The sequence below is a fragment of the Lactuca virosa genome, chromosome 5, assembly GCF_052849685.1.
Source record: "Lactuca virosa cultivar CGN04683 chromosome 5, Lactuca_virosa_CGN04683_v6, whole genome shotgun sequence".
Classification (NCBI taxonomy): Eukaryota; Viridiplantae; Streptophyta; class Magnoliopsida; order Asterales; family Asteraceae; genus Lactuca; species Lactuca virosa.
This window is the reverse complement of record NC_136430.1, coordinates 431,601,481-431,673,569: the sequence shown is the minus strand read 5'-3', so window position 1 is coordinate 431,673,569 and position 72,089 is coordinate 431,601,481.

Below are 72,089 nucleotides of genomic sequence, written 5' to 3'. Positions count from 1 at the left end.
AATCAAATAAAACCCTAATTAATAATTGCGCCATAAACCATAACTTGGAATCTGATTCATTTGTCCAACCCCCAGGGTAAAACACCATTTTACCCTTTCCTTACTTGGCCTAATTACCGAGGCCCAACCCAATGGTTCCAAAAACCCAATATGGCACAAATTCCTAAATGACACCCAAAGCGCATTATGGGTCCAAATCCAAGAAGGCCCAAAGCCTAACAATGACCCAAAGTTAGAAAGACTATTTACCCAACAAGGCCCAAAACCTTAATAGTCCAAATATGGCCCAAATTGCAAAAGTCAACAAAAGTCAATGGCAACTGAGTACGCCCCGTGTACGCCTCCTTTGGCCAGTACACGCTGCATACGAGCTGGGTACGCCCCACGTACTCCATTGCCAACCCAACTCACCATTAAGTGCTTAATCGGTTAAGCCACTATGTACAATTCTCATAGTTGCTCCTAAATGATGTCTTAACACGTAAAGTTGGCAACTTTACTCCTTTGCATGACTTAATGGGACCCAATACTCAATAAAATCCATAGTAAGCACCCAAACTCATGGGTGGTCATATATAACTCATCAAGATTGCATTTTTATTCATAAGGAACATTAGAGAGGCTAAGATCTAGCATTTCCAACTCCTGGAGTGACTCATACTCATAAGGAGGTTATGGGGCCAAAACATACCAAAACAAAGCCCTAAACTAGATCTGGCAATTGGAGTTACCAAGGTAGAAACTTTATACCTCAAAAAGCTTGCAAAGTTGATGAAGATTATGGATATTCAAGCTCCAATTCCACCAAAGCTTCACCACCAAGCTTCACCTTCTTCTAAGTAACCAAAAACACCACAATACCACAACAATGGATCACAAACACACAAAGGGAGGCTAGGGTTTTGTTCTCATGGTTTGGAGAGGTGGACGCTAGTCATAAGATACTCCCAAAGCAACTTAAGGTTTTTCAATAGGGCACAAACCATAAAAATTAGGGTTTTCCCCTGCTGGCCATATGCCCCTCGTACTCCCACGTATGCCCCGCGTACTTGGGCGCCTCCACGACCAAACCATCGAGTAAGTACGCCCAGTGTACTCATAGAGTACGCCCAACGTACTCGGCCAGAGACCAAAACCACCAATCTTACGAAGGCCATAACTTCTTCGTTCTAAGTCTGATTTTGACTTTGTTTATATCCACAGAAAGGTAATGAGAAGCTCTACAATTTTATCAACTATCCTTTGCCTTAAAACTTCCCAAGCTTAAATCCAAAATTTATAAATGGCCCGAACTATCACTTTACGATTATACCCTTAGGCTCCAAAACACAAACCAAACTCTCAAATCATCTAATCTACATTATCGACATCCAAGGGCTCTAAATATCTCCTTCCCCAAGGCCCATAGCCTTATGATAACTGGTCTTCGGGTCACGACCCCGAATTAGGAAACGATTCGAAACAAGGTGTTAAATATTAAGAAAACCATGGACTTTGGTTTGACTTATGTAGGGTTTCCTTCGGTTATTGAAGGATATTCATATGCTAGTTGGATCACTAATGTTGAGGACCACTCTTCTACAAGTGGTTGGGTGTTTTTTCTTGGTGGAGGTTCCATTTCATGGGCTGCTAAGAAACAAACATGCATCACAAATTCAACAATGGAATATGAATTTGTATCCTTTGCAACTACTGGAAAATAAGCAGAATGGTTAAGGAATTCAATCTATGAAATTACTTTATGGCCAAAGCCTATATCACCTATTTCTATACACTGTGATAGTGCTTCCACTTTGGCCAAAGCATATAGTCAAGTGTATAATGGAAAGTCACGTCATTTGGGTGTAAGGAACAACATGGTACATGAGCTCATTACTCATGGTATCATTTTTGTTGAGTTTGTTAGATCTCAACAAAACATAGCTGATCACTTGACGAAGGGGTTAGCTAGAGACTTGGTAAAGAAGTTTGTTATAGGGATGGGTTTAAGGCCCACTTGATATCTCGATGGGCGAGATACCCAAGTCCCTTCTAATATAATGTGAGGAGTTGAATTCAGTGTGGAAAGCTTGCTTATAGAGATTGAAACACATTTGTTTACTACATCCCAAGGTATGTGCTTATAACCTGTATTGTTAAAGTAGGTTGATTAAGTTCTTAATAGTTCTTTTGAAAAAGTGCATTAACAGGTGCATGATATAGAATGACTACCTATGTGAGTGTGAAGTGATGCCGCTTCAGAAAGCCTGGGCTAGGCTTTTATGCACTCATGAATGGATAGGAAACATGGATGTAATAGTGTCAAGTATGAAACATTAGATATTGTGTTTGACTTATGTGTATAATATCTTTAGTTACTCAAATGAGTTGATGGGTTCAATTCTTAACATGATTCTCGAGTATTTGACATGTGTATTATACTAATGTGAAAATTCAATCTTCAAGATATTTTCATTTATGCATAAGTTTGATTATGTGTTTGCTTTTAGTTAATTAAGGATTACACTAAAATGGGGGAGGAATGTTGGTGATTTTAGTGTTATCAACATATTTTGGTGTAGTTATTATTAATAATGAGATAGGTCGAGCTTCATTTACTAACCGAGCTTAGAGGTGTGGGGTGCACACTCGATGCGATAACTATAAACTCGGGAATACGAGGGTCCGGAGGAAGCGCCCCTGGGTGTAGGGTTCCAAGGGGTTGTAGCCCCTTGGCGGGGTCTAGGCGCAGCGCCCCTAGCGAGGTCCAAGGGGCAGAGCCCCGGGAGGGGATCGGGGCAGCACCCCGAAACCTAAACGAATTTTATGTCGTGTATGACTCATGCCATGCATTTTCCCGCCAAAACCTATAGTGATATCATGATGATGTTATAAGTTGGTTATGTCTTAATAACCAATGATTTTTGGCGCCAAAAGGATGCAACTTCCGTTTAACTACTTTTCCCTCTAGTATAAGAATCCTTCTCTCGTTCTAGAAAAAGAGTTGGAACTTTCATACACGAAAATTGTATATTGATTCATTCTATCTCTCTATAGCACAAAAACAACAAGATATATTATGTGCTTCTGATTTAGAAGTGGTTTGACTTCTAAATTGAAATTCTTTGGATTATCCCAAATCTGATTTCGTGATACCCCAGGCTATAGGGTCAAAATCATAGATTTTGGAAAGTGATTGCAATCACGATCCAAGAAATATCAAAATATTGATATTTTTAAGACCCCAAATTCTAACAGATTGTTGATATACATCCATTATCAGCGCTATCCTCACGTTACCTTGTCCATAACTACATGTTATTATGAGTTTTATCCGATTAAAGATTGGGAGTACCACCCAAATACTTTAATCTGAAAGTGAAACCACAATTCTAAGAATTTTTAAGCCTTTCTATACCCCAATTCTTACAAATTATCGGTTTTTCACTCCATCTCCGATTTTCCAATTACCAAATTTACATAACATATCATTTATGGTGCCTTCATCTGATTTTTGCCTCAAAGATTGTAAAAACAATTGAAGCGAAAACTTTAACAATATGAGTTTGTATTTTGGTTGTGGTTATTACATTAGCGAAATTCGAAACTACGTCCATAACTAGTTTGATATTTGTTTCAGTCCTTGAGCTTTATTTGATCACAAAACAAAAAGAAGATAATTTAATAATTATTTTGGTTATAATGAAATATCAGTTTAAAGTCTTATTAAAATAAATACATGTACTATTAAGAAACTATTCTAAAATAAAGTTCATGAAACACGACTACTAAGAATATTACCATTTCAAAATTACATATAAATTTTAATTTTCAACGATTACAAAGAGATTGATGCCGATTGTGTTAGATTTTGAGTTTCGAATAACAATAAAAAGACTTGTAAAAGTCAAGGATCGGGTATAAAAAATACTTTCCAAAATCTGTGATTTCGATCCTATTGCGTAGGTACCATGAAATATGATTTGAGATAATCCAAAAAGATCTATTTGGAATTACAAACATTTTCCAATTCCAAACGCATAAATATCTTGCTTTGTGTTGCATTCGTCAGAGAAAGTTTCATAGAGAAGAAATGGTTTTTGTTGTATATATTTTCAACAACATTCAAATCCCATATATATATATATATATATATATATATATATATATATATATATATATATATATATATATATATATATATATATATATATATATATATATATATATAGAGAGAGAGAGAGAGAGAGAGAGAGAGAGAGAGAGAGAGAGAGAGAGAGAGAGAGAGAGAGAGAGAGATGTTCAAATATGGATTGACATCTATTGTACGGGCGTATGGACAGTGTTATTCTATGAGAATGACAAAGATAATATGTTGTTTGATAATGTGAATACGTTCAATCTTACATAACTATTATCATTATCACGTATTCTCACAAATTAAATCGTCTATAAGGTTATTATAGACGTTTTTTTTAATATTCACATTCTGTCAGAATGTTGTCGGGATGTTTATTGAGTCGTATTCTGTAAGAATGAAAATTAGTGGAAAACGATGCGTGATAACAAAAATGAATAAGAATTAATGAGAATGAATGAAAATGACAATAATTATGTGAGGTTGAACGCATTCACATAATAAAAAACTTATTCTTTTAGTAATTCTCATAGAATAACACATTAGCACTGCTCACACGTCCGTACAATAGTTGTCCATCCACGTTATAACCTAAACATATATATATATATATATATATATATATATATATATATATATATATATATATATATATATATATATATATATATATAGAAGTTGTCCATCCACATTAATAGAAAACAAAACTTTTTTGTAATGGACGCAAACCTTGCGGTTTGGCAGGAAAAATTTGGGTTGGGCCCTATCTGTATATGAATTATTTTTCCGGCCGGGACACTGCCCCACTTCCACAAGAGCAACTCCTTCTTTCTAAATATAAGGTTTTTTATTATTTTATTTTTTTTATTATTTTTATTTTTAATATGGGAAAATTCAGGATGACCCCCTACTAGGGGCACTTCCTCTAGACCCCTGTGTTCCCAAGTCCTAATTAGCTATATGAATTATTTTTCTGGCCGGGACACTGCCCCACTTCCACAAGAGCAACTCCTTCTTTCTGAATATAAGGTTTTTTTATTATTTTATTTTTTTTGATTATTTTTATTTTTAATATGGGAAAATTCAGGATGGCCCCCTACTAGGGGCACTTCCTCTAGACCCATGTGTTCCCAAGTCCTAATTAGCTATCTGAGTGTGTACTTCACACTTTTTGACTCGAAATATATAACCAAATGGAACTCAACTTGTTTCATATAAAATCATGACTACACAAAATGTATTTGATTACACTAAAAACAAAGGTTTAACGTGTATATGGAGGTCGCTAACAAAAAAAAGTGAGGTGTCTCATTTAATTTATTATGTCGTCGTAAACTTTTAGGTCTACCGTAAAATCAAGAGTAAATAACACGAATGGTCACAGTGGTTTGGAGTTTGGTCCCTAACTTATTTTTTTTAATTCGAACAGTGCCTATCATTTGATTTTTTTACGCGCTTGGTCCATATCATATCTAAAAAAACTATATTACCCTTCTTTATTTTATTTTTAAATTGTTTATTATTTATTTATTTATTTAATATTTAATAATGTAAATTAAAAAAAAAGTCAAAATCAATTAAATACATTTAACCTAACATCTAGAAACATGGAACACAAATGTTTCGTCCCCATTTCCTGATGACTTGCTGCCATTTCTCTAAGTATCACCGCCGACGATACATCTGTTGATTTAGGTGTCTAAGCCAATAACTAAATTGGTATATAATCTTGAAATAAAAGCAAAATCCTTTTTGGGTTGCCTTCAAAACTAGCAACTGAGAATAATTACATTTGGAGAGAGAGGATAATTTATTAATATATTATGTGATTAATATATTAATTAGAAATAGTAATTATGAATTTAGAATTAATCAAAAATAAGTTGGAATTAATTAAATTAATTGGAAGTGTATGGACTAAATGTGACATTGTTCAAAAATTAAGCAATGGAGAGTTTCTAGAACCTTACTCTAGGGACAGTTTTAATAAAGGTTCCTAAGGCTTCTAGGAAGCCTTAGAGGATAAGTAAAGGTTTAGATAACTGCCTATTTTTGAGATATTACTATTACATTCAATTGAGTGTTATCCAAGGATTCCTTATCACATATAAATATGACCTTATGGTCTCATTATTTCGTCCATTTCTTCTAACTCTTCTAAGATCCGAAATTCCTTACCCCTCTCCTCTCTCCTCTTGTGTTCTTGTTGCTAAGGTTTGGGTACAAACCATTAGAGGCATCATCTATTTGGTGCTAGTTTTTCCAAGCTTCATAACTTCAAGGATTGGTTTGATTTGTTTGCTATAACAAATCAAAAGGTATGTAACCTAAACTTTTTAATTTTCGATGTACTCTAGGGTTAGGTTAGTTTGGTTGTTCATTGTATTTTGCTATCAAGGTGTATGACATAGATCTTTTATATGATGCATGTACCCTATTAATTGTTAATTGTTTTCCACATTGTACATATTTGCTATCTATAAAACCCATCAGCGGTATCAGAGCCTAGATTTGTCAAACATTGATTGCACATGAGTTGAATCGATTTATTTTTTTTTCAAAATACTGATCTCATGACGTGATTGATAGATCTCATGACATAAGCTCAACGTTTTTCCAAAATTTTGGGTTTTCATCCTCCTAATCAGACTTATGTGTAAGTTTTGGTAATTATCTAGTATTAATTCAGCAAGATTTCGAATTTTGAATGCCTTGTGTGATAATCCATAAAACCCTAGATGTTATGAGATATCCTTTGTAACATCTCGATGTTTTAGTATTTCTAAATTCATCCCTTTAATTTTATTATATGTCATTTTGGCACCTAAGTCCAAGAAACTGTGCTTTGAAGCCCTAGTGGCAATTTCGTAATTAAGGCAGGAGGAGTACGCCATGTGTGCATGTGTGTACGTTGGGTGTACATATGTGTATGTTGGGCGTACACCTATGTACGCGGGGCGTACTAGCTTCAGGTTGAAAACCCTAAGTTTTAGGGTTTGGGTGGTATTTAAGCAACATTAAGCCTCATTTTCCCTCACCTCTTCAGCCTCCATTTCCCTTGAGGCATTTTTGCAAATCCTAGCGCTTTGAGTGTGTGTTTTAAGCTTAAGTGTGTGTTCTTGGTGTGTTGAAGAAGGAAAGAAGATACATTGATGATCCTTGGTGGAAGAAACATCTTAGATTTGGGATTCATCTTTCATTTTCAAGCCTTTCAAGGTATAAAGCTTGCATGTTTGTCTTATAATCTTGTAGATCTAGAAATTGGGGTTTTATGTCACCTTTTTGGTCCCAAAAGTCTCATCTTGAGCATGGAATGTTCTGGACGTTTTAAGTTGTCCTTTCAGACCCTAGGAGGGGTCCTTAACCAAAAAAATGAAGTCCCTTTGGTCAGATTTGCTCCATGCATCTTGTAGGAGGTCTTAATGGATTAAGACCTTGTGTTAAGCTCTTATTAGGCGTGTAAAGTCATAAAGTTGGAAACTTTATGACTCTAGGCCATGTTTTGATCATGGATCTGAAATATGGGCTTAAGTGCTTAAGCCATTAAGCACTAAATGGAGTTTGGAGGATGCGAGCGTACGCCCCGTGTACTCGGTCAATCACCCCGATGAGAAGTCTTCTGTAAGGCATCGCGTACGCTAAGCGTACCTCTGGAGTACGCCCCGCATACTCGAGTTGACTCGGCTGGGTTGACTCAGTTGACTTAGTGGGTTTGACCAGTTGACTTTGACTTTGACCAATTTTGACCTTGAGGGTATTTTGGGTATTTTGGGATTTTGATGAAACTGGTCACTTGGGGGAAATAGGTATCGGTTAGAGATTTGAGCTTCGGAGTCGGCCCTCATCAATTTTGTTCAGTTTGCGAGTTGAGTTTTCCTCACTATACTCTTGGGTCGAAGGCACCAAGCCCGACCATTTGGATTGTTATCCTGGTTTATGCATGCTATTATACTGTAGTGATCTGTTAGATCGGTATCCTGGTATATAGGATGATGATATGCCTAGTGATCTGTAGATCTGTTTGACTGGCTGTAGAAAGTTATATGATTATCTTTTATATGTGCACATGTTTGGTCGATGGCTGATGCTTCACTGCTTTATGCGTAAACCAACAGGCCGGGGCATACCAACCCGATGGTTGAATGGGCCCGAGGGTATTCCATCCCGATGATGATTGGACCCATTTTACGTTGGCATTCCAACCCGATGGTTGAGGGGTCTGGGGTATTCCAAGCTGATGGTTGATTGGAGCCATAGTATGTCGGCATTCCAACCCGATGGTTGATCGGACCCATAATATGTTGTTTGCTGTTACTATTATGGTTATGTATTGTGTTGGTACTTTGGGGGAACTCACTAAGCTTTGGGCTTATAGTTTTGGGTTATGTTTCAGGTACCTCAGATGACCGCGGGAAGGCGAAGGCGTGATCGTACACCTCCGCGTGTTTTAGTTTATGATTTTGGGAAAACTCTGATATTAAACATGTTTTGAAAACTAAATTGTAAACAATGATGATTTGTGGATTGGTTTTAAAAGATTAAATTTTTCATGATTTTTATGGGTCTTACAAGTTGGTATCAGAGCCTTGGTTTGAGTGAATTGGAGGAACACTCGTGTGAATCCAGTCTCAAACTAAGGGAAAAATATTTCTAAAACAATTTTCAAATGGTTTTCAAAATAATTAAGGAGGATGCGCTGTGTACGATCAGCCAGAGCCAGTAAGTAGACCCCAAATTACCACACAATTATTTAAGATTATGTTATGATATGTTAGAATAGCATGCTAGTAATAGGATAGGGATCTTCAGGAACTGTATGATAGAATTGCCTGATATATGATGTCTTATCTCTTATAGAATACTCGATTGATTGTTGTATGACTCTTTCGTGTGTGAAATGACTTTTGAGTGGGTACGCTAAGTCACATGCTACATGGGTTAAACGATCTTAGGGTAAGGGATTTGGTCCTGTTGCGCAACACTTGTTTGAGTCCAACCGTTGTAGGATTGAATCTATTAGTGTAAGACTGTTTAAGTTGTACGACATGTGATTGTATTCATGCGATAGTTATCTAGCACCAATGAATGGTCGTGTAGCAGATTGTGGTAAGGTAAGTTATGTGGGGTTAGCCGGCCAGTCGCAATATGTTTAGCCTTCCTCTAGGAAGTGAGGTTAGAGTGTATGAGTATGCTAGTGTGCGGGTATTGGTAGGGTTGTTGTGATGATCATCTGATACAAATACGGGTAGGTTTGGAAGGTAGTATGGGCCCGTACTACCGAAAACACAGGACCCGTATGCGTAGCAAGGAAGTCACAACCCCTAGGGATTTGTTGGGAGTTGCCTCCACTGTTATGATATGTGTTTCATCTGATATCTCCCTGGTTTATGTTTAGTATGGTGATGACAAGCCGATTGGAGGCGGGATCCGGATCAGGATCGGGAGCTAGTGGCCAGGATAGGCTGGTGTTGTCCGTTGATCAGATGCGGGAGATGATTACCGTGGAGGTTTCTTAGATTTTGCAAGAAGAATTGTCTGGTGTCGTAGATCAGATCACTGGCAGGGTAATTGCTAGGCTCGAGGAGCAAACTGCTGATTTGTAGTCGGTAAGAGGTGTTGCTAATGAGATGGCTACTAGGGGAGATCTGGTTGTAGGGACACAACTAGGAAAGAGGAAGATGGTTCTTTCAGCAGAGGACGAGGAGACTGAGGTTGCTGATCTGGGTAGTGGAAGTCAAGAGAATCATGAGGTGCGTGGAAGGTGTGGGGGAACTCACAGATTTGCTTGTCACAAGTTCAGGTATTTCAAGTGTGGGGAAAGAGAGAATGTGCAACGAGATTGTAAGAAGGATCATACATGCTTTCACTGTCACTATCCAAGTCATTTCAAGTCCAACTGTCCTTCTTTGGAGTTGGAGGGAGTTTAGGTTCCAACACTCATCGTTCCTCAGGAGGCCAAGGTCGAGCCGCAAGAAATCTATGGTATGTAATTTGAACCTCAATTCTGTAATGATATTATGGTGAAATTGTTCTTGATTTGTATTGTATCTGCCTTAGAATCTTGTTGGGTATTGGTAAGTGGTATCTTCGGGTTACTTCTCTGTTTTTCCTGATTTATGTATTGTGAATCTTCATATGCCATTTTGCATGCCAAGAGTCATCGACGGGTCATATCTTGTTGGGCGGGATTCAGTTGTTCAGTGAATTGTTCTGGTTCCTTTGGTTGATCCAATTCAGGGTATGGGTTGGAAGATCGATGGTCGAAGTAACGGGAATAGTTCATCAGCAAAGTCGGAGTTCGAATGTGATAGCATTCGTTCAGGAAGGACCGGAAGTTTTCCAGGAGAGAACCTTTGGGATCATTCTCTATCGTTGCTAGGGAAGGAGCGATAGCAAGGAGATGGTGGTGTCAGTTTCATGAGTAGTTAGGTCATTGGAAGTGTCAGGGGAATTTTGTTATCATAAGGGATTATAGATGGATAGAGTCCAAAGATTCATTTGAGGATGAGGAGTTAGGGTAAATATTTTCTAGTTCAGAGCAATGATTATGGTTTTAGTAGCCAGCAAAAAGGATTTAAGGATTTGGTGCGGTATCATGATAAGCGATTGAGATTATCGGACTTGCTAGGATTTCGAGGAGTATTGTTCGGGAATTCAGGAGTTGGACAATCATTGAGATCGGCTAGTTTTGGAACGCTATTATTGGTAAGCACAGGTCATAGTCGGTTCGTGAGGATAAGATGGATTGGGAATCCAACAAATTTCATGGGATGGGAGAGCTTCGGCGAATCCAAGTGAGGGAGAATCGATCAGAATCTTCGGGAGCTAACCCGGGTATGGAACAAGGGTAAGTTTCACATCCCAGTCAAGAAGGAAGCGGCACGAGTGGCTTTTTGGATTGAAGTTGTGTAAGTTGGGAGTTCAGGAAATTTCCAACAGCTGGTCAACGTTTCCACTATGATGAATAGCAGGATTGTGGATGGAACCAAGTTGAGGGTTGTGTTAGAATCTCGCTGTCTGTTGTGGTTTAGCGAAGGTTTTGGGGGTTCGAAGCATGACCCGAACATTTGATCGGATGTAATTAGATGCGGGTTTCGACTCAGAGTGAGTAGGGTGTGATGATCTGGGTGTGGTAAGACCATGGGTGGTTGGAAATGTTGTAAGACTGCGGTGGGATCGTAGCATTCACCAATTTGAGGTAGACAAGTAGTGAGGTGGTCGTGAGTATAAAGGGGGATCAGTTCGTGCCTTGGGCACGCCAGACATGATTTTTGGAGACCTTTTCTCTATTTCAGGTTGATGACCTTTGGGGGTCCGAGGCAGAGTCAGTCCTGTGTAGCTCTAGTTTGGGTGGGATCCGTGAGCGAGGCAACTGTGCATATGACAATACAGGTGGGACCTAGTAGAGACTATTGGGTCGAAGTAATGGATCTTGGTTTAGTAGGAATGGTTATGTGGGCAATGAGTGGCGTAGAGGGATGCTTAGGCTATGGTAGCCTTTTCTTTTGGACTCTTTGGAATCTGGTGGCTGGCCCAGGTGTGAGGCTGGCAATATCAACGGTGGCTGGGGATGTTTATATCCAGGTTTAGTGAAGGGTTTCCGTGAATCAAAAGATTTCGGGAAATGCAAGTATAGATCCTTGGATCTCCGGTTGTAAATTATGTACCGAGCTAGCTCTTGGGGGAAACTCGCGTTGGGAATCACGAGTGTGGTGTGCAAGGTATTTGTTTCGGTAAGAATTGAATTAAAGAATATGAATGCCAAAAGTATCAGTGGAAGGGTTTAGGGTTAAAGGATGGGTTTAGTTTTGACGGCAGATCAGGTTCTTGTGATTGTATGTTGGTTCAGCAGATAAAGGAAGCAGTGTCTTGTTCAACACTAGAAGGTTTATCTCCCAGTTTGTCTCACATTGTTCGTTATATCCATGGGATTTGTTATCATCAGGATGAGCCTTCTCTCGATGGAATATCTGTGTTAGGACATTATTTAGGTGGTTTATACTTTACTTTATACAACATTGTGTGTTCTCGGTTTTGGACTGAGAGCAGGTAGATTTCGTTTGCGTCTGGACTGAAATCCCAAAGGGATTTCGGTGGGCCTTAATAGATTTTGGTGTGTGGGTTGGGCTTAGCATTAGGGTTTAGGTTTAGCTATAAATAGTTGCTCATCAGTGCATTGTACAGGTTGTTGATTCGGAATTTAGAGAGAGCTAGAGAGAATCGAGAGTTTGGGAGATTTCATTGTACTTGACTATTATCAAATATAGTGTGCATTGAGATTATTCATCTGATTTCTTAATCGATTTATCGCTAGTCAACTTGATTGGGATTCTGCACCAATTGAGTTTTTTAGATTGATATACAAATTGGGTTTTACAATTGGTATCAGAGCTTGGATCAGTATCAATCGATTTGGCAAAGTTTTAAACATTTCTTGGAGTTTTCTAGCGCTTTTTTATTTATTTTTGACGAAATTGTTGCCATTGTTCTTCGTGTTCTTCACTATTTTAGAGAGTTTGATCAAGTTTGGCTTTGAAAATCTACAAATTTCGTGTTTTTGGCAATTTTTAGGAGTCTTCGGTCAAAGATTCGGAGTTCTCGGCGGCAAACTCAAGTCCTCGGTTAGGGCTTGCATGTTCTCGGCGGTCAGCAATCGTCCTCGGTTAGGGTTTGAAAGTTCTCGGCGGCCAGTTGTTAGTTGTCGGTTAGGGAAACTCCTCAAACTCAACTTCAGAGTTCTCGGTCTCAACTTCAGAGTTCTCGATCTCAACTTAGGAGTTCTCGGTCTCAACTTCGGAGTTCTCGGTCTCGGCTTCGGAGTTCTCGGTCTCAACTTCGGAGTTCTCGGTCTTAACTTCAGAGTTCTCGGTCTCGGCTTCGAGTTCTCGGTCTTGACTTCGGAGTTCTCGGTCCTTGCCTCGTAGTTCTCGGTGGTGGCCCATCGTTCTCGGTTAGGTCAAACAGGTTCTCGATACGACTTCAGTCTTCGGTCTGCGTATTCAGTGCAAGTCTTCGGTCGGCTCCACTTCTCGGTATTCAAGTTCTCGGTCCACGTCTTCGGTTAAGCGTCTTCGGTCTACACTTTCGCCTCGCATTCTCGGTTAGATTTTCGGATCATCAAGATTTCGACTAAGGCCTCGTTTTCGGTCTAAAAGCTTTGTTCTCGGTCAAGGTTTTTCTTCGGACAAAAGGTTTACCTTCAAGGTTCTTGGTCAACAAAGAGTTGGCCATTGGTATTTTCGGTCATAGAAGCATTTATTCTCTTGGTTTTCGGTCAAAATCCATTTACACAATCAAATTTATTTTGTTGGTAAATAATGAGTTACTACAATAATACCAAGAAGGTAAGTAAAACCTCATGCTCTCAGTCCTGTGAAGATAAAATTAATATATATCGTGAGCATAATGAGTTATTAGTTAGAGAGGTTTTTGACCTTAAAAATGAAATTTATGAAATTAAGAAAGTCAACAAGCCTCTTAAAGAAAAACTAGATGCTCAAAATAAATATTTAATTAGGCTTAGGGAGGAATATAGCACAAAATGTGTTCACCATCGTTATGCTAAAGAGGAAATTGCCAAATTAACTACCGAACTTGATGCATTCAAAAATAAATTTAAAGTTGCTGAATTTAACTTTAAAAAATTTGATGTGTCAAGTGAGAAAGTTGAGTCTATGATAGAAAAACAATTAAAGTGGAAAGACAAATAGGGTACGGGTCTAGGGTATCATAATGTTCCACCTCCCTTCAATGATAACTATACTCCACCCCTTGAAACCAAAGAGATAGAGACATCTGCACAGTATGGTCAGCCCCCTGTAGCTGCCTCAATCAAGACTGAACAATCCGATAAAACTGAGACTATTGAGGTGAACGATACTAATGCCTCTACTTCATGTGCAGATAAAGTTAAAGTGCAAGATGGGTTCGAGCAGAAGATAAATAATTCTAGTTCTGCTGAAAAGGCTTCAAAAGCTTGTGCTGATAATAATCCCACTGCAGAAAAATCCAAGCCATAGAAATTTGTTAAAAGGGCTAATAAATGTGCTTGTGATTGTGGAAGGTCTTTGAAACAAAAGTCTTTTGGACAAGGACCAAGTCACAATCTTATTTACTTGAAAAGACAAACTTGTTTCAACTGTGGGATTCCCGGTCACATTGCTAGAAATTGTCCACATCGTCCATATGTCCCTTACTATAAACAAGATTGGCAGAACGTGCCTAGGGGGAGATTTTCCACAAGAAATATTTCAAGGTCACGTTGAAGCAGTGGTGGTTGGAATGCTAAAAAAGCCAAGAATCAAACTCCCAAGGACAAAAAGGGAATGTCGGACAAGATGCTAAATTCAAGAGATGGTTCAGTTAAACAAAGATCGGTTAGGTCGAAGTCATCTCGGCGATCGGTTTCAAGTTCTAAAACGAGTGTTGAGGCATTCATCCGATCAAACAAGAAATAGGTTAAACCGGACTACAGATGGGTACCAAAAGTTCACACTCCTAAATTATCTAATAATTCTAACATTTCTTCATCTTCTATGTATGATAAACAAGATATGTCATGGGAAAGAGTATCTTGTGCAGATAGTAATGGTAGACCCAACTTCAAAATGGACTGGGTTCAAAGTCCAACTAATCCTACACTCTGTGCTGAAGCAGCTATGGAGGAATATCATCAGAATTCGGTAGGTTGATAGTGGTTGTTCCAGACACATTATAGGATACATCTCTCAACTGCACAACATTCAGAACTTTAAGTGAGGGTATGTGTCCTTTGCGGGAAGGAAGAAAGAAAGGATCACAAATGGGGATCGTATTTATGGGCATGTTGAATTTTGAATATGTTAACTTCGTTCCGGAATTGAATCACAGTTGAGGCTGAATACGTTGATGCATCTGCTTGCTGTTCTCAGGTCATCTGGATGCAACTTCAATTGCTGAATTATGGTTTGAATTTTCTCGCTACTCCTGAGTTTTCATAAAATGATTCGTTTTGAAGACTAAAAGTATTTTTCTTGTACATTTTGAATTTTATTTTTGTTTTATTTAAATTTGTTCATATTTTTTCTCCTCTATGCACAAATTTAGGGGGAGAATTAAAACCAAACAAAAATCATAAAATTAACAAATTCCAAAAATTTGTTTATTTCTGTTTTTATTTCTTTTTCAAAAAAATCAAAAATCCAAAAATATTGTATTTGAGTTTATTTCAATTTTATTTTTATCACAAATAATTGCTTTTGTCTTGAAACGCGAACTCAAAAAGGAAGAGACTCAAGGAGTTTGTGTCGGAATTTTCTGTGCAAGAAGAGATCTTGAAAGGAATTGATGGAATTATACTTCACACTACTTTCACAAGGAATTGAAGGCATGAAACTGTACAAATTGTCAGTTAGGCAGTCTCTCACTAGGAACTTTCGTATTCAATGAACTGAAGGCATGAAACTGTACAATTTGTCAGTTAGGCAGTTTCTTTCTAAGAATTGTCGTATTTAAGGAATTAAAAGTTTGAAACTGTACAAATTGTCATAATTGGTCTTGTCAGTTATCTTTACCTAAGAACTGTCATGGCACCAGGGTGATTCACCCCACCGGGAAATAGATATTGCTGTACATCCCGCCCAGGGTCTTGACATTCTTTTTGTCATGCAAAACTGCAGAGATTCAAATGTATTATCAGATACATTCCCCGCAGGTAAGGAATTAGCGGTTATTGGCACTAGGGCGATGCACCTCGCAAGGCACGATTATCGTTGAATGTCCCGCCAAAGGGCCTTGACCTCGTGTCATGCTAAACTGTGGAAATATGTCTTCGGATATTTTGTCACATGATGGTTTTGTGAGTTATTCCTATTAACTCTCACTGGCACTAGAATGGTACACTCAGCTGAGATTCAGAAACCATTGAACGTCTCGCCAAGGGCCAAGTTAACTTGTTAACTTGAAAAACTGTATTGAGATATTTGATCAAGGATATGCAGGGGCTAACATCAAAACTAGCCATGAGTAGTTCTCCGATACTCAACAAATCGCAGTACGTTCCTCCGTGCTCACACATATACTGTGAGTAGTCTCCATCTGAGCCAAGGTTGGGTCTTTGAACAACTATGGTGAGAAGGATCTTTATGATTCTGTGATCCACAGGGACTTTTTAGTCATGGTTACTTTTCAAAGACGCATTTGTGATCAACAAATAATATTCATTCGAAGGAACTAAAAATGAAGATTATCCTGTAACACATAATCTTTCAACCCCAGAAGCAAGGTGAAGCTGTATTTGAAGTTATGTGACGAATTGCATTGAAACCTCCTCAATCAATTTGTTGCTATCTATGAACCTGCTGATGTGATCCAGAAGAATCGGTCTCTCTGAAATTATCTCTGAAGTATTTCAAAGTTGAAAGTGCTGCTATACAAGAATCCTCTATACCCAATGTGCTTTCAACGTCAAATTCTGAAGGAATTTCAAATGCTCAAGATGAAGTTATTCATATGTACATCTTGAAGTTGTGAAGAAATCAAAGATACAACTGAATGTCAAGAACAATGAAGAAGTTTGAAAAGAAAAGAAAGCTATAAACCAAGGGGGAGACTGTTAGGACATTATTTAGGTGGTTTATACTTTAGTTTATACAACATTGTGTGTTCTCGGTTTTGGACCGAGAACAGGTAGATTTTGGTTGTGTATGGACCGAAATCCCAAATGGATTTTGATGGGCCTTAATAGATTTCGGTGTGTGGGCTGGGCTTAGCATTAGGGTTTAGGTTTAGCTATAAATAGTTGCTCATTAGTGCATTATAAAGGTTGTTGATTTGAAATTTAGAGAGAGCTAGAGAGAACCGAGATTTTGGGAGATTTCATTGTACTTGACTATTATCGAATATAGTGTGCATTGAGATTATTCATCTGTGTTCTTAATCGATTTATTTCTAGTCAACTTGATTGGGATTCCGCACCAATTGAGTTCTTTTAGATTGATATACAAATTGGGTTTTACAATCTGTTCTTTCGATCAAATGAAAAGTTTCGGACATCAACATGTGGGTTGCAATCTTCTTTCTAGTGGGAACCTCAGGTAATCAGAAGTTGAGTAGTAAAATTGGAAGACAAGTGGAATGGAATTAGCAATGGTCCAGTATGGGCGGTCTGTCAGGGAATCAGACCGAATTGAGACTTCAGATTTCAGAACTATGCCGACCGGTGTCATGGTATTACTAAAGGTTTCACCTTGGAAAGGTGTGATATGCTTCAGAAAGAATGGAAAGTTGGGTCACCGGTATTTTGAGCCTTTTCGGGTGATTGCTAGGGTTGGCAAGGTTGCTTACAAGTTGGACCTACATGTGGAGCTCAGTAAGATTCACAACACTTTCCATGTTTCGTAGCTGCGAATGTGTGTATTGGATGAGGATGTAGTGGTTTCCTTGGGCGATATTCAGGTCGATGAGCGCCTGAACCATGTTAGGAGGCCTGCATCTATTTTGAAAAGGAAGATGAAGGTCCTGCGCATCAAGGATATACCTTTGGTAAAGGTACAGTGGCGACATCGGAGGGGCTCCGAGTGGACCTAGAGCCGGAAGCTGAGATGTGAGAGCATTATCCTGAGTTGTTCACTGTAGCCGACTTCGAGGACGAAGTCTAGTTCAAGTGGGGGAGAATTGTAACATCCCGATGTTTTAGTATTTCTAAATTCATCCCTTTAATTTTATTATATGTCATTTTAAGAAACTGTGCTTTGAAGTCCTAGTGACAATTTCGTAATTAAGGCAGGAGGAGTACGCCATGCGTACATGCGTGTACACTCGGCGTACACCTATGTATGCGGAGCATACTAGCTTCAGGAGGAAAACCCTAAGTTTTAGGGTTTGGGTGGTATTTAAGTAACATTAAGCCTCATTTTCCCTCACCTCTTCGGCCTCCATTTCCCTTGAGGCGTTTTTGCAAACCCTAGCCCTCTGAGTGTGTGTTTTTAGCTTAAGTGTGTGTTCTTGGTGTGTTGAAGAAGGAAAGAATATACATTAAGGAGCATTAAAGGAAGAAACATCTTAGATCTAGGATTCATCTTTCATTTGCAAGCCTTTCAAGTTATAAAGCTTGCACCTTTGTCTTGTATTCTTGTAGATCTAGAAATATGGGTTTTAAATCACCTTTTTGGTCCCAAAAGCCTCATATTGAGAATGACATGTTCTGTATGTTTTGAGTTGTCCTTTCAGACCCTAGGAGGGGTCCTTAGCCATAAACATGAAGTCCCTTTTGGTTAGATTTGCTCCATACTTCTTGTGTTAAGCTCTTATAAGGCGTGTAAATTCATAAAGTTGGAAACTTTATGACTCTAAGGTGTGTTTTGATCATGGATCTGTAATATGGGCTTAAGTGCTTAAGCCATTAAGCACTAAATGGAGTTTGGAGGATGCGAGGGTACGCCCCGCGTACATGGGAGTACGCCTCGCGTACTCGGTCAGTCACCCCAATGAGCAGTCTTCTACGAGGCTTCACGTACGCTAAGCGTACCTTCGGAGTACGCCCCATGTACTCGCATGGGTCAGCCTTGTTGAGTTGACTCGGCTGGGTTGACTTAGTTGACTTAGTGGGTTTGACCAGTTGACTTTGACGTTGACCAAGTTTGACCATGTTTAACCTTGAGGGTATTTTGGGTATTTTGGGATTTTGATGAAATTGGTCACTTAGTGGAAATAGGTTTCGGTTAGAGAGCTGAGATTCGGAGTCGGACCTCATCAATTTTGTTCAGTTTGCGAGGTGAGTTTTCCTCACTATACTCTTGGGTCAAAGGCACCAAGGTCGGCCCTTTGGATTATTATCCTAGTTTATGCATGCTATTGTACTGTAATGATCTATTAGATCGGTATCCTGGTATATAGGATGATTTTATGCCTAGTGATCTGTAGATCTGTTTGACTGGTTATAGACTGTTATATAATTATCTATTATATGTGCACATGTTTGGTCGGTGGCTGATTCTTCACTGCTTTGTGTGCAAGACAACAAGCCGAGGCATACCAACCCGATGGTTGAATGGGCCCGAGGGTATTCTATCCCGAAGATGATTGGACCCATTTTATGTTGGCATTCCAACCCGATGGTTGAGGGGTCTGGGGTATTCCAACCCGATGGTTGATTAGACCCATAGGATGTCAGCATTCCAACCCGATGGTTGAGGGGCCTGGGGTATTCCAACCCGATGGTTGATCGGGCCCATAGTATGTTGTTTGTTGTTACTATTATGATTATGTGTTGTGTTGGTACTTTGGGGGAACTCACTAAGCTTTGGGCTTACAGTTTTGGGTTATGTTTCAGGTACCTCATATGATCGCGGGAAGGCAAATGCATGATCGTACACCTCCTCGTGTTTTTGTTTATGATTTTGGGAAAACTCTGATATTAAACATGTTTTGAAAACTAATTTGTAAACAATGATGATTTGTGGATTGGTTTAAAAAGTTTAAAATTTTCATGATTTTTATAGGTCTTACATCCTTATTTGATAGTTTTTAATTAGATAAAATCAAATTGAATTATGTCTTATGAATTTAATAATTAATTTAATAGTAATGTAATTAAAGGATAATTATAAATTCATAGTATGTTTAAATTGATTAATTAGTTATATGATAATTAGATAATTAATATTAAAACCTCGTATTTTGACAAGTTTTAAAATACACCTTGTACTATATGTATGATTAAAAGTTTAATATACTATATGTATAAGACAAGTCAGTCGATCGTTAGTAGGCCTCATTCACGAAGCCATGCTATAAGGGGGTATAAGGAACCGACGTATAAAATGATCGTTGAATGAGTGTCTACTCTCACCCACTGCTCCCTTGCGTGGTGGAAGGTCGTTATCCGAATGGGTTGATAGGACATAACCTCTAAAAGTATGATACAAGAAAGTAACTAAACCTTTTATAAAATCTCAACTCTAGTTACTTGAGGACAAAATGTGAAATGTATGCTAATCCATGAAAACGCACATCACTCTTTATTAGTTGTTATTAGAGCATGCGTGGTTAACCGATACACTAATTTGGGACTATAAAGTTGAGTGATGGACAACTCAAAAATTATCATTGTTAATGGAGTGTGTGTGGTTTACCGGCATATTATTTTGAGATGATAAATGGCATTGATGTTGTCAAGCTGGTTTGCATGGTTATTAACATCTTATTTGTGATCATCGGCATCTCAGTCACAAATTGAAGAGCATAATATGAGATTAAACATGCCATTGATAAGATTCAATGAATCTCAAATGATATAGGAATTTCATGTTAGATTGGAATTCGTAAATTTGTGTTACCCACCTTAATAAATTTGTAATTAGATTACGACATCCCTTTTCTTTGTTATGAATTGTATTTAGGATCCTAACCTTGAATATTAATTTTGGGTTAAAATATTAAGGATTTATATCACTAACTAAAACTATGTATCTTAATAGATGTCTGGAAATGGTGATCTCGCAACTACTCAAACCGGGTCATCAAACTCAAACTTCTCCCTACTCTCGATTTTGTCAAAAGAGAAGTAAACTGGACCTAACTACATGGATATGATAAGAAATTTGAAGATGACTATTCGATACAAGGGCAAGGAATATGTCCTTGATAAGCCTCTTGTTGAAATCGATCATTCTACCACTATTCCTAAGGAAATTGCTTCCTACAACAAACATTATGATGACACCATGAAGGTCGCTTGCATCATGGTGGCTACTATGGCACCTGACCTGGCCATGTTCTATGAGGACTACTGGCCATATGAGATGAGTCTTGACCTTGCTGGAAAGTTCCACAAGAAGACCAGACAAGAGCGCCATGAAGTGGTCAAATCTCTTATGGCATGCAAGCTTAAGGAAGGAGAATCAGTTTGTGCTCACGTACCAAAAATGTAAATATACATGGAGCAACTCCAGAGGATCAATGTGTCGTTTGATGAGGAGTTGGACATTAATATGGTCCTTAACTCTTTGCCTCCTAGTTATGATCAGTTTTTCCTAACTTATCATTTGAATAACACGGAGACGACATTGGACCAACTCCATAATTTGTTGCAAACTGTTGAGTCGGGGATGAGGAAAAATCATGCCTCTACTGCAACAAATGCTCTTGTCCTAGCCATTGGATCTGGAAAAGGGAAAAATAAGAATGCTCCTTCTTAATCCAATAGGAAAGGGAAGGCCCATGCTGGAGGGTGTAGTAGTGGGTCTAAGACGAAGCCCAACTTTGATGTTCCTACGATCAATTATCGAAAAGAGGTCACTTGCTTCCATTGAAGCGGAAAGGGTCATTGGAGAAGAAACTGCCCAAAATACACTATCCAAGGCAATGACACACAACTTTCTCATACTTGGGTTCAAGGTTGTAGAACTCGCTACTCGGTACCTGCTCGGCCAACTGGGGAGTAGCGAGTACTCGGGAGTACTCGGGGATTACTCGGATTCGGTAATTCATGTAGAAATATTTTTAGGAAAATTATATATGTCAAAATCATAAGTTAAAATTATAATTTGATTGAAATATATAACAAAATTAGATACATGTGAATATATAAAAACTGAAATACACACAAATGTCTCACTTCATAAATAATTACTGAAAATTTAAGATATATATGTAGTAATAATCACATGTGTGTGTTAAATAATAAATCATTAAGTGTATTATACATATTAATCTTGAAATTCTTGATTTTTTTCTCTTTTTATGATAATTTTGACCCTTTGACCGAGTTTGACCGATTTTGACCGAGTTGGCCGAGTTTGACCGAGTGGGCCCAAGTAAGACCGAGTAGGCCCGAGTTAGAGAGATGTTGACTGATTTTTGACCAATTTCGACCGATTTTTGACTGAGTTTGACTTAATCCGATTTTTTTTGTCGAGTTCACATTACTCGCCTCGGTGGAGGGCCGATTCCGAGAAATCGACCGAGTACTCGGCCGAGTAGGCTGAGTTTTGCAACACTGCTTGGGTTCTTGATACAGGATGTGGTTTCCACAATTGTTCTGATTTGCATGGATTAAGAAAAAGTGAGGAAGCGGAGCATGGAAGACTGAACCTGATCATGGGGAACAGGAAATCTTCACATGTTACCAAGATTGGGACTTATGAACTTATGCTTAGTAGTGATGTTAGGAAATACTTATTAAATTGTTGCTACTCGTTAGAAATGACACGAAGCAATATTTCTTTTTATGCATTGTTTAGACAAGGTTTTAAATACACTTTTGATAATGATATTGGTTCAATTTATGCTTTCAAAAATGGTGTTTTTATGTTTAAAGCTTTACCTTATAATGGAGTGTATGAAACTGTGATTTGTGTAAATAATTTAGGCAATAATGTGCTTCATATTGACTCTTCCAATATTGTGGAAAAGGCATGTTTATGACATTGTCGTCTTAGGCACATAAATAATAAACGCATCGCCCAAATCCAAAAGGATGGAGTGTTGGAATCATTTGAACTTAGGACAAATGATGAATGCAAATATTGTCTCTTGGGCAAGATGACAAAATCACCTTTCAACGGAACATCTAAAATGGTTGAAGGATTACTGGACCTCATTCTTACAAATGTATGTGGCACATTCAGATCCATCACAAGAGATGCTAATCGATATTACGTGACGTTTACAGATGATTATAGCAGATATGGTTGTATCTACTTGATCAAACATAAATCAGAAACCTTTGAAAATTTCAAAGAGTTTAAGCATGAAGTTGATAATCAATTAAGCATGAAGATAAAGATGCTCAGATCTGACAGGGGTGGTGAGTATCTTAGTATCGAGTTCCATGACTATCTTAAGGAATGTGGAATTGTTTCACAATTGACTCATCCCAGAACACCATAACTTAATGGTGTGTCTGGGAGGCGTAATCAAACCTTACTAGATATGGTTCATTCCATGACGAGTCGAGCTTCTCTTCCTATTCATTTATGGGGGTATGCATTAGAGAAAACCTCCAATATCTTGAATCTTGTTCCAACAAAGAAGGTTGCCAAAATTATAACATGTTGTTTCCTGCCATTTCTGGGTCGTGGGTTGGAAGTCGATTGTGTAAGGTTTTGGGCCTTAAAGAGGCAAAGTTTATTCATTGTTGAAGGAGGTAATGATAGTTAAGAGATTTAACCCTTGAATTGTGTTTTGAGCCGAAAGGTAAAAAGGGAAAAGTCATAGGCCAGGTTCTTGCAAGAAATATGGATTTTTTTCGAGATATTTTTAGTCCAAGATATTTATATATTATTGTGGGGCTCCTCAACACCTTTCTGTGGATATAAAGATCGTCGAAATCGGAGTTGGAACGAAGAAGTTATGACCGTTTGAAGTTAGGACGGTTTTGGGTTAAGCCATGTACGCTGGGCGTACGGGGGCGTACGTTGGGCATACTAGACAAGACCAATCGTGGAGTCCCAACCTAGTGTGTTGGGTGTACAATACGTACAATGGGCGTACGCGATCAGATGCCAAACCCTAAGCCCTATTTAAGCTCCTTAACTCCCCCAAACCCTTTCCATTCTCAGCCTCCACCCCTTTAACGTCCTTCCTTGAAACACTAACCCTAGTTTGAGCCTTGTGAACAAAAAGAAGGTGTTTTAAGTGCTTTGGAGTGTTTTTGGTGCATCTTGGAGAAGAAGGAGCTGATTGTAGAAGTGTTGGTTGCATTGGAGCTTGTAGATCCAGACCTTGTTCACCTTCATATTTCTTCTGGAGGTATAAAGCTTGAATCTTTATGATGCATTTGTTAGATCTAGCTATTTTTGGGTGTTATGAACTTTTGGTCATTTTAGTACATAAAGTTTAGATCTTGAATGTTTGTGACCTTGTTATGGATAAAGTTGGATACTTTATCCATCTAAACATCATACTTATTCAGATGTAAAGGTTAGAGACTTGGACTTAACTGATTAAGTTGATGCACTTTTGGTCCATTTGAGACTTAAAGACTAGATCTTGGTTGTTCGGACCATTCTAATGGATAAAGTTGGAAACTTTATCCAGTTTGGGGCCATTAGGAACCATAAAAATGCAATCTTTGTCATTAGTTCCTTTCCATGCATGAGCTAGAATGTCTTCATTAGTTTAGAAGTTAGGGTTTTTGGTATTGAGAACTTAATAGCCATGCAAGACCATAAAGTTGGAAACTTTCTGGTGAAGAACAAAATTTGAGGACTAGATCTGGAAATTGGACGAAAGAGGTGAAGGAATTAAGCTCTTAATAGAAGGGAAGGAAGCAACTAAGTATGTTAGGCGTACCCCAGGTACGCTACACGTTCGAGGTCAAAGACCCCGTTTTTGGTCAAGGATCGAGTACGCTAAGCGTACAAGATGAGTACTCTGGGCGTGCTCAGCTGAGTTGACTCAGATTGACTTTTGAAATTTTGACATCGACCTGTTTTTCACCAAGTTTGACTTAGGGGTATTTTGGGTATTTTTATTATAAGTTAAGTTTGGTCATGTTCCAATGAATAGGTGACCGGTAGAGCTGATACTCAGAGCAGTGTCCTGTTCAGCGATCTTTTCAGACTGAGAGGTGAGTTTTCCTCACTGTACTATGGGTCGAAGGCACCAATACCGGTTCATTTGGTTATGTATCCTGGTATATAGGATGTAGTTATGTTGTAGTGATCTGTAAGATCTGTATCCTGGTATATAGGATGTTGCTATGAGGTAGTGATATGTAGATCTTCCTATTTGTATGTTGAATGGTCATATTTTTATCTGATACATATGTGGACATAGTATGGCTGGGTTGAGATTGTACTGCTTTGTACTCCCAGTCAACGAACCCGGGGCAATCCAACCGGGAGGTTATGGGCCAAGGTAATTCAACCAGGAGGTTGTGGACCCAGTATGTGATATGTATGGAATCCAACCGAGAGGTTGTGGGCTAGGGTAATCCAACCAGGAGTTTGTAGACCCAATATGCGATATGTAGGGCAATCCAACCAGGAGGTTGTGGGCCAGGGCAATCCAACCGAGAGGCTGTGGGCCAGGGTAATCCAACCGGGAGGTTGTGGACCCATCATGCATGATTGCATATGTTATCTGTTTGTGTGGTGGTAATTTGGTGGAACTCACTAAGCTTCGTGCTTACAGTTTCGGTTTTATGTTTCAGGTACTTCAGATGATTGGGACAAGGCGAAGGCGTGATCATGCACATCCTCTTGATTTTGAAGATACTGATTTGGGGACACTATGATATATGATTTCTATTTTTTGAGAACAATGTTTTGTAAATGAATGGTTTTGATTTGGATGGTATTTGAAAACCATGATACTACTGATGGGTTATGAGCATTACATCATTCCTATGGTGTACATGCAACCCTAATTGCTTTGATCTAGGTTTTCTACTATGAAAACAACAACATTGAATACCAAATCATAAACCCTAGATCTAACATGCTATTATCGTAATTGACATAAGATTAGGGTTAGAAACTTTACCTTGATTGTTATGTAGCAATAACAATCACAATCCTTCTTGATCTTGACTTCTGAAAGCTTAGTGTCTCAAGTGTTGCACCTCTAATGGAGTCACAAACACCACTAGCAACAAGATGACTTAGGAGAGGGGAGGAAATCGGCTAGGGCAACACCAGGAAGCATAGGGACGAAATCCTTATGTTAGGGGGTCTATTTATACTTGTGGTTGCTAGGGTTTTTAGCTGGAAACCCTAATATGACTGCTTAAGCCTTAAGCAGCCCATGGAATCCTTCTAGAATATCCCTTGGACGATTTTCTTATGGGCTTCCCATAGAATTCATCCAACCTATATTCCAAGGTGATCCATCAGCCCAATTGCAATTATCTTATAATTACAGTTCTAGTCCCCTAAGTTTAATTAATCTCTTCTGACCACAAAATTAATTCTAAATTAATTCTTGATCAATATTAATTAAACAATATGATTTCTCTTTTAATATATTATTCTTATAATATATTAATAAATCATAATTAATCCTCTTTCTCCTTAATTCATCTTATTAGTTGCTATGGTGAAGGCAACCCAAAAGGACCATGCTCATAATCGGGTCAAGTACATACCAAAATAGTTATGGGCTTAGACACCTAATCCAACAGTCTCCCACTTGGATATGTCTAATAACTATTTTGTAAAATACGACTTCAGAACCTGATCAACAATCGTAGCTTTCAAAAGCCGATGTCAACTCTGATCTTATCAGAAGCGCGTCCTTTAGATAAGGGATCATATATTCCTCCATTCTAGATATCGTATGAACTGAGACATGGATTTTAATCATACTCTATGTTCATGTGTTGTTTCCCGATTTCCGATTTATGACGACTGATAACAGACTATAATTGAACATATCAACTTAGTCCAGGCTTGGCCAAGCACTTTAGGGTGTCATCACTAAATCATCGAGGGGCCCACATATATCGCTTTTATCCCACTTTGGGTAAAAGGAACGGATAAACTTCGACTCAAATGCTCGCTTGTACTTACTCATCAAATCACACACAACAATATGTTTTATAACACCAAGTTACTGGTGCGTTTACATATTATCAATGTGCAACCGACTTGAAAATTACAACTCACATGTCTCCGTTTCAAGAATATAAGATATTATCATCTCACTAATCACTCGTGATAAAATCCATGAAGTGATTCAAGTGAGCGTGGGTTTAATCCAATGCTCAAATCTTAATTCATAAGCATTCATGAACGTTATAGCAAACTTTTGGTATGTCTAATACACTTTAGATAGTCTACAAACCAATTTAGACATTCTAGCTTCAATACCTACTTCCAAAGTATTTATCGACTGTGGATGGTTTGAATAATCTTATTATCCGGGAAGTCAAAACATGCAAAGTGAAACACAAGAATAATCGAATCCAATATGGCCTCAAACTTGTGAGTATAAATAAAACACCTTTTACTTAGTCACCATATTGATTACACATTATTCATTGTATAATGTTTCGGATAATGAACTTATTACTTGAATTATAACAATAGTTGTCCCATGCTCTAAGCATGTACACTATGTTTACCTATGGTCCTTTCTTTGTGAAATAGATCAATTGAAAACATTTCCAGTGATGCTCATTTCATAATTCCTAATCCTTATCATTAGTGTAAGAATACCAAATTCTTGCCACTATTAGAATACGTTAGATTCTAACATTTTATGCAACGATCCTTTCGTAATGTCACAACACCAAAGCCACCAAGACTTTGCCAATGATATTATGAAGTACTCTATTGGAGATTGTTACAAGGCAATTCCATAGATATGAAGTCTCACATTCAAAGTACATTCCTTTGAACACCCTTCTTGCATAAAAGTTTCTAATCTAGTCATAGATTCTTGATATCCAACTCCCATTTATGGAAACATTTCCATATTTGCCATATGACAACTCATTCTAAATAGAATCATATATATTCGTAATAGTGTCAATATGTTCCATCCAATACTCTAATTCCAACTGCCCACAAGTGACCAATCCTTGGCGAACCTTAGAGTGTTCTTGACAGTTGTTTAATTATTTTAGTCATATCCAGTTCTGGTCATTTTCCCTCTTAATTCCCTACGCATTTGGAAAAATTAGAACGGACGAATATTACAACATATGCAATCCATCCTATACCTGAAGCGTATGAGACACGATTCATAATGAAAAACATGATACTTTACCAATCTTTTGCCATAATATTTCTATTTCTAATTTCCATATATAGGATTCGCTTATGTTGAATCTTTTCAACATAACATCCATATATACATTTTGACTAAATTTGATTAAAATTTATCGATCTAAGCTTTTAGATTTGAAATGAAGTATAATATTCTCTCCCTTAACTACAGCAAAGCAACTTTTCAACCCTTGCAACTTTGCAAAGTGAAACCTTTGTTTTCTATAATTAATATTTCTAACTTGCAACATAATAATCATGCTCCCACTAACATGATAATTATTACTTTTACTAGCATAACACTTATGCTCCCACTAGTTTTGACATGTACTAAAAAAACAACTGAACTTCTAGAAATCAATACTCATTGACTTCCAAAGTTCATATTCCTAATACGATATGCTTCGATAAGCCTTTATCTAAGCCTCTCAAACTCATACACATTCCCTTAGATAGCTCATATCTATGTCTAAACTAATTCAGAACTTATAGCAATAAGTCCTAAATGTTTAGACTAATTGCCAAATCTCACAATTCGAACCATGAAGAGGGATGTTGTAATCATGATCGGATTTGAGAATGAAATTCTTACAATTCCTATCTCCTTTAAAATCTTCTTAGTGAAAGCGTTTCCTCACAATCATTTTCATGAAGGAGAGAAACCTTATGACACTTAGATTTTATGGTGTATGTGCTCCTATCCATGTGAATTTGTCATAACCATAATCATAATATAATGTTTGTGATAAATCCAAACTCTTATGGACAGAACTTGTTCATTCTTAATTTCTTGCCACTTGGCAGCATAAGTGCCTACCATTGCTTCAAAGTTGTTCAGCAGCTCACCCATACAGATCAATGAACTTTCATCGATTAAGGTGCTTTGCCTTTATGCATTCAAATGAGAACTCATAGAACTCACATGCATAGTCAACTCAACTGGAATGGCACAGAAACAAGAATACGTCAACACGCCAGGTTATAAACCTCAACTCATGTGCCAGTGATTAACAATAGGTTTACTCTTGATTAGTTCTTGAAACTTTTCAAGATCATTTAGACTCCCACTGACCTCTTGACATATAAGATTCTCTTGTCAAGAAACATTCCTTGACAAAACAAATACTCAGGAGTTATTGTGGGTCCTTATCAAGACAAACCCTACACACAATTGGTCTTATTTGGTCTTTGTCTTATCCAAGACATCACAACTTACCAATTTCAAACGTGCAAGAGAAAAACATTTTCCTACTCCACATTTGGTGAGTGTGTTCAACCTTTTTCTTAAGATGATGTCACTCAAGTCACAATCTTGGAGTACGACTCTAAGACTTGATTTTGGAACGAAGTATGATTCACCTTTTAATTTAACCATTCAACAATTTTCGATTCCTCTCCTTTAGCCATACTAGTGCACTAAGGTGTTCTTAGAGGATCAATTGTGACACGGTTTCATAATCATAGGTTAATCATAAAACATGATACTTAAGTACTCTCCCTTCTTTTCAGATTGGATAAACTTTTATCTTTCTGCCTAATTGATTCTTCTTATTCGTTGTGCTATACATTGAAACTTTTTCAACGATTCAGAATTACACTTAATCTTGTAAGCATAACCATATTTACTAAACTTTTTTGTAAATCATTACGAAAAGTCTTATCGTTCTTTGTGATGGACTTGACTAGTGCACAAAAATGTGTATTAGATCCCCTAGTCCTCCACTTGACTCACATCCATATGTGAACAAGGAATTAGTCTTAATTTCCCAAAGATGAAGATTCTCATTCATCATACGATGCAAGTCGCATGATTCCAAGTTTCTGTCCAATTGGAAACTTGGGTGATGAGAATCTTTCCTTATTTGGTAAATTTCTGACACTACCACAAATATCATAATTAAGAATCACATCCATTTCAGTATTGCTAACAATAAAAACATACAAACATTAATTTTCACAAATGCCATTGCAAGGATATAAATAAGACAAAACCAAAATTTATTTTATTTATAAAAATGCGGAAAAACTTGTCCTTACAATCGCAATTACAAATGAAAACTATGTAAATATTCCTAAGCAATATATCCTAACTCTTCTAAGTAGCAGCTCAAAAATCCGATCTTCGGACCATGCGATCGAAATCGATTTCTTCGTGATCAGACTCAGCTCACTCTTCCTTTTAAGCTTCCTTTCTTTTATTCGATCCTACAAAACATCAAAATGTAATCTTATCACATCATGTATTAAGAATCTACAAATAGGAACATAATAGAGTTAGATAGTGGATTTATCTGAAGCAGATTCATACATCTTGACTCTCCCATCCTTGAGATCTTTCAGGTACATATGGCAGCTTTGCATCCAATGCCCTTCTCTTGGTAGTAGAAACAAACGGACTCTTTTGGAACAACACATGGGACAATTTTAGATTCAGCCTTTCTCTTTACCATTTAGTCAAACGGTTTGACCTCGGCCAATCCCCTTCTGTTGGGAAGAGAAGACTTTTCTGGACTTCCAATGTTGCCATTGTCAATGTCCATGGAAGTTTGGGAGGTTGATCTTCCCAACAAATTTGCTTGACCAGTATGCCAAACCATTGCTGATTCAGCAGCAATAAGCAAATAGGTAAGATCAATGAGGGTCACGTCATGGTCCATCATATAGTACTCTCTAATGAACTCACAATATGATTCGGGAAGTGATTGAAGAACCAAATCAACAGCCAACTTCCTTGAGACAATGACACCCAACATTCCCAACTTGTCAATGTGTGACTTCATCTCCAAGACGTGTGCACACACAGACTTTCCATTTTTGTGTTTATTTGCCAATAGGGCCTGAGTGACCTTGAACTTTTCAAGTCTTCGAACATGTGGGTCAGGGAGAACTATTGGAGGAGGTGGAGGAAGTGAAGCATGATTTCCATTTCCACGATCCAATCGTGGAACATCACCTTCAAGTGGAAAGCTTTTTCTAAAGGATTTGGGAAGACCATAGTCATTTGACACCTACAAAACGGGAGAAAATTCAAGTTAGTTGATAAGAATCCTTGATATAACATCCAAATGAAATATCAAGGCTAGGATCCAACACAATATTCTGCAATTAGGAAGAGGGATGCCGTAATCCAATTGCAAAATATTTGAAGGTAGGTAAATGGCGATTTACCAATTTCCACAATGAAAAACGAAAAAAAATAGGTTTTAAATGTTTTGAAACTCCTAGATCTTTTGAGATTCATTGAAATTTTTAATGACATGTTTAATCTCGATTATGCCCTTCAAGTTTGTGACTGGGATGCCGAGGATCACAAACAAGGTGTGGATAACCATGCAAATTAGCTTGGTACTCTCGATGTTGATCACCACCCAATCAATGTGCCGGTTAACCACACACGCTCCATTGATCAATGATAATCTTACGAGAAACCCATTGCCATCCTTCATTGGTCCCATATTAGTGTTTCGGTTAACCACACACGCTCTACTAACGACCGACAAGGTTGAATGTGTAATTTCATGGATTAGCACCAATTCCACATTTTTCCTAAAGTAACTAAGATTTGAGAATTTGTAAAAGTTTTTCGTTACTTCGTATTTCATTATACTTATAATGGAAGGTTGTGTCCTATCCTACCCGTTCGGCTAACGACCCTCCACTAGTCACGAGTGTTGTGGGTAAGAATGGATACCCAATGGCGGTCATTTTACAGACCGCTTCCTTAAACACCACTTATAGACCAGCTTCGTGAATGAGGCCTACTAACGGTAAGACTGACTCTTTACTCATACATATATAATATTAGACTTTTAATTTTATATAGTATAAGGGTGTATTTTAAACATTTCAAAATACTAGAGTTTTTAATCAAATTTAAAATTTTCGAAAAATTAATACCTTTTAATTTTAAAATCTTAAATATTAAAACTTTGATTTAATAATTATCAAAAATTAAACAATTAATTTAAATTATTAAATGTTAAAGGATTATCCATTAAATTAAATAATTAATTTAACCTAATCCCTTTATCCCCTAGATTTCGAAAATTTATGAAGGGATATTTCCAAATCTTTAATTATCCATTTAAACAATTAATAAGATAATTACCAAAGATAACATTATCCTAATCCATTAAATTTTGAAATCTAATCTTGGGGAGGAAGGTATTTTTCGAAAACCCTAGGGTTTACCAACCCTAAAATCGAAAATATGGGGCCAAAGGAAAAGGTTTCAAGAAACCCTAACAAATTTCGAAAACTGGGGTTTTGAAACCCTAATTTCGAAAATCCAAGCCCTAGGGTTTATTTGCCATAAACCCTAATTTGTCAAATTCATACTTTTGTATCAAATCTAATTGAAAACAAAAACCAAAAGCTCTGATACCACTGTTGGGTTATGAGCATTACATCATTCCTATTGTGTACATGCAACCCTAATTGCTTTGATCTAGGTTTTCTACTATGAACACAACAACATTGAATACCAAAGCATAAACCCTAGATCTAACATGATATTATCGTAATTGACATAAGATTAGGGTTAGAAACTTTACCTTGATTGTTATGTATCAATAACAATCACAATCCTTCTTGATCTTGACTTCTGAAAGCTTAGTGCCTCAAGTGTTGCACCTCTAATGGATTCACAAACACCACTAGCAACAAGATGACTTAGGAGAGGGGAGGAAATCGGCTAGGGCAACACCATGAAGCATAAGGAAGAAATCCTTATGTTAGGGGGTCTATTTATACTTGTGGCTGCTAGGGTTTTTAGCTGGAAACACTAATATGACTGCTTAAGCCTTAAGCAGCCCATGGAATCCTTCTAGAATATCCCTTGGACGATTTCCTTATGGGCTTCCCATAGAATTCGTCCAACTTATATTCCAAGGTGATCCATCCGCCCAATTGCAATTATCTTATAATTACAGTTCCAGTCCCCTAAGTTTATTTAATCTCTTCTGACCACAAAATTATTTTCTAAATTAATTCTTGATCAATATTAATTAAACAATATGATTTCTCTTTTAATATATTATTCTTATAATATATTAATAAGTCATAATTAATCCTCTTTCTCCTTATTTCATCCTATTAGTTGCTATGGTGAAGGCAACCCAAAAGGACCATGCTCATAATCGGGTCAAGTACATACCAAAATAGTTATGGGCTTAGACACCTAATCCAACAATTACTTGACTTAAAAATGAAATTTTTTTCCTTGATTTTGGGATATTACAAAAACACCTAATGTGATGTGGACAGGGAAAGCTCCCTCGCTCGCACATATCAATTTTTGGGGTTGTGAGGCACTTGTAAGATGAGAGACTCTTGACAAACTTAGACCCAGATCTAAGAAGTGTTTGGCTATCCACAAAAGTCCTTTGGATACTTGTTCTACAGACCTAGTGAGAACGTGGTTTTTGTGATGGGTTTAGAGCATAACAAACAATCCTTATGTGTGCATGCAACCCTAATTCTTGAATCTATGTTTTCTCTAATTGAACATACAAGTATTGAACACAAAAGGACCCTAGGAGGCATCTAGTAATTTCGAAATTCATAACAAGAGATAGTAAACTAACCTTTGAATTCTATATTGTAATAACAAACAATTTCTTGTTGTTGTAGAGGTTTGAGAACTAGTGTCACAAGTGTAACACCTCTAATGGCTCACAAACATACTTAACAAGAGGATGATATATGAGAGAGGAAGAGGAAGCTTCGTAATTTCAGCTCTTCTTGGGGTTAGAATGGTGGCCGAAATCTCAAAGGGGTATGCCCTTTATATAGTTGTTTGTAGCTTAGAGCCAAAGCTAGGGTTTTAAGGAGGAAACCCTAATTCCTTAGCTTAAGGCCTAAACAACCCAAGAACCACATCCACGAGGCCCTTGGACGAAATTTCTAGGACATTCCTAGAAGATTTCGTCCAACATATCTAGGAGGGTTCTAGAGCCCAAAACCACAACTATCAATAAATTTTCAAATAGCCCCTGCACTTTTAATTAATTCATTTAATCCCAAATTAATTCCAAATTAATTTCTGATTAAATATTAATTAAATACTATGATTTCTAATTAATATATTATTTCCATAATATATTAACAAACCATTTATTACAATTTATTAATCAAATAAAAAATTCTTCCTCTTTCTCAATAGGTCATTCTGTCTAGTTGCTAGTGTGAAGGCAACCCAAAAGGACTGTGCTACTATCAATTCAATTACATATCAATTATAGTTATGAGCTTAGACACCTAGTCCAACAGTCTCCCACTTGGATAAGTTTAATAACTATAGTTGTCAGTATAACTTCAAAAATTGATTAGCAAATTGTAGCTCTCAAAGTTGTTGTCGAACTCTGATCCAGTCAGTTACGTGTCCTAAGATAAGGGATCAAATATTCCTCCGTTCTAAAAGATATCGAATGGACATGAGTTATGGATTATAATCAATCTCTCTGTCCAAGATTTGTTTCCCAATTTCGGATTTATGAAGACTTATTCAGACTACCAATTGAACACATCAATTCAGTCCAGGCTTGGCCAAGCGCTTTATATATCATCATCAAATCATCGAGGGGTCCATAGATATCGCTTTTCCCGTTAGGGAAAAAGGAACGGATAAACTTCGACTTATATGCTTGCACTATTTACTCATCAAATTACGCATAACAATACGTTTTATAACATCAAGCTACTAATGCGTTTACGTATTATCAATGCACAACTGACTTGTAAACAACAACTCAAATATCTCCGTTTCAAGAATATGAGATGTTATCGTCTCAAAATTACTCGTGATAAAATCCATGAAGTAATTCTCTGAACGTGGGTTTATCCACTACTTAAAATCTCCATTTCCAAGTACTTATGAACATTGCAGCAAAACAATTGCTATGTCTAAACCCTTAGACAATCTACAATTTAATTCATGACAGTCTTAATTCACTACTTACTTCCAAAACTACGAGCGACTGTGGATGTTTGAATAATCCATTTATTCGGGAAGTAAAACATGCGAAGTGAAACACATAATAACCTAATTAACTATGGTCTCAAAACTATTGAATATAAATAAAACTCTTATTATTTAATCACCATATTAATTTGACTTTATTCATTGTATAATGTTTTGAGTAATCAACTAAACACTTGAATTAAACATCAGTCATGCCATGTTATAAACATGCATACTATGTCTCTCTATGGTCCTTCCCTTGTGAACAGATCGATTGAACACTATTCCAATGATGCTTATTTCACAATTTCAAAAACTTGTTTCTACTACACGGGTTAGAGTTCAACCTTACATGTAATATCCTTTTGTGTTGTCGAGGCTTCAAAGTCACAAAGACTTTGCCAATGATAGCACAAAATCTTCCATTGGAACTTTGTTAGTAAAAACAATTCCATGGTAATGAAGTTTCAAATTCAAGGAATACTCCTTGAACACCTTCCTTGCATTAAGGTTCCTAACTCATAAGTAGATACTAATCATCAACTCCCATTATGGAAACATTTCCATATTCTCATATGACTATCTATTCTGGATAGGAATCACCTCCACCCAGAATTATGTTAATATGGCCCATCTATCACAATACTATACTTCAAACTGTCCACAAGCAACTAATCATTTGGTATAACCTCATAATGTTCTTGACAGTTGTTCAACAACTTTAGTCACACCAAGTTCTAGTCCTTTTTCCTCTCAATGCACAAGGCATTTGGAAAATTTAGAACAAGTGAATATTATAGCATATGTAAGCAATCCTATATCCGAAGCATATGGGATTCGATACATAATGTCTTACATAAAGGCATGATATCCGATCAGTCTCTTGCTATAATATTTCCATATATCGAATTTCCTATGTTGAATCATTTCAACATGACATTCATATATGTCCAAGACTAAGTTCCATTAAAACTTCAATCTATACTTTTAGATTTGAAATGAAGTATGAGTGCCCTCTCCCTTAAAAACTTTCTATAGTGAAACAATTTCCAAACTTTGCAATTTGGAAATTTGAAATCTTTGTTTCCTATAATTACTATTGCCAACTTACAACACTTATCATAACAACTATGCTCCCACTAGCATAACAATTATGCTCCCAATAGCACAACAATTATGATCCCACTAGCTTTGACATGTATTCAGAGATCAACTGGACTTCCAGAAATCACTACTTTTTACTTTCTTACTAAAGTGCAAATTTCTGATACGTGATGCTTCGATGAGTCTTCATCTAGACTTCTCAAGCTTATATACCTTCATTAGATAGCATATGTGTGTGTTTAAACCCTTTCATAACTTATAGCTATAAGTCCTGAACATTCAAACTATTTCTTGCCATTTCTCACAATTCGAACTCTGAAAAGGGATGCCGTAATCATATTGCGAATTTGAGAACGCAATCACAAGCACTAACCATAATGATTTATCAAATCTTTAAAATCTACAAGTGAAAGTGTTTCCTCATAATCATTTTCATGAATTAGAGAGAAACCTTTTGCCACCTAGATTTTATGGTGTGTGTGTGCCCATCCATGTGAATCTATTATTACCAACCTATAATCATAAGATAAGGTTGAGGACAAAAACAAAATCAAATCTAGTTTTCCTTTCATGGACTAAACTTTGCTTATTCTTAATTTTTTGCCTTCTGGTAGCACAAGGGCCTACCAATGCTTCCAATTTTTTAAGTAGTTCATCCATATTGATCAGTGTACTTTCACCGACCAACGTGCTCTGCCTTTTGCAGTCAAATGAGAACCATAGAACTCATAAGCATTGCCAACTCAACTGGAAGATGCATAGAAACAAGAAAGTGTCAACTTAACACGATAGGTTATTAACCTCAGGTCGTGTGCTAGTGATTACTAAAAGGTTTATTCTTGATTGACTCCCGAAACTCTTCAAGATCAATAAGGCTCCAACTGACGTCTTGACATATAAGTTTCACTCTCAAAGAACAATCCTTGATGAGTAAAAACACATATTTAAAAGTTATTATGGATTCTCGACAAGAAAACACTTCATGGAATTGGTCTTAGTTCATCCTTTGTTTTAACCAAAAACATCACAACTTCCAATTCCAATGTGCTAGAGTAAGAAAACATCATTACTCCACATTTCATGAGGTGTTATAAACCTAATTAGTACGAAACAAGCTTCAAAATGCGATTTATAGTTACTAGAGTTTTACTCTAATTTTTATTTATTTATTTGGATACGAAGTATGACTCATCTCATGATTGAACCATTTTAACAATATCTGTTTCCTCTTCTTATTCAAACAATTGCACTAAGATGCTCTCCGAGGATCAATTTGTGACATAGTTCCACAATCATTAAGATGATCACAAGACACCATACTAAAGTACTCTCCTTTCCTTTCAGATTGGATAAACCTTTATTTTTCTGCCTAACTGATTCTTCTTATTCGTTCTTCCATTCTTGGAAACTTTTCAAAGTATCAGAATTATATTTAATCTTATAAACATAACCATGCTTACTGAAACATCAGTAACTCATGACGAATAAAGTTATCATCCTTTGTGGTGGATCTAAATAGTTCATATCATCATGTACTAGATCCATTAGTCCTTAAATTGACTCACATAAACATGTGATCAACGAATTAGTCATAATCTTCCAATGATCAAGATTCTCATACATCACTCAATTCAAATTGCATGACTCCAAGTTTTTATCCAATTGAAACTTGAGTGATGAGAATTCCTTTTCACTTGGTTAATTATGACAATACCACAAAGGACATAATTAAGAATCAAATCCACTTTTAACATTGCTATTAATAGAAATATAACCACAAATTTTCATAAATGCCATTGCAAGGAAATATAAAGTAAATAATTCAAAAAATTCACTTTTATTGATAATATGTGGAAACAATTTGTCCTTACAATGCAAATCTATGAAAACAATGTTTATAGATATTTCCTAAGCAATCTATTAATCTATCATAACTCCTAGAAGCTGCCAAAATATGATCATCGAACCATGCGTCTGAAATCCATCTCTCACGATCAGATTCAGCTTACTCTTCTTAAGCTTCCTTCTTTCTCCTAGATTCTGCAAAAACATCAAAATGTGATTATCACATCATGTATTATGAATCTATGAATAGGAACTCAATAAATAATGTATTTAGATAGAGGATATACCTGAAGTGGAGTCATACGACTTGACTTTACTATCTCTAAGATCTTTCAGGTAGTCAGGGCAGTTTCGCAACCAATTCCCCTCCAATTGGCAATAGAAACATATGGACCTTATAGGATTAGCACATGGTACTATCTCAGAACTGGCCTTTCTCTTTACCATATGGTCAAATGATTTGACCTTGGCCGGTCCCTTTCCATTGGGAAGAGAAATTTGTTCTGGACTACCATTTCCATTGTCAATTTGGGAGACTGATCCTTCAGACACTTTTGCTTCATTTGTACTCTTAAGCATTTCTACTTCAGCAACAATTAACATACGTTTCAGATCAATTAGGGTCACATCGTGGTCCCTCATATAGTAGTGTTTAATGAACTGATTATATGACTCAGGAAGCGAAAGTAGAACCATGTCAATGGCTAGCTCCCTTGGGAAAACGACACCCAACATTCCCAATCTGTCAATGTACGATTTCATATTGAGAACATGTGTATACATAGACTTTCCATCAACATGTGGAAGATCATCTTCAGATAGAGGAAAACCATTTCCAGAAGAACGAGGAAGACCATTGTTGTCTAAACTCGACATCTATAATAGGAGAAAAGAGAATTCAAGTTAGTTGATTTTAATCCTTAATTATTAAATCAAAAATTTAAATTAAAGTTAGGATCCATATTTTCGATTCGAACTTTGAAGAGGGATGTCGTAATCAAATTCGAATCTATTTTAGGTAGCTAAATCATTTACCAATTTCAATCTCATGAAATTCCTAGATCTTTTGAGATTCATTGAACTATTCAATGACATGTTTAATCTCGATTATGCTCTTCCATTTGTGACTAGGATACCGAGGATCACAAACAAAATGTGAATAACCATGCAAATTAACTTGGTACTCTCGATGTCATTTATCATCTAATCAATATGTCGGTTAGCCACACACGCTCCATTAATCAATGATAATTTTCGAGACAGCCATGCCACCCTTTATTAGTCCATATTAGTGTGTCGGTTAACCACACACGATCCACTAACGACTTATATAAAGTGCAATGTGTAATTTCATGGATTAGCATCAAATTCATATTTTTCTTAAAGTATCTAAGATTGAGAATTTATAAAACATTTAGTTACTTTATTAATTCCATTATACTTATTATAGAGAATTATTTGTCCTATCAAACATGTTCGGCTAACGACCCTCCACCAATCAAGGGAGTGGTGGGTAAGAGTGTATACCCAATGACGGTCATTTTACATGCCACTTCCTTAAACCCCCCTTATAGATCGGCTTCGTGAATGAGGCGTACTAGCGGTTCGACTGACTTGTCTTATACATATAGTAAATATTAAACATTTAATTTTACATATAGTATAAGGAGTATTTTAAAACATTTTTAAAATAGCAAGGGTTTAATCCTTTAATAAATTAAACTTTTAATTTAATTAAATTTAAAATTTTTTATGGATTTATTAATTATCTTTTAATTAATCATTTAATTAAATTAATAATAAGATCTATAAGGATGTATTTTAAACTTTTCAAAATACTAGGGTTTTTATAATCTTTTAAATTTCGAAATGAAAAACCAATTTAATTTAAATTTAAAAGAAATTGATTTAATAATTATCTATCAATTAAACAGTTAATTAAATTATTAAACCAATTGAGGATTATCCATTAAATTAATCAAAATAATTTAACCTAATCCCTTACCCCTAAAATTCGAAAATATGGGTGGGATATTATAAAATCCTATAATTATCTAGTTAATCACATAAGAAGATAATTACCAAAAATAAGAACCCTACCCATAACCTTAAGAGTAAATTACACGAATGGTCCCTATGGTTTGGGGTAATTTGCACATTTGGTCCCTAATTTTTTTTTAACTCGGAAGGTCCCTATAGTTTGTTTTTGTTGTGCGCTTGGTCCCTGTCTTACCTAAAAAGATTATTTTGCCCTTGATTTATTTATTTATTTAAATAAGGTGGGGTATGTAAGGTAAGATAATGTTGGAACCTGAAAGTGAACCTCTAGCAATCCTAAGTCTGAATTCCGAAGTACATGTGTTCCGAAATAAATGGCCCGGAGTCAAATGTGAAGAGTGGTCTGGAATCTGTCCGGACCAGAAGAGAAGAAGATGAGAAGCTGAAGGCATTCCAGAATGATTCTCATGTCCGGAATGGACGCTGGTCCGGAGTAACGATATTTTGTCTTTGTGCATTTATTAAGTTTGTCTTTGTATTGATGTGACATTTCATAGGACTTAGTCTTTTGTAATACTAGACAATCAGAATGTCAGAAACATTTCTATTGTCCAGTCCTATGTAAGTTTTCTAGTTAATTCGTTGTAACCTTAACTCCTATTTATAGGAGCTTTCAATACAAAGTCAATCACTGATCATTCACTCAACTTTTGGCATTTACTAAGTTATTTCAAACTTATTTCAAACATTCATGTTGTTCCTCATTTATTAGCTTTACCTTGATCATTCATTCTCATTCTTCATTTATGACTTGATCATTTGTTAAATATATTAACTTAGACTTGACTGGTCTTTCCAGGCTTGACTAGAACATTTATTAGTAAGCAGACATTGATCTTAAACATTCACTCAAGGTTTGAGTTATCAAACCTTGTCCCTGCGTATTAGATCTATTTTGTTCTCTCAATTGGTATCAGAGCTTGAGTGGTTGTCCTTTGAATCCATAAGATCAGATTATAGTTGGTTTGAAATTACCTTGGTATTTCAACCATTTCTGTGACAAGGATAAAAGTTCTTCTATATACCACTTTAGCTTGAAGATATCTTAACTTCAATGGCTGCTTCTAATCCTCAGCAAATGATTTCAATGCAAATTGCAAATAGTGTGGGTGGCCCTACACATTCCCCATTACTAGTTGTGGAAGAATATGATCACTGGAAGGTTAGAACGGAAAGATTTTTACTGGCCAAGGATAAAGGTGAAGAAATCTGGAGATCCGTCAAAGAAGGTCCACATGTTCCTGTAAGAACAGTAGTAAGAGATGCAGATGCTCAGCTCTTACGTGAAGATGAAACTCGCCCAGCTCCTCTAACTGCAGATGATATTGAGAAGCTGCATGCTGATCAAGTTGCATTCTCAGAAATGGTGTTTGGTGTTCCTCCCTCACTCTTCGAACACATCAAGCTGTGCAAATCAGCCAAAGAGATTTGGGACACTCTTCAGGACCTGATTGAAGGTTTGGAAAATATGAAAGACAAGCGCCTCACCTCAGTTGTCAACGACTTCGATAACTTCACTACCACTCCTGGTGAATCAGTGGCCTCAGCCTCCAACCGTTACCGAATCGTGGTCAATAACATGACTGCTCATGGGATTGTCCGAACTCCTTTGGAGTACAATCTCAAATTCATAGACAGTCTCGACAAAGGATGGGGAAATGTAAAATATTGTCTCCAAAGCAATGGTTCATTGAAAAAGTTAAAGCTCTATCAACTTTTTGATGAACTTCAAGGACACGTGTGTAATGTTGCTCATACCATAAGGGAACTCTCCGGAGGTCCTCTTGCCCTTGTCAGTTCTTTCGAATCAACCATTCCGAACTCATCTACTTCGGACCCTTTTAAACCCATTGTTCCATCTGTTCAAACATCCGTGCCCATCTTACCTACAGAAATCTATCATGTTGATGATTCCGAAGCCATGGACTCTAAGCTCCGTTTCCAACAAGAGTTTGCTCTACTCTCAATGAAATACAAACGTTCGTTCAATCCCTCTTACAAACCATACCAAAACAGATTCCATGCTCCTCACCATAACAATCCTCAACCATACTCAGCTCCGGAACCTAAACCAACTTCCGAAAATCCTCCTGCATACAAACAAAACATCACTAAGCCAAACTCTACTCCAGAACCCTCTCAGAGTTCCAAATCGGACAAACCAAAAATTGTGTGTCATAAGTGTGGACATGCAAGCCATTTTGCTAAAGATTGCCTGGCTGATGCTCCGCGGAAACCAAAAATCAAGGATTCTGCTTACTACGTCCGAACAGCCCAAGAGATGGCTGAAAGCGAAAAAGCCTTTGTAACAATGGTTTCAAGAGATGTTGAAGGATATTGGTCATCCGGGGATGATGATGACATGGTAACTGGAAGGAATATGTGTTTGATGGCAAGACAAACTGTTGAATGTGATGAAGGGTATTGGTCTTCTGAGTCAGAAGATGAAGATGATGTTGCTGAACCTCACTATTGCTACATGGCCACCAATGATCCACCCGGTCGAAGCATTGTTCAGTAGGTAAAGTCTATGATTACTGATAATAACTTTGATCTATCTCTTTGTGAACCTTATCTGACCCAAATCCAAACAGATATGAGCACCATTTATAAAGCCTATGAGTTTGCCATAGAAGCCAGTGAGAATAAGGACTGTAAACTAAATCGTCTTAGGTTGCGTTTTGAGGATAAAAAATTGAAAAACGAGTCTTTAGAGCATAAGATTGTAATGTCCAAAGATGAATGTATCATTTTGAAAGACAAATGCGAAATTACTTATTCTGAAAGAAATATTTTGATCACTGATAACAAACGTCTCAATGCTAAGATAGATGCTTTGCATAATTTAATTGACATACTTGAATCAAATCTTCAGATGACTCATAATTTCCGTCATCCATGGTCAAAAGCACTAGGTCTCGGAAGCGAGTATCTGAAACCTATTGCTCGTCCCTTGAAAGAATTGCAAAATTTGACCTTCATGGGAGAGGTTCCGAACATCAAACATTCGGACACCCTCGTTTCTCCCTTGTCTCCTCTTCATGAGACCACATATCATTTTGTGTCCTTAATTCCTGAGTTTCAACCAATTGTTGTCAAATGTCCCGATTCCACGCCTCTTCCTCCTCTGATAAACCTGGACCTGAATCAGGCCATGGAATTACTTTACAGTGTTTCAAATTGCGTAGATTACGTCCCTAGGAGTAATCCTCCCAACAACTGTGTTGTTGAAGAAATTCCTTCAGTGACAACTGAAACTGTTGCCTCTGAGTTTGTATGGGCATCCTTAAATGATAAAGTTGAAGTCTCAAGCTGTGTGTCCTCTGATTCTTGCGAATCGGATTCCTTAGTCGTCTCAAAAACTAAATTGGTTCCCATTACTCCTGAGTTTAGTAATCCATCCGTAGGAAAAACCTCAAAATCCTCGTCTCACCCTAAGAGAAAACCAATGTTGAATAGGAAGGATACTGTAGATCCCAAAGTAGAAGCTCGAAATGCACATAAAAAGGAAGTTAAGACTAGAAAAAATTCCAGGTTCATTGAAAACTCCAAACCGAGTATATCCCAGAATTCTCATGCATCAACCCATAGTCAATATTCCTTTGTTCCCACTAAGATCCTAAAAAGACCTTCTGGATCTCTCAGTCGTGTAGAACCCAAGAAAGTAGTCAGTTCTACTCAGCCTAAATCTCGTGTGAATGTCATGACAGTCCAAAACACTTCTCCTCGGACTGTTCCATCTGTTTTTATTGCTAAATCTGATGGCACGATTTTTAAACCCAGTCTTTCAAAAACCAATGTGTCATCAAGCAAATCCACAAATGCAAAGAAAACAAAATTTTCAAAATCTTCAAAGAAAAATCTTGTGTGGAAAGTTAAATCTCCTATTGATGAAACAACAATTCCGGAGGTTACAAATGTTACCAACACTCTGGAAGTCAAAGGTCCGAAGAAGACTGTTCGGAACCTTCAAGTCATTGAATATGGCTACTGGATAGATAAAAAACATTAGCCTTCTGTCTGTTTTCAAAGAATTCAAAAAATACCACCCAGAAACACAAAGTTGTTCCTAAGTCACAATCAAAGTCCAAAGCCCGTGCCTACGTCCCAAAGACTAATTCGGAGCCTAAAAACTCCATTACTCACTATTTTTTTAGGCATTTTGTGCTTCGGAGCAAGAAACAGTATGGTATATTGATAGTGCTTGCTCCATGCACATGACGGGGCAGAAAGACTTTCTGCGAGATTTAAAGCTCTCTCCAAACGCTGGTTACGTGACATATGGAAACAACTCCAACTCCCAAATTCGTGGTTATGGAATTCTCACCAATGGAAACTTCTCTATCTCAAATGTGGCTTATGTAGCCGATCTGAAACATAATTTGATAAGTGTTGCTCAGCTCACTGATGTGACATCCCCAAATTCACGGCCATAAAAGACCGGTTTAATTTATGCTTTTAAAATAATTTCAGAGTAATCATTTGATTAAAAGTGTTGCGGAATTTGTTCCCAGAAAAACATGATAAATATTTTATCAAATCATTTCCGAAGAAATGTATTTTATTCATTTAAACCATTGGGATGTCATCGTCAATACAAAAACATAAGCATAAACAAAACTTACATTCATTTACACTAGTGATCTACTTCTCTTTTAATCTCTCAGTGTAAAGCAACTTCGTATCAATACCTGTGATACAAATAAACTGAGTGGGTTAGGCTTGGGAGCCTGGTGAGCATATAGGGTTTTCAACCCACAATAAATAAACTTATTATGTTTAAACATCAAACAATCAACCCAGATACCCAACCCCCATTATCTTATTTATTTCTTAAGGATTTACCCTAAGAATCAACTATCACTCATTCCTAAGGATTCATCCTAAGGAATAGGCACGAAGTCCATCGCTGCCCAAGGTTTATACTACAAGCACTAACAAACGTCGATCCCCACATACTGATCCTATACAGTGATCTTACTAGATCTAGTCTAAAGGATCGATATGAACAACCAACTAACGAAACTGCTTCGGAAATTCCCTAGCAGCAAACAAGGATCGATAAAGACATCAAATGAATGGAATAAGTTTAACCACGAACCTTCGTTCGTAAAAGAAAGAACCACAAGACAATTAAGTTAGGGGTAGTTATCAATGCCTAGCCATGGTCCGAATATCGTGAGGTAATTTACCCCCAGACTCACCCTATCCAGCATCGAACTTTGCCTAGGCAGTGGTCTGAATATCGTGAGGTATGTAACCCCCAGACTCACCCTATCCAGTATCAAACTTTGCCTAGGCAGTGGTCTGAATATCATGAGGTATTTTACCCCCAGACTCACCCTATCCGGCATCGAGAACGAAAACGCTGACTCATGAAGCTCGTCCGATCACTTCATAAAAGAAACGAAGACTCCAAAGCTCTTCAAAATAAAAAGTATAGGGGAAATACTAATAAAGTACTCCCGTACGCTCCCGTACGCTCCAGTACCCCGACACGTAATAGTGTCAAAAAGAAAAACTATCGGATGAACACATAGTTCAAAAACACCTAATGAACATATAGTTCGAGAACACCTTATGAACATATAGTTCAAACATACCTACCGATTACGAGTCTGCTAACGTTCCACTGGACTCTCTAAAGTAGTTTGTGGTTGTTGTTTATACTCTCCTAGATGACTAGATCATCTTAAACATCGATACCTCTCATCAATTTTTATTTCATCACACATCACCTAAATCATCTACCCATGTTTTACCCAACATATTTGTAGATAAAAATACATATACAGTTTAAAACTTGTATAAAACATCTATTCAACAGTCACCTTAAATAAACAATTAATATAATTACACATAGCACGTATTTTAAAAAAAATACTTCATATATATGTGTAAGGTGAAAGTGACTATACACTCACTTGATTTAACGATAATCGGGCAGCACTTCGTTTCCTAAAACAATCGTTTTCGATAAAACCAGGATGTTTTATTGAAAATCGGGCTCTGCGAGGTTCGGGCTTCGAAACCGAAAAGATAAATTTCTCGGGCTTCTTGGGCACTCCGGGACGTGTTTCGGGTGTTTGGTATAATATCGGGGCTTCGGGGGAAGTGGAAATAATAAAAATATTGAAAAAGGGGTGAAAAATGAGAATTTTCCAAAAGTAGCCGGAAGATCTCGCAACCCTTCTATTTATAGGGGAGGCATCGGATCCGGAGCAATGAGAGGCGAGCACGTGGCTCGCATGCGAGGAGGCAGCTGGCATCGGACAGGTGGCTTCTACACGCGTCGGACTTGCGAGGCGAGGTGGCATCGGACGGAGGCTGCACACGCGTTACGCTTCGGACGCGCCACGAGTCGGACACGCAGCTGGATTCGGTTGGACCTCCCCTTCGGATGACTCATCAGATCGGACATGGGTCAACCTCGCATACGAGGCGACGTAGCCGAAGCTGAGCCCTGTGATTTTCTCGGTTTTCATGGATTTCTCGATTTTTGAGCCCCGAACTTCTAAAATCCATAACTTTCGCATACGAGCTCCGTTTTTGAAGTTCTTTATATGCATGCGTAGGTAAAATTACGCTCTACAACTTCCGTTTAGACGTCGTCGGCTAATTTTGAATTTAATTTTTATATTATTATTTTTTAACAGACCGGGACAGGAAATCCGTTAAAAATTCATAACTTCTTCATCCGACGTCCGTTTTCGTTTGTCTTTTACCGTTGTGCTACTATTGACGAGACCTTCGATTCTCGTTTAGGTCATGTCGGCTAAAAATCACTCGATCTAATATTCGAGTTTTTAGCTGTCTACTGCTAAGCTGAAACTTAGAAAAATCATAACTTCCTCATACGAAGTCAGATTTGGGCGTTCTTTTTATACATACTCTCGGTTTAACGAACACTACGACTTTCGTTTAGATCACTAAGGCTAAAAAGTAGTTTATCAAAAAATCACTTTTTACGTCATTCGGCACCGTGCCGGTTTTGTCGCGAAACTTCGATAGGTCATAACTTCTTCGTTATAACTCGGATTTCGGTATTCTTTATATATCTGTAATCCTTGTCACGACCACTACAACTTTCTTAATAGATATCGGCTTTATCTAATATTTATTTTCGACGTTTATTTTTATTCTTAATTAATTAAATCCTAATAATTAAGCATAAAACACATAATTCACATAATATTCACATAATTCCTTTTCATTTCTTCAAAATGAGTTACAAAGGTTAACCTAGACTATTATGTCAATATTAATGCCTAGCCTAGAAACACGGGCGTTACAATTGACTCAAATCGTCGTGTGGAATTTTGCAAAAAATACAACTATGTAATGACTGAAGATCGGAAAGAATGTTTAATCAAGTCGATTCGCAACAAGAACATGTACCCGCTCGACATCAACATGATTATTGACAAACCACAACTCTACCTTCTCACCAAAGTTGTTCCTGACGTCAGTTGGTTATGACACCGAAGGCTCACTCATCTAAACTTTCGGTACATGAATGATCTCGTATCTAAGGAAATGGTGAGAGGTTTACCGCTTCTCAAATTTGAAAATGATCATTTGTGTGCTGCTTGTGAGTGTGGTAAGCAATCGAAAAAGGGTCATCCTGTTATCATCGAAAAATCCATTCCGGAACCATTAGAGCTTCACACATTGATCTTTGTGGACCATCCACTGTAGAAAGTCTTCATCATAAGAAATACATTCTTGTGATTGTTGATGATTTTACAAGGTTCACTTGGGTCTTCTTCCTAAGGCTGAAATCCGAAACAGCCTCAGAGCTCATCAATTTTATCAAAGGAATAGAAGTTCTTATCAAACTCCCAGTTAGGAGAATCCGAAGTGATAATGGATCGGAATTCACTAATTCCACCATTGATAAATTTCTCAATGAAAAAGGAATCAACCACAACTTCTCAGCTCCTTATACTCCACAACAAAACGGTGTAGTCGAAAGACGCAATAGAACTCTCGTTGAAGCTACTCTATCCATGCTGAACTTCGCAAATCTACCACTCTACCTTTGGGCTGAAGCCGTATCTACTGCCTGCTTCACTCAAAATCGGAGTATCATCAATCAACACCTCAACATGACTCTGTACGAAGAAATGAATGGTCGGAAGCCAACAATCTCGTTTTTGCATGTTTTCGGATGCAGATGCTTCATCAAGAACAACCGTGATCAGCTTACCAAGTTCCAACCTAAAGCTGATGAAGCCATCTTCCTTGGGTACTCCTCAAAATTAAAAGCTTATAGAGTTCTTAACCGGAGAACTCGTGTTCTGGAAGAAAGCTTTGACGTTACTTTCGATGACAACTTCGTTCGGAATTCTGGCCCAACCCATATTACAACTCACATTTTGGAGTCTGATGCTCCTCCGCCAGGATGTCCGAACCCCCAAACAATTCTTGAAGTTGACTTTGAAACTCTCTTTGGTCCTTCTAAAACCGCCCTTGATTCGGAATCTCAAACAAGGCCAACTCTCAATCAAATCTCTCCTTCGGAAGCCCCTGTCTCGCAAAACGTCTCCAGTCCAATCCCAAGCCTCCCTCCATTTGATTCCGAACCATTTCAACCTTCTCAGGTTGAGGAGGGGAATGCTCATCCCTCTCTTGAATCAAATGTGGATGGCTTCCAAGATGCAGCTGCTGATTTCGATGACTCAAATCCTCTCAACATTGATGAAAATGAAAATTTCTTTGAATTTCCTTCTGATGATGATGTCAATCTCTTTGGTTCAGAAGTTCAAGGGGAGTATCATCCTTACATTCAAATCATTCAAGGGGAGCAAATCAATTCCACTGTTGATATCGGATCGACGGCTGCACAAAAACTCCCAAGGCTACATGTTTGGACAAAGGATCATCCTCCGAACCAAGTAATCGGAAACCCCAATGCTGGTGTACAGACTCGTTCTACTACAAGTATCCAAAATGAATGCCATTTCTCAACATTTATATCCATGGTTGAACCCAAATCCATTAAGGACGCATTAGATCATGCTGACTGGATTACAACCATGCAAGAAGAACTGGCAGAATTTGACCGAAATGAAGTTTGGACTCCCGTGCCTCCTCCTCAGACTCATCCCATTGTCGGTACGAGATGGGTATTTCGCAACAAGCTAGATGACGCAAGAGTTATTATTCGAAATAAAGCAAGATTGGTGGCAAAAGGATTTACACAGATTGAAGGGCTCGACTACGATGATACCTTTGCTCCTGTTGTACGTCTTGAAGCCATCAGAATCTTTCTTGCTTATGCTGCTCACAAAGGCTTCAAAGTTTACCAAATGGATGTTAAGAGTGATTTTCGTAACGGTGAACTTGACACTGAAGTATACCTTCAACACTCCCCCAGTTTTGTTAATCTCTCCTTTCCGAACTACTATTACAAACTACGGAAGGCAGTCTACGGACTCAAGCAGGCTCCTCGGGCATGGTACGAGACCCTCACTGATTTTCTCAATCGCTCCGGTTTCCAAAGAGGAATTCTAGATCCTACCCTGTTCCGAAGATCAAATGGAAAGCATCTCATGCTGGTACAAATTTATGTGGACGACATCATTTTTGGATCTACGGATTCATCTGTGGTTGCTGACTTTACTAAACTTATGATCAATCGATTCCAAATGAGCATGAATCAGGAGTTAAGCTTATTTCTTGGCCTCCAAGTCAAACAGACTAACAGAGGAATCTTCATTCACCAAGAGAAGTACATTTCGGAACTCCTCAAGAAATACTCAATGGACACCTGTGCCTCAGCCAAAGTACCAATGGGTTTCGGACACAAGATCTTTGCCGACCCTTCAGGTGTTTCAGTTGATGAAAAGAAGTACCGCGGAATGATTGGATCCCTGCTCTATCTCACAGAAAGTCGTCCTGATATCATGTTTTCTACATGTTTATGTGCCAGATTTCAAGTCAACCCAAAGATGTCTCATCTCTTGGTTGTGAAACAAATTTTCCGATACCTCAAAGGTACAAAGAGTCTCGGAATCTGGTACCCAGCAAATGAGAGCTTCCTACTTCAAGCCTATTCAGATTCAAACTATGGTGGTCTTCAACTTGATAGAAAAAGCACTTCAGATGGATGTCAATTCTTAGGTGGTCGTTTGGTCAGTTGGTCATCCAAGAAACAGAACTGCATTGCACTATCTACAGTCGAAGCCGAATACATTGTTGCTGCCAGCTGTACATCTTAGGTTCCGTGGATGAAATCTCAACTCTTGTATTATGGTTACCGCTTTCAACGCATTCTATCTATTGTGATTCTCAAAGTGCCATTGCGATTTCCCATAATCCAATTTAGCACTCAATGACTAAGCACATCGATATAAGGTACCATTTCATAAAAGATCATGTTCTAAATGGTAACATTGAACTCATTTTTGTTCCATCTGACGATGAGATTGCTGATGTCTTTACTAAGGCATTAGACGAAACCAAATTCAACGGTTTTCTGAACAAAATGGGTATGATGATACCATATCCTCAATTCTTTCAAGATACATTTTCTCTTTGATAGACGTATTCGAAAGAAAATTAGTTTCGATCTACATTTTTCATCTCGAAACTACTTTCTCTCAGAATACATAGGATCATTTTACTTGTCTTTATTTCTGACCATCACCTGAGGTTTAAGCTGTGCAGTTCGTCCTGATTGTTTTTTATTTAAAGTCCACATTGTCATAATGCTCGAATTTTTCATCTCGGAATTTACATCATAATGTCATCCCAGAATTCCACTCCGGAAAGGTATTGCATTATGCACTTCGGAATTTTAAAATTCACTCCAGAATTTTTTTTTAAATTCACTCCGGATTTTTTTTAAATTTCACTCCGAAAGTTTTCTCAAATCTCACTCCGGAATGCTTTACACCTCATGTTCCGAAAAACTTTTTCAAATTCACTCCGAAAATTCTTGAAAATCATTATTCTGGAATTTCTGCTCCGGAATCACAAACCTTTTCCAAATCGAACTGAATTTTGACTCCGGAATCGAAACTCTCTCCGGATTATTTCTCATTCCGGACCACTTTTCAAAACAACCATGTTCCGGAGCACAACTCTTTATCCTCCGGATCGTACACTGTCCGAAATCGCTCATCCGGAATTCCAAAGGTTAATAAGGCGAAACGTTTTTTTTCAACGGTTACTTTTTAAGAAGATCCTTATCCTATCTTCCTCGAATTTCGTGACACGATTGCACGCCCCCATAAAGCAACCATCGAATCGCCATTTAGGGTTTTCCATTTCAAGCTACAAACAACCTCACCTTTCACCTCCCAGGTCAACTCAGCCCCCTAAACCAATTACTCATTTAATGCAACCCGTTTCACTTTTGGATCCTCATCATTACCCCACTAACCCGACCCACTTCCCTTACCTATAAATACAAATTAAAACCCCATTTTACCTCTTTACGCGCCCAATACTTCCTAAACCCTTAAATTCTATATGTGTTCTTCGTATTCATCAAGCATTCATAACTCTGCAAAAATGGCTTCCCATTCTTCACCACCAAACACTGCTCCAACCGCCTCAACTCCCAAGAAGTCAATTGCCAAGAAGAAATGATCAAAAGGTTCATCATCATCAACCTCCTCTGAACCGTTTCTAAGGGACACGATGCAACTGTTTTCCCTAAACCCTGAAGATTACGATGAATCTGTTCGTGTTATGATCGAGTTCATAGCAAATCACCCAATTTCCTCTCACTAAAGTTCCCGAACCACCTCTTCCACTTCATCATCTCCACAGAGCATTCACAAACATCAAACTTGATAAAGGGGTGTTGCAGACGAAGATCATCGGTGATAGGATTGTGCCTATCTTCAAGTCTACTTTTCTCAAAGCAATCAGTGTGAAAGAAAACCCCCAGAGTTTCAGAGTTCAAGAGCCTACCACTGAAGAGTTTCAGACGTTTCTGAATCACATTGGCTACAATCAAGATTACAGGGCCAAAGACTTCAAGAAATCAGTCGTCTCTGGACTATGGATGGTGTTGATGCACTTTATCATTCGAGGGTTGTCCGGCAAGCACGGTGGTACGGACACCCTCAGCAAGGACTGGCTATATATGGTCTATAGCATCTTCTCTGGGCGTACAAATGCAGTTGATCTTCCGGAGGCCCTATGGCAAGATTTCTGCAAGTTTGCCATCAAGAGGAAGGATAACGAAATTTCCAGCCTTAGGTTCTAGGCACTGACGATTCAACAACTCTTCAAGGAGATTTCTGAACCACTTCCGGTCTCCATGATTCCTCCGGAGGTATGTGTCTCATTTAAAGTTGTCAAAGCTTATAGAATTTAGGACCAATCCTCCTTTGGTCTGGTTAGATTACTTCCGGACCATATGCTGGCCTCCATACCTTCCGATTCAACTTATTTGAAACATCGTTTGGAAACTTCGGTTGTGTTTGACCCAACACAACCTGCCACAGTCTCCGTTGAGCCCATTTCGGAAAAGGCCAAACCTACCATGTCCGGATCAAAGATTAAGAAATCTGTCAAACGGAAGAATTCTCCCACCAAGCCAAAGCCTCAAAAGAGACCCAAAGTCGACTCTTCCTCTCCAAAGGAAGATGCTCATGACACTCAGGCTGACTCTGGTCGTCCGAACACCACACCAACCCACTCATTTGAGGTACCCCTCAATGTTTCAACATCACATGCACACACTCACGGGGAGTCTCCACATAATCCATCCTCTCCTTCACAAAAAGGTGATGTCGGTGTTGACCATAGTTCCTTGCAGCCCCCTGGAACACACCCAAGAGTCTCATTTGATATCCCTCTCGTTTCTCACACAAGCACGCACTACGAAACCCCTGTTCCGGACCCTAAGCATTCCGAAGCTGGAGCAGTCTCTCCGACTCTGGTTGCCTCAACTGGTCTGATACCCAGAAGGTGTACAGGACGACCAGGTGCTAACGATCCCCAATAGGAAGATTATGTTAACAGGGCTATTTCCAGACGTCCGGATCTGACAAGAGCTCTGTTGAATCATGAAAAGTGACCCTCTTGAACTTCAGCCACCGCATCCGACAAGCACCCGCAGTCAAGCTCCTTCATCAGCAACCGTATCTGGAGTCTCTACCTACCGCAGTCTCTTTACTAGATTACTTTACTTGTTTTTCATTGTAATACTCTCTATTGTCCAGTATGTCTTGCATGACTACTCTTAGAGATGTAATCTAGTGTACTTCGTGAGTCTCTATAAATAGAGCTCATTCTCTTGTATTCACATGCATCTATCTATTCTGAATACACATCTCTGAAGTTATCTTTCCTATCTCTCTATTTCACTACGCATCCCTTCTTACTCTCAAATCTTACTAGAATACAATTGATTATAACCTCTCTTTGGAGCAAGTCTTTTGTGACTTAATCACTAAGTTTGATCTTCCTTATTAACTTGGTTTGAATGCATTCCTTGTTATGAATCAACTTATGTGTATACTTGATATAACAACTGTTGTCATTTCTATTTCTTTACTTTTCCGCAACTAACTCTCTAACTATCTAACTCTAACTTATTAATATTATTGTTGAGCTTTTAGATCCTTCAAGATTAACTATTCCGCAATCTACTTGTTCTAACGTTTGTTCAAGTGTGTCTCTAAGTTTTTCTCTCAACAATTGGTATCAGAGCCATAGTGGTTGCTTTTTGAAAACGGAACTCTGATTTTCAAAGGGCCTTCTATACCACTGAAGCTCATTTCTTAAAAAAAAAACTTCAAAAATATGGCACAATCGTTATCTCTGAATGTTTCCAACAGTGTTGGTGGTTCTAATAGAGCCCCAATACTGGTAGCAAATGAATATCATCACTGGTCACAAAGAATGGAAAGATACTTAAGGAGACTTGGTAGAGATGTATGGCAATCCGTAGAAGAAGGACCACATGTCCCAGTCCATACACCAGTCCAAACTGACGGAGCTACAACCAGACTAGGAGGAGGTCAACCAGTCATGAGCCGTCCCACCAAGGATGATCTCGATAAAATGGAAAATGATGCTGTTGCTTTTTAAGAAATCTCCTGTGGAGTTGCTCCTGACAACTTCGATATTATCATAAATTGCAAATCAGCAAGAGATCTGGGAAGTTCTCAAGAATTTGTACGAAGGCTCAGAACAAGCACAAGACAAGAAGCTTACTACCGCACTCAATGAGTTCAAAAACTTCAAAGCTCATACTGGCGAAAGCTTGGAAGACTCCTTCAAGGGTTCAACCTGATAGTCACCAAGTTATCCAATGTGGGCACCATCCGCAGTAACCATGAAACATATCTTCAGTTTCTTAATGGTTTTGGAAGACATTGGACTACAGCTAAGATGATAGTCCAAGGCGATAGAAAGATTCACTCATTGTCACTCTACAAGCTCTATGGAGAACTGTAAGCACAAGAATCCACCGTACTCAAAGATTGTGCTGACTTCGGAGGACCACTTGCTCTCATAGCACAAGCTCCACATAATCAATCTTACTCTCCCTCGTATGACACTCCACCGCAGTCATACGAAGCTGACTCAGAGTATGACGATGAAGAATAATTTCAGAAGGCTATTGCTCTGGTTAGCCAACAGTTCAACCGTCTACCACCTCCTTCCTTCCGCAAGAATCAACAGTTCAACAAACCTCCATTCAACCGCAACTTCAGTTCCCAGAATAACCATCCTCGATATCCCAAAAGTTCTCATCCACCACCGCAATCTCAAAATAATCAACCAAAGGAGGCACCGCAGTCTACTCAAACCACTGACTCCGGTACTCCCTCAGAAGACAAGACTGATGTTGTAATTTGTCACAAATGCAACAAAGAGAATCACTTTGCAAGAGATTGTAAGGCCAATGTAGTAAAAGACAGAGCATTCTACCTTAGAATGGCTCAAGAGTTGGAAGATAAGGAAAATGAAAGGGCATACGTAGCCCATGTCAAAAGAGACCATCAAGTTTGGTCATCCAGATATGAAGATGAAGCCATCAGCAGTGTCAAAGGAAAAGGGAAAATCTGCATGCTGGCAACTGCAGATGATGATGGGTCTACAAAGCTGGACAACAACTACTGCTACATGGCAAAGGATGAAACTCTAAGCATCGTCGAACAGGTAAAACTTATGATCCAAACTCTAAACTATAGCATGCATGACTGTCAACCCTACATAGATGATCTTAATGACACTTGTGCTGCCGTCCTTACAGACTATAACAAAGCCTTAGATGAGAAGAACATTGCGTCCCAAGAAATGTTCCACGTGAGAGGACGACTGGATAACAAAAGACTCGAAATGGCTATGTTAGAAAAGGACTTAGAGTTAGAAAAAGATGCAAGAATGTTGAGTGAAACACAATTAGAGATAGCTTTGAACCAGAGAGATTTAGCTCAGAGTGAAATTGTACGCTTAAATCTTTTAATCGAAAAATTGTTCAATGAAAGTGAAGCTATTGAAAATTTGGTAAACAATGGAACCATGGACAATACATACAATTGGGGTTGGTCAAATGGATATCCTACCGCAATGGATTCCTCACCCCGGTTCAACAAAGACAGACTGTATGTCCCTCCAGACCGAGAATTTCATTTCCCAGTCAATGACAAGACCTTTCCCGAAGACATCAAAACTCACTTCGGTAGACTGCATAATCTAAGCAATAATTGTGTCATTGAGGAAATTGTGCCTGAGGTTTCGGGTCACACATGTGATCAAATTCCTATCTGTGGCACCATTTACCCAAATTCTCAAACCTCATCCGTAGTTGATGAAGAAATTGTCATTGAGGGCCCCGAAGTCTCGAAAGACTTTCCATCTCTGTCCTCAGACCGCAGTGTCTCACACTGTAGTCAAAAGTTCCACAAAAGTCCCACTAAAGTCCCAACTCAGACTTACTCTGTAGTAGTCAAATCATCACTACCGCGGTCATCAGCAAAAGGAACTGTGACTCTTCAGCCAATTCATCATGAATTACCCATAGAAAACTTTGAAGTAGGTCAATGCTCTCAAACCCCTGAATCTTCAAGTTCGGATGACTCAAGCCCACGTTTTCAAAATTTTCTAAGAATTCCAGGAAGCCGCAGTTGAACATCAAGGACTGCGGTTCTCCAAAAACTTTAGCAAAAAAGGCTTTCAAAGAGGAAATTCGCTCCCGTGGCACAAATAGACAAACTTTTTCGAAAAACAAGAAGCATGTCAGATTTCCAAAGTCCAAGAGTCCAGAAAAATTTGTTTTCTCACACTACTTTTCAAAAAACTCTCCTATCAAGAAAACACACAAAAAGGAATGTACAGTTTCAACAGTCATTCCTATTTCATCTGACACAACCCAAAAGGGTGTAAAGTCTTTTCGAAACAATGGTTTTCAAATCTATTCCTCAGATGATCCAAAATGGAAAGGTATCTTACCCACTCCAACACTTTTAAAGTCGCATCAAAATCTCAAAAAGTGGAAGGGTATTCTACCAACTCCACCAAAAAGAACTCAAAGACTAACACGTGCTAAACCTTTTCAAAAACAAACTTTTTCAAAACCCAACACCACTCATGTCAGGGATTACCAACCTCGGACCGGTAACAAGTCCAATTCATCCTATAGACCGCTGACCAAGCATAGTGTCAGATCAAAAGACAAAATCTCTTTTTGTAAATGTCAGTGTAGTTGTCAAAAGGATTCATCCTATGTCAAATCTAGTCGGAGTCAGAAACCTCGTACTTTTTCAAAAACTCACAACACTCCAAATCTGCACAAACACCCAGGACTAGGATTAAAAGTTGACAAGAGACCCGACCCTGCAACCTCGGTCCATGTATCATTCAGAAACTCATCTGTTGTCCCAGGCTCCAAACTAGTTTGGATGCCTAAACTAACCGTGTAATTCTCAGGCTTTGTGCAAGGAGGAACAAGAAGATGAATGGTTAATTGACAGTGTCTGCTCCTTGCACATGACCGGAAGGTTATAATACCTTCGGGATTTCAGGCCAATATGCAATGGTGGAAATGTCACATTCGACAACAATGCGAATGGGATCATCCGAGGTTACGGTGTTCTCACTACGGGGAACTTCTCTATTCAAAAGGTTGCTTATGTAGAAAGCCTTAAACACAATCTCATCAGTGTTGGCCAACTATGTAACGCAGGCCATCGAGTTGAATTTGATGATCAATTTTTCTATGTAATCACAAGTGATAGGAACACATGTTTGATCAAATCTCGATCCGAAGGTACTATGTATCCTCTGGATGTCTCTCTGATCATAGGCAAACCGCAGTTATGTTTCCTATCCAAAGCCGTATCCGAAGTCAGCTGGCTATGGCACCGTAAGCTAGCTCATCTCAACTTCAGGTACATCAACAATTTGGTCACCGGAGAACTAGTCAGAGGTCTCCCTATTCTCAAATTCAGCAACGATACTCTCTGCCCTGCATGTGAATGTGGGAAGCAATCCAAAGCAAGTCACCCCATGGTAATTGATTCTTCAATCTCTGAACCACTAGAGCTCTTACACATTGATCTTTGCGGTCCATCCACCGTAGCCAGTCTCCATCACAAGAAATACATATTGGTTATTGTAGATGACTTTACACGCTTCACATGGGTCTTCTTCCTTAGACTCAAGTCAGAAACACCTCAGATTCTCATCAATTTCATCAAGGAAATAGAGCTTCAGATCAAGCTTCCAGTAAGACGCATCCGCAGTGATAATGGAACCGAGTTTACTAATCATCTCCTCAACAGTTTCTTGGTTTCCAAAGGCATCACTCACAACTTCTCAGCTCCCTACACACCGCAACAAAATGGGGTAGTAGAGAGAAGGAACCGCACTCTAGTAGAAGCAGCCAGATCCATGCTCAACTTCGCACACCTTCCTCTCTACTTCTAGGCTGAAGCTGTAGCAACCGCATGCTTTGTACAAAACCGAAGCATTGTGTGCAAACGTCTCAATAAAACACCGTATGAGGGCCTTAACAACCGCAAGCCAAATGTTCGCTTCTTTCATATCTTTGGGTGTAGATGTTTCGTAATCAACAACCGAGATCAGCTTAACAAGTTTGCACCGAAGTCTAATGAAGGCATCTTCCTTGGGTACTCCATTAACAAGGTTGCTTATCGAGTTCTCATTAGACGCACAAGACTAATCATTGAAAGCTTCGATGTGAAATTTGATGATTCTCACATCCGCAACGCCCCTACATCTACAGAAACCACCGCAATCATGGAAAGCGATATTCCTGCCTCTTCAGGTCCTTTAAATCTAGTTGAAGTCAATTATGACGATCTCTTCGACCCTGTAGAAACAGCCAAGTTATCCGAAGTTCTTGTGTCTCAAGAAGCTCAACAGCAGCACGCTGATGTATCTGGTCCTTCACTATCCGAAGTAGCATCTCTAGATACTTTCACCTCTCCGGTTGAGGGGGAAAGCTCTACTCCGGATCAAGCAACAACCGTCGAGGTTCCAGTACTTGATGCTACTCAAGTTCCCATCCACAGAGAATCATTACCATCAAATGTATCTTCGGATTCGGATGATGAACTCATAGAGAACATTGACACAAGAACCGATTCAAGGATTATCACTCTTCCATCCGCAGTCCAGGGGGAACCTTCTCAGGTTCCAGAGGAACTCCCATCAGCAATCCAGGGGGAACCTTTTCCAACTGCTCAAGAAAATTCCATTCTCGTTCCAACAAACCAAGATGATTCCACAGGATGTTCTCAAGTCCAGGGGGAACTGCCATCTCCAACCGCAGAATCTTCTGATATTGAAGATATTCCCTCTACCGCAGCTGCTGATCATCTACAACCCCGTCTACACGTATGGACGAAGGACCACCCACCAGGTGAAATCATTGGCAACCCATCCGCAGGTATCCAGACTCGATCTTCCAAGGACTTATCTGATCATTGTCAATACGCAGCATTTATGTCTTCAGTCGAGCCCCGAACGATCAAAGAAGCATTACTAGAACCTGATTGGATATCCGCAATGCAAGAAGAGCTAGAAGAATTCAAAAGGAACAAAGTGTGGAAGCTCATCCCGAAGCCACATGGTCACACCATTGTTGGTACTAGATGGGTGTTCAAAAATAAGCTGGATGAATTTGGTGCAGTAGTCAGAAACAAGGCAAGGCTAGTTGCAAAGGGCTACAGTCAACTTGAAGGTGTTGACTACGATGAAACGTATGCTCCGGTGGCACGAATGGAAGCCATCCGAATCTTCTTAGCATACGCAGCCCACAAAAATGTCAAGGTACACCAAATGGACGTTAAGAGTGCATTTCTCAATGGGGAATTAAAAGAAGAGGTTTATCTTTAGCAACCTTCAGGCTTTGAAAGTATTAAATTCCCAGACCACTGCTACAAACGTGAAAAAGCAGTCTACGGTCTGAAGCAAGCCCCAAGAGCATGGTACGAGACTATCTCTGAATTTCTTGTCTCGTCTGGATACAAAAGAGGAGTGATTGATCCCACTTTATTTAGAAAAGCAAATGGTGACCACCTTATGCTTGTACAAATATATGTGGATGATATCATTTTCGGATTGACTGATCAAGGAATGGTGGATGAATTTGCTAAGCTCATGACCAACAAGTTCAAAATGAGCATGAATAGAGAGATTAACTTCTTTCTAGGACTTCAAGTGAAACAAGTTCCGCAAGGGATATTCATTCATCAAGAGAAATACACCACTGAACTGTTAAAGAAATATTCTATGGACAACTGTTCTTCGGCTAAGGTCCCCATGGCCTTCGGATATAAGATCTCTGCTGATCCCTCAGGCGAATCTGTGGATCACAAGACTTATAGAGGTATCATAGGCTCTTTGATGTACCTCACCGCAAGCAGGCCAGACATTGTCTTTGCAACAGGTGTATGCGCAAGGTATCAGGCTAACCCAAAAGTGTCACATATGACCGCAACCAAACAGATACTACGGTACCTGAAAGGAAGCAAGTCTCTTGGATTATGGTACCCCACAGGCAATGATTTCAGCCTTCAAGCATTCACAGATGCGGATCACGCCGGATGCAGACTAGATCGAAAAAGCACTTCAGGTGGATGTCAATTTCTGGGTGGAAGACTCGTCAGCTGGTCATCAAGGAAACAAAGTTGTGTATCTCTGTCTACCACAGAAGCAGAATATGTGGCCGCAGCCAGCTGTTGTTCACAAGTCCTATGGATGAAGACACAACTTATGGACTATGGATACAGAATATTGCGGATACCAATTTACTGTGACTCTGAAAGTGCTATAGCGATTTCTCATAATCCTATTTAGCACTCCAAGACCAAACATATTGAACTACGGTATCACTTCATCACAGACCACATCTTGAAAGGTAACATTGAACTCATCTTTGTCCATACTCATGAAGAGATTGCTGATGTGTTCACAAAAGCGCTCGACTCCACAAAACTTAACACCTTCCTCCAAATGTTAGGAATGATGAATCCAGACCCGCAATTCTTTTTGAATTAATAGATACCGCATACCATCCTTGGTCTCCGTTGCGGTTCTAACTGAAAGTTACTTATGATAGATGGTTTTGGTACCGTAGTCTATGTACCACAACCATATATCATACTTATCTTTCATGGGTCCTTATTGTTTGTTATTACTAACTCTTTGTACAAGTGCTCCCCTCAGTTCCTATACTGCAGACATTCATCTGTTCATCCGCAATGACATCTGTTCATCCGCAATGACATCTGGTCATCCGCAATGCAATTTCCATCCGTAATCACATTGATAATTTCTCAACTGTTTCATCAAACCCTTGAATCATGGTGTGCTATTTAATGATCCTTCATTAAATAAAACATTAAATAAAAAACATTTCTTGAGAAACTGTCTCATTCTCTTTTTGAATAAACCTTGTGTCAGACCTATTTTAGGTATGATGACAAAAAGAACGTTTTTCCATAAACACATCCTTAATCTGTCTTTTCCTCTTACCCAGCACGTCCCATCCGTTACAACTTCTTTTCCCCTCACCACACGATCACCTGACGTGATGATGTACGTCTGACTTTTCATTAAATGCAAATCCTTTTTTTGGTAAATCTCAAAAACTTTTTAAACTGTTTCATATTATGTGGCTGAGATTTAATTTCCAATTCAAAAGATTCCCCCCAAACGACCTTTTACCTTATCCTTTATTTTTACCTAGGGTAAAAACAGTTACTTTTCCAATTCATCCCTATATAAACCTTTCTTCTTCCCCAAAATCACTTTACGCTCTCTGAACATTGAATCTTCCCTCTCAAATTCCTACAAGCACTCTATTTTCTACTCTTTCTCTCAAGCTCCTACAATGGTGAAATCCGGTGTATCCAAGAAACAATCCAAGGCATCTGGATCAGTGAACCCTACTGGTTCAGACTCTCCCACGATTGCGTCAAGCAACTTCAGAGCTGTGTTCGAAGATCATTCATCCTACAATGCTCCGATCAAGTTGATGATCAAATTTCTGAAGAATCACCCCCTGTTTGGCCCCTTTGATGCTTTCACAGACGTTGTCCCAATCTCAACCCTATTCAAATGTGCCTTCTCAGCCTATCGCCCACTCGAAAACCCACAAGAAGTTCATCTTAACCTGGTTAACGATTCTTTGGTCATTCTGTCCAAAGAAAAGTTTCTTTCTGCCATTAACCTCCTTGTTCATCCCTCCATCAAGATTTTCACCCCATCCATGGCGGACGTTACTTCTGCACTTTACCAAATGGGATATCAGAAGAAGATTAAAGGAATTGGGGAATTCAAGAAAAACCAACTGCCTGCGGTCTGGCAATTTGTTTGCCACTTCGTCATCCGCAGTCTATCCGGCAGAACCGGAGGCACTGATAACATGGGACTCAAACATCTGGAGCTGGTGTGGAGTATCTTCACAGGTCATGACCTGAACTACGGGCAGATCCTATGGGACGACTTTCTTCAATACATTCCCAAGGAGATCCCAAGGGAGAACCCAACCGAACTCACTTTCGCAAGGTTCTGGTCCCTCTACATTTCAGACCTCCATGCAGATGCTGGGATCAACATGGGCAGTGACATCAATTTCTTTATCACCAAGGATCTCAAAAGGTACAATCCCTCATCTGATCAATCTATTTTTGGACCGATTCGAAGACTTCCTACCCATATTCTTTCCACTCTTGGTCTTGAGACTGCTGATGTCTTAGATCATATTGAGGCTACGGAAGGTATTGCCCCATACCTTCCTACCCCGCCTCTTCAAAACCCATCCGAAATCATTAACCCTGGAAGTACCGCAGTCCCTTCCTCCACTACTCTCTCCAATCTTTCTCAAAGAAGAAAGCAATTGGCCATAAAGAAGAAACAAAGAACTCCCAAGAAGGATGCTCCCAAACCAACCGCACCCACAAAGAAACATAAAGTCACACCAACCGCACCCACACCTGATAGTGATTCTGATGAGGATGCGCAACCATTGCCATCCTTAAGAAAAGGAAAACCAATACCACTGGCCAAATGCGTGACCGGACCAATACTGAAGCCTCTCAAAAGGCTCTGGTAGTCCTTGGGGTGGCCGCAGACCCATTCAACACCACTATCCTTTTCCAATCAGACTCAGAAAGTGAGTCTGATTCACCATATCGTGGAGACTCCCCCCAGTTCACTCCCACGAGGATGACACTGGTGCACGCCCTAAGGTCTCCACGGCTTCCCGACTGCATTTCTTTTCTTCTGAGGAGTTGCACTCCATCCTCTTGAACGTAACCCAAACACTTCAAACACCTCCCCAACCGCAGGGCACTTCTTCCGCCCTAGCCAGAACTGAGCCGAGGCCAAACTTGACTACGGGTCAAGGAGACCAAGGAAGCTCAGGAAATCCTACTCTGCTTACATCCACAGCAGGTGGTTTAGGCACGGTGAGCACAAATGTACAAGGATCCGTGAACCCGAAGGACACTTCGGTACGATTCCAAGGATTTGACGGGGATGAATCAACCGACTCATGGTTACGCTACACTCCGGTAACTGAGTCAGACATCAAGAAATATGCCGCTTTCAGGAGGGCATTCCAAGCACGCAAGGAACAACAGATCAAGCAACAACAACAAAGGGAACAAGAAATCCAGTCAGTGGCTAAGTATTGGGCAGATGCAATCAATAATGCCAATACCGTAGCCACTATTCTGAAGGTTCAAGACTGGATGACCGAGATGGCTGAGACAATCCTCAAAGCTCAAGAAACAGGTGAAGGTGCAGGCCCCTCCAGAGTAACTCCAACTCCAACTCCAAATCCAATTCCAACTCCAACAGTTCATGAATCACAAGACGAAGGAACTGCAATAGAAGTCAATTCTGCTCCCACCTTCGGTCTTGATGATGATGACATTCAGGAGGTAAACAAACCCTCTCCCTCTGATGATGACCTTATGATGTTCGATTAAGAAGAAGAATCCAGTGGCTCTCACCATTCTACTTCTAAGCCCAAAGAGAAAAAGAAAAAGAAAAAGAAGAAGAATGTTGTCACAAGAAAGGAGTTTTTGAGCCTACAAGCAAAAGTTGATCAAATTCTTGCTGCGGTTAAGCCAACTCAACCGCAACCAGAAGACACCCCCGGACCGCAGTCATTGATCGAACGGATAGAGCGCTTAGAAACGCGTGAGCGATTGGCTGCTGAGAGAATTTCTCTCAAAGTTGAAATGGGAATCCGATCCCTTGACAACAATCGACAGGAAGATCACAAGGACTTCATGGCTGCTGCGGAACGCCTCATCTCTGAGGTGACCGCAATCAAGAAAGATCTCCAAGCAGCCATTGCGGATCAAGCCACACAGTCTCAAAAACTGATAGCTGAGACTCACACTGCGTATGAGTCCACTATCTCAGTTCTTCAAGCCACAATCAATAGACTGCAACGATCCCTGTCCTCCAACTTCCACGGTCCTGAAATCCTTCAACTTACCAAGGAAATTCATAGACTGCTCTTCAACTCCACCATTCCCAATAATCAACAGTTGGTCGATGCCCTCAAAGCTCAATTTCAAGACGTTTTTGCCAAAGTTGATGGCCTTCGACAATGGCTTGAGGAAGCTCCTGGGTTGCATTCCTCAAGAGGGGGAAGTGAAGAAGAAGTCCATCACTCCAATCACTCCATCTCACAACATCAAAGTCCCCCCATCATTACCGAAAAAATTCCTACACCGCAACCCTCACCGCAACCATCTCATCATACTCCACCTCATAACACTCCACCGCAAGAGGAGATCAATCCGGAGAAACCAAAGACTCCCCCTCACTTCAAAAATCTGGTGGAGCACATGTCCTCTCCAAGCTCAAACGACTCTCCTGCCACCACCCAAAGGAAAAAAGATTGGAAGGCAGCTAAACTTGCGGAGCTCATATGGAGAGAATGCGGTTTTGACACCATCATGGACGAATCCTTGATAAACTCTTGGATCAATCCTCACCGCAGACTGATGGATGACGATTACAGACCTCACCTCACCTATGCTGAACCCCCTTCGGATGGCTACTGGGATGTTCCAATCTCTCCAAATGCCAAATACTTCATAGTATTTGAGCAATTCGACCACAGTCTTCCAGACCACAAAAGACTGCCAATGGAATTTGAGAGGGTTAGTCTTTTTTATGCTAAGCATGCCTCTCCCATTGAGAAAATATGGTCTAACGATAGACCATCCGCAGTCAAGAACTACAAGATTCGGAAGTTCATGAAGGCTGACTTCATCCAGTACACCCTCACTAGAAGGGAACACGACTATGTTCGCACCCAAGCTGACTTCCCCTGTATGAATCCGGAAGAAGTCTTTCTCATTGCAAAGGTGTTCCAGAACAAGTCGGAGAAGCATCCGAAGATGAAGATTGCGCTTGAAAGGGCTAATACCTTTTTGAAGGAAACGGTCTGTGATTTTGCTAAAATCGACGCACACATCTACCCCACCATTGCCAAGAAATTTGATCTGCCACCACTCGATCCTGCACCAATGCCTACCGAAGGCTATCAAGAAAGATCCTTAGGTGCAACCAACTTTCCTGAACTTGGAGTCATTTTCAAAAGGAAGATCGATAATGTCAAATACTTCATTCCTATGACTGCCATGCATCGCCTCACCAGGAAGCAACTGGATATCTGCCGAACCGCAGTTGAAAAATCGAAGCACACTACTGCAGAAGTCAAGTTTGAGATTTTAAGGAGAATCATCTGGTTGGAAAACATCAGGAAGTTTTGGTGGATCCTGATCAAGTTTCTTAAACTTGATAGCTGAACAAAAGTTAAAGAGGTCACATAGGGGGAAATTGTTGAATCATGAAAAGTGACCCTCTTGAACTTCAGCTACCGCAGCCGACAAGCACCCGCAGTCAAGCTCCTTCATCAGCAACCGTATCCGGAGTCTCTACCTACCGCAGTCTCTTTACTAGATTACTTTACTTGTCTTTCATTGTAATACTCTCTATTTTCCAGTATGCCTTGCATGGCTACTCTTAGAGATGTAATCTAGTGTACTTCGTGAGTCTCTATAAATAGAGCTCATTCTCTTGTATTCACATGCATCTATCTATTCTGAATACACATCTCTGAAGTTATCTTTTCTATCTCTCTATTTCACTACGCATCCCTTCTTACTCTCAAATCTTACTAGAATACAACTGATTATAACCTCTCTTCGGAGCAAGTCTTTTGTGACTTAATCACTAAGTTTGATCTTCCTTATTAACTTGGTTTGAATGCATTCCTTGTTATGAATCAACTTATGTGTATACTTGATATAACAACTGTTGTCATTTCTATTTCTTTACTGTTCCGCAACTAACTCTCTAACTATCTAACTCTAACTTATTAATATTATTGTTGAGCTTTTAGATCCTTCAAGATTAACTATTCCGCAATCTACTTGTTCTAACGTTTGTTCAAGTGTGTCTCTAAGTTTTTCTCTCAACAAGCTCAAGTGGAGGCCACTCTTACTTCAATGTACAACAGAGCTCATCAAAGCAATCTTCTGTATGTTCCTCCTACAGATGATGATGCCAATCGAGAACTAGCTTCGGAACAACCTCCCATCACCACTCATACCAACCTATTCCAAACTGATTCGGATGTAGAACTCTCCGAAGAAATAATGCTCACTGATGAAGGAAAATCTATTCCGGACCCTAACTTCATGTCATCCATCTGCTTTCAATCCAAGCCATCAACCTTCAATTCTGCTTTTGACTTCGAATCATCTTCTTTGTGACAACCCGATATTCCAAGTCAATGTATTGTTCAAAGGTCAAATGTTGTAATCTATTTGGAATCATTAAAAATAGCGTCAAAAATAAAGTGTTCTAAAGTCTCAATTGGGATACATAAAATGTTAGATATTGTGTCAATGTTTTCATAAATATAAAGAACACTCAAATCTGAGTTATAACGAAGAAGTTATGACCAATTGAAAATCCGCGACACAACCGGTAAAACACTGTTAAGCGTAAAAAGTGAAATTTCAATAAAATAATTTTTAGACTTAGGTATATAAACGAAAGTCGTAGATTATGTTAAACCGTGAGCGTGTATAAAAAGAACACCCAAATCTGACTTCGTATGAGGAAGTTATGATTTTTCTAAGTTTCAGACATAGCAGTAGACAGCTAAAAACTCGAAATAGAGATCGAGCGATTTTTAGCCGATGCAACCTAAACAAGATTTGAAGATCTCGACAATAGTAGTACAACGGTAAAAAGACAGACGAAAACGGACATCGGATGAAGAAGTTATGAATTTTTAACGGATTTATCCTGTCCCGGCCTATTTAAAATACAATATTAAAAATTTAAGTCAAAATTAGCCAACGGAGTCTAAACAAAAGTTGTAGAGTATATTCTCACCTACGCGTGGATATAAAGAACGTCGAAAACGGAGCTCGTATGCGAAAGTTACATGATTTCAAAGTTTTGGGCACACACTTCGAGGCTTATCTGAAGGGTTACGCCCCGCGTACTTCGGAGTACGCCCAGCGTACCCAATGCACGACCTCGGATCGGCCACGTCGCCCCTACTCCCTCTACTTCCGTCCCATCCGAAGACCAGCAACCGGTGACGTCATCGCTGACGTACGCCCCGCGTACGAGGGTACGCCCAGCGTACGAGGTACGCCCCGCGTACTTCGGAGTACGCCCAGCGTACGAGGCCAGCTTCCACCCCTATAAATAGGATGCGAGGGTTCCAATTTCTTTTGCCATTTCACACCTTTTCTCCCATATTCTCTCCCTCTCGAGCCTCCCAAAACTATCCCGACGCCCCGGTTACGTACCCGAATCCCGACGAAGGTCCGAAGCTCCGAGATTCCCGAGGAATATACCACTTCCCGGTCGAATTGCTGCCCGAGAAAATCTCGTTTTCTTTAAATCACCACACTTTTAGCCCTACATTTTCACATCTTTTTCATGTTTTAGGGGGGGGGGGGTACAAGTGAAACACGAGAAAAACTTATCGTTATATATGGTTTCAAATACTTTACCTACATTTCGTTTATAAATGTTAAACAACATTAATACCAACGTTACACTTTACATGCAAAGTTGGTATTACACCGAGTTTTATCACCAAACAGAAAACACTTTCGAAAAACTATAATAGGTATAGTTTACAAGTTATTCATGACATCTTTACGTGAACATTATAAAAAGGAAATACTTTCATTTACAAGAAATGTAGACTTTTCATTCTGTAAATCTATTGATACTAAGTTTTGTGAGACATCCGGCTTCACCGTACTCTCAAGTACGCATTTCAAGTCCTGTATTATAAACCATAATCTCTTGTAGGGAGAACGTGATACTTGTGTATAGATCTATACGGGATTGACAATCCCGCACCTAAACTGTTAGCTACAGTTAGACCGGCAGGTCTGGGGTGACAAACGTCATAACACTGCAACGCCTGAAGAACGTTGTTACAGGTAGTCTGGGTCAATAGCATGGTTATAAAACTCACATAGAGTATCGAAATATTTTGATTTACGAGACTCTTAAATGCAATCAGTAATTACATTATATATGTATAAATCCACTTTCACCATTTTAGCATGAAAGATACTATTGCATTCCTGCCTTTGGAACTTTTTCAAACTATCACACATACATAGAAAATATTGGATTTTCTGGAAAACACGTTCAATTATTTTTACCGAAAGACATACAAATTTTAGTACAAAAAAAATGCTTATGAACTCACCAACTTAATTGTTGACATTTTTTCAAAACTACTTGTATTTCTCAGGGAATCAGTAATACAGGTAACCATCAGCTTTTGGAGAAGGAACGCTAAGGCGTCTGTTATCAAAACATTTTAAATCATCATATTTGTAATATTCTTTTGAAACATGTATTACATGCAACAATGTAACTTTTTATTATATTTATGATGGTTGAGTTTACTTTCTTTACAAATATTCAACTGTTATGATACTACGTGAAGTCATCCTGTGACATCCCCATTTTCACGGCTAGAAAAGACCGATTTGTTTATGCTTTGTTTAAAAATCAGAGTAATAATTTTAATAAAAGAGTTGCGGAATTTGTTCCCAGAAAAACATGATAAATACATTATCAAAAGCATTTCCGAAGAAATGTATTTTTATTCCTTTTAAAACCTTGGGATATCATCGTCAATACAGAAACATAAGCATAAACAGAACTTACATTCAGTTACACTAGTGATCTACATTTCTTTTTAAATCTCTTAGTGTAAAGTAGCTTCGTATCGACACCTGTGATACAAATAAGCTTGAGTGGGTCAGGTTGGGAAACCTGGTGAGTACATAGGGTTTTCAACCCACAATAATATAATTATTATGTTCAAAAATACCTAGTGAACACACTCAGTTCAAAATACCTGGTGAACACTTAGTTCAAAAATACCTAGTGAACACACCCATTTCAAAGTACCTACAGGTTACGAGCCTGCTAGCGTTCCACTGGACTGTCTAGTAAAGTCCGTGGTCGTTATCTATACTCCACTAGATGACTGGATCACTGTCAACCTTGAGGTCTTTCATCGTGTTATCACACAACAACTATTTCATCTACCCATGTTTTACCCAACACATTTTGTAGATATAAAATACATATACAGTTTAAAACATTTAAAACATGTATAAAAAAATCTTTCACCCAGCATAGACAACAAATATTCAGACAATATGCACACATAGCACGTAATTTATATTAAATACTTCATATCTATGTGTAAGATGAAAGGGACTATGCAGTCACTTGATAAGGTGGTGACTCGATACTCGGACAGCGCTTCGTTTACTTTAAAATAATTTCCTTCGACGAAACCTTGTATTATTACCACTAGATTTTAGTCTAATATTTACCGTGACTAACTATTAGTCTTATTATTATTATTATTATTATATAAGCGTTTAAACAATACTTTCCAACCACTATATACAGACAGAGGCCAGACATAAAACACCGGAGGGCAGGACCATTTTGGCATATAGCACTTCTGAAATGCAACAACCCTATGCGACCCTTTAAACCAGATTCCCCGTACCGCGAGTAGTTAAAAAAGATATTATAACGACACTTATATAAGTCATCATAATATCCCAAATATTTATTATAAGTTCATAATAACAATACTAATTTTAAATATAAGTTATATTTAAAATAGGGTAAGCATAACTTACTTACAAGGGAGTTTTAGCTAGGAGTCGGGCTCTGCAGGGGCAGAACTTCGTCGCTGAATCTTTCTAAGAAAGATTCTTGCAGCGCTTCAGCGCTCACCTTACTATACTAAAACTACAGAAAGAGAAGTCGAATCACGAGGGACCGAAATGCTCGAGGGATAAGAAGGGAAAGACTCTTGAATCAAGAGAATGGTGTAAGAAATATGAGAGCTAGAGGCTCTTATTTATAGTGATTGAATTTTCAAAAACTACCCTCTATAGTTACTTAATGACCTTATAGTTATATAAATGACTAAACACCCCTTTATAATACTATTTTAAATAGATTTAATGATATTTTTACTAAAATAATGTCGAAAGTATTCAACACTAGTCTTATAATGACCGCATCGTCGATACCTTTCTAATGATATATACATATGTATATATATATATATATATATATATATATATATATATATATATATATATATATATATATATATATATGTGTGTGTGTACGTATATATGATTTATACTTTATTTTAATACGTAAATATGCTATTATAATTTGTAACTCGTTCATACGAACTCCGTTTTTCACGCTCTTTATATCCACGCGTAGGTGGAGACGTACTCTACAACTTTCATTTAGACTCCGTCGGCTAATTTTGACTTTATTTTTAAAGTTATATTTTTAACAGGGTGGGACAGGAAAAGTCCGTTAAAAATTCATAACTTCTTCATCCGACGTTCGTTTTCGTCTGTCTTTTTACTGTTGCGCTACTATTAATGAGATCTTCAATTCTCATTTAGGTTACGTTGGCCAAAAATCGATCGATCTAAAATTCGAATTTCGGGTTGTGCACTGTTATGTCAAATCTTAGAAAAATCATAACTTCCTCATACGAAGTCAGATTTTGACGTTCTTTTTATGCACACTCTTGGTTTAACGTATATTACAACTTTCATTTAGATATCTAAGGCTAAAAATTAGTTTATCAAAAATTCACTTTTTACGTTACGCGGTGTCGTGTCGGTTTCGCCGTAAAACTTCGACGGACCATAACTTCTTCGTTATAACTCGGATTTCGGCGTTATTTATATGTATGGAACCCTTGTAACATATACTATAACTTGGTTAAGATTAATCATTCTAAATAATCTTCTACCAAAAAGTCATTTTTGGCGCTTACTGTCTCTAAATTGACTAGCCCGAATCTGCGGGCGTTACACATCCGCCCCCGAATGTTTCCGCCATTCTGGTTTGGGGTGTGACATTCTTCAACCACTCCGGATGGTGGATCCAACTCCAAGCTACATGAATATGATGCCATCACTAAGCCTGGTCCATCCACACATACTTCATCACGTCAAGCTAAGCTGCAACACTCAGATTCTGACTCCGAATCCTCAGCTGGCGACTACATTGATCCTTTTGCTCTCCTCGAAATTCAAACCAATGTGTCAGATACTATGAAAAAGGTCTCCTCAATCGAAACATCCGTAACAGATCTCAACACAAAGATGGATCAAAAGGTTTCCGGACATGATTCCAAACTCGATGCCATCCTTCAGTCTCTCTCACAACAGTCCGGACCTTCAGTTGCGGAACGCGAAGCCCAACTAGATCAAATGATCTCTATCCGACTCAAGCATTCAATGGAAGAAGTTGAAGCTAAATATGATGCTTCGGTTGAACACTATCTCGACACAATCACCTCTATGCTCAAAGTCCATGACGACTTGGTATCTGCTATCAACGATCTCATTAAGCAGACCCATGTGCGTCATGAGAAACAAATCCAAAGATTGGAGAAGGAGATAAAGAAGAAGGACGCGATGAATCTCATCATTCAACAAGTCCTCATCAAGCTGATTCGATCCACTTGGAACAGTTTCGATGTTCTGAATCGAAAGTTTGATGAGATGTTAGCTGTTCTCGGTCATTTGTTCGATCACCTTGCTACTCAAGCTCCCACTTACGAGGCATACGATACCATCACTCTTCAACTCAACATGGGCCTACAGAAAGTCTTTTCCAAGTTTGAAGATCTAAAGGACTCTTTACTACTTGCACCGGTTCCAAGCTCCACCGATGCAAGAGGGGGAGAAGGTCCAAGACAACCATGGAAACCTGCCTCGGAGTTCACACTCCGAGATGAAGATTTGAATTCCGACGATGAAGTTCAAGTTGTGTCCGGACTTCTAGGAAATCCCTCTGATGACGAAGAAGACAGTGAAGAAGAAAAATATGTCACCAAAGGAGTTCTAGGCCTCGAAGCTCCGAAGAAGCTATTCCCAAAGGTGTTGACAAAGGAAGAGAATAGGATATGGTCCGCAACCTCTTGGCCATCCTCTTTACCAGATGTTCTTTAAAGGGCCATTCAAATGGCCAAAGCAAAATCACTCCTCATAGCTGAAGCCTTCCTAGCCACTCCTTTTATGCTCCCACCTATTCTGGCTCCAAAAGTTGATGCAATAGATCAGGGCTCTGCACTCCGGATCCCTGATGACATTCCGGAAGATCCTCTTCCGAACCCCACTTCGGAATTTGTGGTGGATGAAAACATGCAGGTCATCATGGTCGCACTGAAAAAAGACAAAGGCAAAATGCCAATGACTACTGAACAACAAGC